The sequence below is a fragment of the Strigops habroptila genome, chromosome 6 (genome assembly GCF_004027225.2).
Source record: "Strigops habroptila isolate Jane chromosome 6, bStrHab1.2.pri, whole genome shotgun sequence".
Lineage (NCBI taxonomy): Eukaryota > Metazoa > Chordata > Aves > Psittaciformes > Psittacidae > Strigops > Strigops habroptila.
In genome coordinates, this window is record NC_044282.2 from 55,062,426 (window position 1) to 55,134,514 (window position 72,089).

Here is a 72,089-nt window from a genome sequence, read left to right on the forward strand (position 1 = left end):
CCTGGGACAGTCACAGATTGTGCCAACTAGCCAAACCCTAACAAATTCACAGATGCAGTCTGGCAGTTAGCTGAGTTTAGGGATCAGTTCCAACAGATAAGGTGAATGTCACCACCCTGTTTTGGAGGCTAAGAGGATGTAATGACACAAACATTGCTGGCCATCCAGTGAGAGAACAGCCCTACATGCCCTTGCTGGAATAGAAGCAGCTTTGGCTAGATTTTCCTCTTGATCTAGCTGCTAAACCAGGAGGCAACTCAAAACCTTCCAATGCATAGGACGATGCTTGAAACTTCTTCTTTTTTATATACTTGCTTAAAAAAACATGAGGCATCCAGCCAACAAGCAGGAAAATCTTTGTCATCATAGCACAAAAATAGTGAATAAAAAAACAATGAAGAGTTGATGAGTTTGTCAATAGTCCATTACATGGGAAAATTTTGTCTAACCGATTCAGTGAATATTTACTGTAAATTTCCTGTGTGTCTTTCTCCTCTGTTCTCAAGTTTCTCTCCAGTTGTATCTCCTTTCCTAACTTCCAGACCATTTTGTACCACTCTTCCTCAGCTCCTTCTAATCCTCTCCCTAGAGGATGTAAGAGACAAAGCAATATTGGGGTATGACGGGAAACAAAGGAAGGGACAGCAAGACCTGGACCAGAGGGAGGAGACTGGGAGGGAAAGCAGAAGGGGGAAATCCCATCTTTTGACCAGTCTTAGTTTTAAGGGGATGCTTGAAGGCGAGCAGTGGAGGGATTTTGCAGATGTGGTCAGGAACACTTGATCTTACACATAGGGAAAAGGAACAGGGAGGAAATTGAATTAATGGAAAACAAAAGGGTAGTGGACAAGTGTAAGACCCCTGGCAGAAGTTTGTTCAACCAGAAGGATTTATATGAGCCTGATAGGTTTTCTTGAGATCTAGCAACAGATTTTACAGTCCTGAAAGGTTACATTTAAATAACTTGCTATCCAGTGATGTAGTGTCTTTACAGTTTCCTCCAACTGGGAAGTAAATACTGCAATGGAAAATATTAGTCTGAATGAAGTAACCACCACTGGACTTTTTCCTACTCCTAAAGTTAAATAGTACATCCGAATGCCTTGATACAATCCAGCAAAATGAAAGCAACATGAGAAGGAGAAATAAATCTATAATACCTGCTGTGAGTTACTGAAGTGGAAAGAAAACCCTCTTCATCTGCTTTCCTTCTGAAATGTGCGCATCTTCTCATTCGTGTAACAGATGACTCTGAACTGTGCTCTCACCTTACCAGAAGCACAGGCTGCTTCAGGCAGCAGGAAATGATTTTTGCAGCCCTCACTAAGCATTGGCAGATTCTTTGTCAAACACCACAGGAAAAAAATGCCATTACTGTAAAGGACACACATACAACAGTTACCTTTAAAATAGCCATTTGCCTCTCTTTTTTCTTTTTTTCTAATTCCTAAATTGAAAATCACAGACATATCAGGGAGATCCTGGTTCAGTTTTTTATGACCAGGTTTGTCCATATCTCAGGATGAAATGAAGAAGTGGAAATACACGAAGTGGATAACATTTCCGTCATTAGGAAACACCAAGCTCCATCTCCCCTCAAAGATGCTTTCCTGCAGAAGAGGGACACCCAGAACATTGACACCTTGTTTAAATAAGCAATTGGTAATTGGCCAAAATTTAAGTAAAATATTCTGCAGAAACTCAGTATTTAAAAGTAGATACACAAGAAATATACACAAGAAATATTCAATAGACAAACACACTTTAGTGGAGGAGTGTCAGCGAGTCCGTACTCCACTTCTGACTTCATTATTCAGGAGAAGATGTTATGCCTAAAACTAGGTCTATAAGTAACAGAATAAAGTTTGGGGATATTTTTTTTTTTTTTTTTTTTTTTGGTCATTGAAAGAAGTACTTCATTTATAAAAATGAAAAATAAGACCTTGATGTAGTTGGCCTCTGAATAAATTGTCATCTGAGTTAAATTGTCAAATGTTCTTAAAAGATTCAGGTATCTATTTGTTGTTGACTCTATAATAGCATTTAAGGTTATTTTGAGAGCTCTACCCAGGATAATTGACAAATATAACAACTAAAACCAGTGTCTGCCCAACATTAGAACTACTGTGAAATGAGTGGAACTCATTAGGCAAATAAATAGGGATTTTTCAGTCTTCTAAGTAATACACGCTCTGGCAATACAGACAATACATTTCTTGAGAAAGTAGTAGGGGAGGATAGACAGTGTGTATCATGAGTAGTAAGTGACTGTTGTTCTAAATAGATAAAGTTTTGTTTATTCTTCAAGTTAGAAAAACAAATATCTGTATTTTTCAGGACATTTTTTGCCTTACCCATCTCTCCGCAGGTGTGCATGGTGCTTTACGAACAAATGTTTCCATACCATTTCAAGCAGTGTCATGTGGAGATATTCATGTGAACTGTGAACAAAACAGCAGCAGTTTTGCTGTGTTAGTGCAGGGTTAATTAATGCATGCAGAGCACTGTGCCAATGCTATTAATGTCTTTGTACAGCTCCAGTGCTCAAAGTAGCATATTCAGACCTAACTTGGATTCTCCACAGAAAACTGTACTCCTCTGGCACATATCCTGCCCAAAGAAAGCAATCAGACTGAACTGGATAAACCAGCGGCATAGGACATGAGATGCATTATGTACTACCTTCATTATGTTCACTTGCCACAGACAAAGACTGCAATCCTGCACCCAGCTTCACGGAGAAGTTCTACAGGAGAGAAAAAAAAAAAAAAAAAAGAGAAAGAAGAGAAAAAAATAATCAAAGGTTGTAAAGCAGGATTATTGAAGTGAGCCTGAAATTATTTTACTTCCTTAAAATAGCAGAGACTGCTAAAGGTAGACATGGTAAGTTTTAGACTATGTAAAGAGACAGTTTAGAAAAGAAACAAATCAGATTATTTCTTTGTCCACTAGAAACAAGGTAAGAATTAATTGACTTAAATAAGAACAAGGGGCATGAGATATTAGAAATAACTCTCTAACTGAGACAATAGTTACATATTTTAACAGATTAGAGAAGGCAGCCCTTAACTCACATCACTGGAATGAACTAGATAGATAAACATCCAAAGCAGATGGCTTGGTATTGGGCTGAAATAGCCTAACAAGACAATACACATATTTTCTGATATTAAACTGAATACTTTTTACTTTTGAAGAGGAGTGAAGCAGTGACTTAATTGCTGGCTCCAAACCCTGGCCAAGTTAACATAAATAATTGCATAAAAGGTTTTGTCTAGCATCTTCTTCTGTAGTTGCCACAGGCAGCAAAATGCCATTGTTACTTACTGACAGAGGTGCTTTTCAAGCACTTATATAAGGGGTTTTTTTTTCTGTGAAACAATCGGAAAACATCACTGAGCTTTTGATGAGGCGTTTATTCCGTAGGCCTTGGGTACTAGACACCAGTGGTGATCTATGCTCGGCATTTATAAAAGGAAGAGAGAGAGTCTGCAAACAGGATAGGGAGGAGCAGTTGTGAAAAGAAGCAAACAGCTGAGTTTTAACACTTCAACAGCAATCTTTTTGTTTTCTTTTTTATTAGCTAACATTATTTTCTTCTGTATCACAAGCACATTTACAACCCAATCTATCACTGTCTTGTATATAGCAGAAATTTTGAAGGAACATACATGTTTAAGCCTCCAAATATGCTGTCTACATTGTTTTTGCCAAATGCATGCATGTGTATAAGAAGGCTTTTGGGGTTGCATATACTGACAGTTTAGCATACTGATGGTGGCTCATTTGTTTACCCATTTGGCCATTTTTACATGCAGCCATGTATACTATGATTTTATGAATAATGCTGTGACTTAAAGACCCAACCCTCAGGAGAATTAAGAGTGACTCCATGTCCACAGTTATCAGGAGGATAAGTACTTAATGTAGCAGAATAACTAGTCAGAAGCATTTTTCATTCCATCTAAACATAGGTGAAAAATAATCAAAGATTTAATTCTCTCTTTTAGATAACACATGAATACTAAGAACAATCTAATGATATCTTCAGAGGTAGTGACATCTCCTATAAGTATTTGGTTAGTTTCAGAGGGAAGCAAAACTGTTGAAAGTACTACTTTGAAAATACAGTTATCCCAAATGATCACTTGAATAGTCAGGCTACATTAACATAAAAGTAATATCAATGTATAAATGCTCTCTTATCTAAACAGGCAAAAGCATAAGCAAAACATTGAGTGTTTTCCATTAGGTCTTTAACTTCATGTTAACAAAATCTGACTTTTCAGCACTTGAATCTGAATTCTGATACTTAATGGTACACCAGGTTTAATTTCCTTCTGTAAGTACATAACCAAGAAGCAAGTTGTTGAAACTATAATGAAAGGACATTTTCATGCACATTTAACATATGACTACCTGAGCTGAAATCAGCTCAGCCAGAAATGAAAATTAGATCTTAACATTTGGACATATGATCTGACAAGCCCACCTCTTGGCATTAATTTTCCTTCTTTGTTTCTTATTTTTAAAATGTGTTCTTATTTACTTTCCTACTTTGACATAGCCTATCTCACTTTCTCCTCCCATTCTCTCATTTTCCCCCATTTTCCTTTCCTCTATGTTTTATTTTCATTCCCTTATTTCTCCTTCATTACCTTAGCCCTTCTCATTTCAAAAGCGTGCTCCATTTTACACTTAAACCATTATGTAAACCAGACCAATAAGCAGAAGACTGGGCTAGAAATACAACATGGAAATCCCTGATAAGGCTGGCTAGAATGAACATTTGTATTACATTAATGTCTTTTGTATTATAATAAGAAAAATATCTTATTGTGTTACTGAGTACAATGCACAGTATTTTGCGAATATACTACACTGGTCACTAATCCGATGTGAACGTCATATACACTTCATCTATTAGCATTTACTATTGCTTTCTGTATTATATTGATAACCCAGCTTCTGAACCAACCTTTCACTTCCTTATTCAGTTTATATTGTAATTGAGGGCTTTTTAGAAAAAGGGGAAAAAAAAAAAAAGAAAGAAAAGAGAAAGACAAATTAATGCCAATGAGACTCTTTTTTTCCCCTGTGTCTATGCTGTCTGATTTATTGCAAAGTATTTGCCATTCTACATTCTATTGTTTCTTCAGGTATTGAAATTTGCTGTATCATTTTTCAAAGGTTTTAAAATTGCATTTGCAAATTAAAAAAAAAAAAAGAAGCAGCAATAACAATGAATTTCAGCTGTACAGCTGTCAAAGAGACACTGTATATTCCAGGACAGTCAAGAATAATAACACTCTGGAAACATGTGATCATCTTTAATTTGGAAACCTGTCTGAAATTAAATACATTAAAGACAGAAATCTGACCTAGTTTTATGATGCTGAAGTGATTCAATGTTCACTGCTTTCCTTTATAATATCAACTTTTCTGGATATTTTCCACTATGAAAACAATTTTCATGCAAGAAAAATGTTGAGTTTAAACAATGGTTAAGGAGCCTGACAGAAACAATTACTTTTAGTGAAATTATACTTTATTCACTATTGGTCCAATCCTGTCCAATGTTTGGTAGTAAAGAATGCCCAGCTCTCCTCAAAAAGCATACATAGATTGCTTCCAAAGGAAAAATATTGATGTACAATCATCATTACCAATGTTCTGAGAAATTAACTATTGCTGTTGTAGTATAGAAAATATTTTTGAAGTTTTATTTTTGTCCTTCACTTCAGAAATGCTTTAGGTCTTATACTAATGATTCTTTCCAAGCCCTAGTTTTCACTTTAGTATAACTCAAGAGAGTGTTGAACTAATTGGGTTTTTGTGTGCTGAATTACTTTGGACCCACAAAAGGTCTGAAAGCACTGTGATGTGACACCTAAGTTCTGTAATAAATATATTTAATTCATATACAACACCAGATGTAGGACCACCAAGTTTAGAGAACAAGGTATCCAACTTAATCTTAAAGCCATGCAAGCATGTAATACGCATTTTCAAGACTATTATAATTAAAGTTGAAAAAATACGATAATACATAATCTGTGTACAACAAAGATCCAGTCAGGCTAGGTCACCTATGTTGCTTTGTCTAGGTTACCTAAACAAAGATGAGGCATTAGCTTACATTCATTTGGAGTTCAGTAAAATACTGATGTCATAAGTAAATGTGTCAAATGCAGTAAATGGAGTGTCATACGAAGAAGCATTAATGATGGTTGGGAAAATGGGGATAATGCTATAACTGTGAGTAAAGAATTGGCTCATAAAGAAGTATCGAACAGGAAAAATCTAGTCTGACAAGAGGTAACAAATGGTTGGCTTTGGACCAATCTATTAATTTTTTGTGTAAATAACCTTGGCATGAAAAAAAAAAAAGTATTCTTAAGACAAGGAAGCTAAACAGCACTGTTGATACTGAAGAGAATTCGGGTATTTCACAAAAAGAACCGCATGGCCCTGAGGGTGGGAGTAAGCATCATTAAATTACATTAAATTTATAATAAAAAAAGGAAGGTCACTGGGGATTTTGAATGAGAATTTCTGCTACTGACTAGGAACTTGTCAGCCAGAAGTGACGGGGAAGAGAGAGACACAGGTGTACAAGCTGATCACAGGATGACTATAAGCTAGCAAAAGATGGCAAGCGTGGAAAAACTCAAATGCCATTCAGCAGTACTCAGTCAAGGTATTTCCAGCTGAGATAGCAAAGCATTAATTTCACTATACTGAGCCCTGATGAGACTTAATTTGTAATATTGTGTACAGTTCTGGTCATCAATTTTCAAGGAAGATATGAAATTGAAATATGAAATTTTCAAGGAAGATATGAAAATAGCAAAGGATCGCTAAGATAATGAGGGGAAATGAGAGCTTATCAGACAAGAGAAGAATTCTCCTTGTAATCCAAACATATGTGATTGGTGCCTATACATAAACTAGTGTACAGACATGAGAGAAAAAAGAGTTATTTAAACTCAAGGAGGGTGTTTACACAGTAATGAAGCGTTATAAACTGCTGTTAATGCCGTAAGATACAAAAAAAGTCTAACTGTTATATGTATATCATTCAAAAAAATTTATGAAAGTAAGTATATGACATCATATCCATAATGTCAGGGGGTTGCATTTGAAGATTAAGAAGCCATTTCCAATTCTGCATTTCCAGGATTCCAAGAATTTCAAGAATAAGGTATTGGATATGATTTGTTAAGCTCACAAATGTAAGAGAGAAGAGAGAGAATTAGTATAATAAGTGGAGGTTGCCTTCTAGACAATGCTTAGGCTGCTTAAATCATTCAAATTTCCTAAACTGAACAGTCAGTATGGACAATGGTCTCTGAGGATTTACTGCAGTCTTCATGAGGTTCCCTGTCTTGCAGGAAAATGGCAGCTACACTCCTCCAGACCTGGCTGTGATCTGCAGAAGTCTTTCAGATTTCAGAAAGCTTTGAATCAGGCACTACATGTATCTATCTATAAATGTATTTATTTAAGACTGGAAAATTCAATTTGGTCAAAGTTTAAGTTCATGAAAGAGAGAGATATGTTAACTTTGTGCACTACCTTAATTATATTTTAACTCAAGCAAATTAAAGCCAAGTATTCCAGAATGTCATTCATGAAGAAAATCTTGTTCACAAGGCTGCTCTGTTCATGATGGAGTCTTGCACATGTTCAAATTCATCATCATTTTCTTAGTCTGAGGTTCTTATTTTCACAGAATAAATTCATAATTAACATTTCAACAGAGGGGCACCTGTTGGCACACTAGAAAAGTATTACAACTAAGCAGGATTAAGAATAAATGGAAATATTTTTAAGTGGAAGTAGCTCTTTATTCCTTCCAAAATAACATTCACTCTATCACAAAGTTGCAGTACATGGACATACTTAAGTTCCCAACATATACACACACACACATTAACAAAAAAATAAAGTAAAATAGACTTTTGGGTGTTAAAAATAAATTAACAATTAGGTACAAAAGTATTTTGTAAATACAAGTAATGGGTAGTTATGTTGCGTTTGGAGCTGAATGATCGAATTCTATACCGGCACACGAAACAAGATTAACCTGCCTCAGTGTCTTAACTCCAGTGGTCGCTTCCAGTATCAATTGTTCTCTGGTTCTAGAGCAGCTAACAGAAAAGAGCCCTTTTGCTTTGAGAATAAATTATTATTATAGTATTATATTACTCAGCTGAGTACATGTTTTAGACTAGAAATATGTTAGCTTCTCTCCTAGATAAATTTTAGTCACAGATCACTCAAAAATATTACAGTGCAAAACACTGCCTGGATACTAGCTTATCACTGTTGGAGGCGGAAAGATTATTATAATCTTCTACCAGACCATTGTCAGGAAGGTCAAGTAGCTAAAGTTATCTCCCTTCACTGTTAGAAAACGCTTGACCACAACAGATAGTATAAGCTGTCAAAAGGAGTTTTCTAATAATCTTCAATGTAAAAGTGAAGCTGGACCATAACACTAGAATGAAGACATTACAACTAAAACAATAGTGTCTCCCTCAGTTTTTCCCAAAATACAGTCACTTCTTCTCTGAAAGTGTCTTTAAGACAGTTGTAGAGATCATGGAAAAAAAAAACCTAATAAACAAAACCAAACAACCCATCACCTTAAAATGCCAGATTAGAAAGGGAGGGAAAATGAAGGTGAGCAAAACCCATTTAGCTCCTGAAATAAGGAACCTTGCTTAAGTGCCTGAAATACCCGTACATTGGATACAAGCTCTAATCAGAATAAAAAAAATAAAAATGCTGCTCTCATATTACCTAGTCCTATTTAAATAGAGACCCACCTATAATAACATAGTATGTTCATATTCTTTTAAGTGTTAAAAGTAATGATTTGGCAAAATTAAGAAACCAGGAGATAGAAGACAAGGCTTAGAACTACCAGATTTATGACAGTGTTATTACTGCTGGCAGATCACTTTTCTTTATAAACTGCATCATGTACCAAGTGGAGCTGAAGCATCCTTACCATAGATAGGATAGACTCTGCCTGGGTGTTGCACAGATATTAGCAAATGACACTAATTTATCCTGAAACATCCTAGGTCTCTGCTGAATCAGGGCTCTGTTATACTCTTGGACCTTCATGTCATTGTTGCTCACCTGGTGAATTTTAAGGTCTAAATACTAGTCGTTTGGGGTCTGCAAAGACGTCATTGACATTCTCATGTCTATCTTTAGCATCTAGGTCAAACTGCAACTGGGATAATTACACTATGAAGTATATCTTGTTACTGGTTATTAGTAAAATTTTCCAAGTTTGTTAACTATCAGCCATTTCATGTTCAGTTCAGCATTTGTGTCTGTGCTTTTTTTCTCTCAGTGAAAAATAGGGCTATCCTAACAAAAAGTATTAATTTATTCCTTTGCTATGAAAGGATATAAATACATTTATTTATTGATGGTTTTTTAGATGGATTTATCTTAAGTGCTTACAGTGTTCACTATCATATCATTACAATGCCTTGCAGCACTTGGGCTCTTTCAGTTTTGTTTTCACAACTATGCGAATTTATACATAGAATCATAGAATGGTTTGGGTTGGAAGGGACCTTAAAGATCATGTGGTTCCAACCCCCTGCCACAGGCAGGGACACCTTCCAGGTTGCTCAAAGCCCCACCCAACATGGCCTTTTAACTCTTGTAACTCAACATATTCTTGTAAATCTGCAAAAAACAGGCAATCAGATACTAGAAAATAAAAATAAAATGATCCACTGGTTGCAAACTCAGCAGCCTAACTTTCACTTCTGATCTGCTGTAAGTGGAATATCCTGCATAAGCACACGATGTACGGTGAAATATGTCCTGGACGTGTGTGTTCAGCAAAGTGATGCAGGGCTTCTTGTATATTGTATATTGCAAGCCCAATGCACATCTCAATGATAACTTTTGCCTCTGTCTGAAATATGGATTCAGGAGCACTTCTGAACACCCAAATCTGTGCATGTAACCTGGCAGCATCACTGTAAGGGTGAAACCTAGTAAAAAGCAGAAGTCACAGAGGGGAGGGAAGCTTTAGTGCATCCAGGGGACAGCAACTTTCACGTGCTCTGGTTCCATTCTTTGAACAACCAGTGTGAATCCGCCTCTCAATCCAGAGTCAATCCATAAATCTGTCTCTCTCTCTAACAGCAATGCCTGGTTTTCCCTTCTTTATGTCTGAAAGGTACTGACATAATTTACTGTTGCAGTCGTGCACATATCCAGTTAGACAGGTGGTAGTAAATGAATATCGGACATCACAGTTATCCATTTAACAACAAATATTATTACACTCTGTCTGCCAGTGCATAGAAGCAGAAGTCTCTTGAAACTCAGTTGAGGCAGGCATATTTTAAAGGAAACAGCAAATAACTTATCGGAGGCTCTTCCTCTCTAGAGCAGTCCTTAGTGAGATTCAAAAATTGAATAAATGAGATCTTGCTCACCAGGTGGGTTTTTGCAGGCTGTGATGTTGGTTCTTATAGTTCTAAAAAGGAAGTGATAAGCCTTCAGTATTGAATGTGAGTGCTCTACAGACAGGAGGATAGACAACTGAAAAGAGAAATCCCCACAGTGAGGGATTTGTGAGATTTGGCAGAAAATCTGCATCACAATACTGTGCTATTTCCCACAGGGAAGGAGCCCAGAGAATTTCTCAAGAGAAAGGCACTATTCCACCATTGCTGCTTTACAAGTGACAGACAGAAGACAAATCGGGTACCAGTGCAGACAGGTATCTTCTTTATTCTTTTCCTTGACACAGGGAAATCTGAAAGGTCCAAGACACCAATTTCAGCCCCACTGCACTTAAGGTTTATATGCAGAATAAAACTGCAAGTTGGGGGTATCTTGGAGAAATCCATAGGGTGAACAGAGCTCACTTAATTTTGGAGCTTGCTGGACTTGCAAGTTTAGCACAAGTCTGTAGAAGCAAAAGGAAAAAAAAGAAAGCTATCACAAAAGCCTATATTTTGGGACTTACAAATGGAAGCCGAGATGTTTTAACTATTCAATTAACTGGTACTGCAGGATTTGCTTTGTGAGCATTTTATTTCTTAATCTACATTGCCCTTCTCTCACCTCTGAATAACTTTTTACTCCTTTTTATCTGTCACTGACTTAAAAAAGGCAGCATAAGACTGTGAGTTGCAGGACCACCTCTGTTAACACTGAAAGCTGTTACAAGTGGTGAGAGCATTAGAGATTCAGGAGTAAATTGCAAAGTTGGTTCAGAGCACAGTAAAGCAGTTAGTTGCAACTCAGTTGGGTGGAAAGAAGTAGTCACACTCCAAAAGAGACAGAGAGCTTTCTCTGCTTGAAATTATTGAATAATTTATTTGAAACACAAATCAGACTATTAGAATGAAGGTGATGGTCTTCAGACAGAGGTCATGAGGAGAAGTACAGGGCCAATAACTGCCTTTTTTCCTCTTTCATTGGCTATCAAAATACTTGGTTCTTTTGAAAGACAAGTCAGTCACAATCAATCATTTTTATATCACCTTCATCATAGATTATTTCTACTCAGTGTAACTGGATTTGAAAAGTGCTATTGCATAGAAGCTACAAGTCATGCAAAATGTCTCTTAAATAATGAAGCCAAAATGAAGATGTATCACATAAGTCCATTGAAAACTCTGTTTCCTTCAAATATCTTGAAAGATGCAGGTTTTTATAGTACACATTCTGCTTTACTACACAAACAGCTGCCTGGCAGAGCCCAGAGCAGTGCAGCCACTGTGCAGCAGGTAGCATGCGGCTATAAAGTAAATGATTAGCTTTCAAACCCTCAATGCAGATCATTTTCAAAGGTAGTTTATATAGGCACCCATTAACCCCCCAAACGAGAGCTAAACACATGGTACAGCCAAGCGCTCATGAAGGGAAACAGCTCTCTCGATTCTTACTTTGGCAAAGCAATGCTCTCAGGCTGTGCCTCTCTTCTTCCTCCTCCTCTCATGCTCATGATGTTCTGCTCTACCATTTTAACTAGTGGATTTCTTCTCCATCCTGAGCAACCACTTCTACAGAGACCAAACCTCACTTACAATGTGGAAGAAAATACCTCAAATTCCTTTCACGTCTGTGTGCTTTCTTCATCACTGTTTTTGATAGCTACCCAAACAGCTACAGATTGCAGAATTACCACGCCAGATTCCTTGGCACTAGCCGTTAGAGGCTTAAAATGCTTAATCCACTGCTTGTCTGTAGTAAGCCTTTGTTATTAGCCTTGGGAAGAATCCTTATCAGTCAGCAATCTGATTTAGCTCTCATTCCCAACTTGTTTGGGTGTTTTTCACCTTGTGGGAAACAATTGGTTGAAGTTGTTAAGCTTCTTTTATGCAGGGCTAATAAGCGTTTGGATGTCTAGTTGTCCTTTTTGAAAAATCTGCTGTGGAGCAACATGATCCTGGCCAAGGCCTCTTTGTCAGAAAAAATCATACTTCTTGAGCTATTTTTCTTTTTTTTTCCACAGAACAAAGATAAAATCTTGCATCTTCTTTTTGTTTTTGCTTGGTGAGCAGCATAATTTTCTCGCTGGTTTCCAGAAACCAAAGCCCCGAAAATTTGAAATACAAATATAACAGAATGTAGACATTATGTATTCAGAGATGCATAAATTCTGTTTTACTCTCTGTAGCCTGACATTTGAGATTAACTCTTTGTAGTATCACAAGCCAGACTTTCATATATTCAGGAATTTTCAAAGCATTATAAGGGATTAGTTAATGCAAATTTCTGATAAGGACATGTTGATAATTCTAAGAAAAGAACATATTAGCTTCAGTAAAACAAAAATTTAAGGCATTCCTAAAATGTTGTAACCAGTCTGAAACACAGTAAACAGTATGTGTATATTAAACAAACACTATCAAACCGTAAATCTGCTATCCACGGCAGACTTCCACATCTCACTAATATTAGTATATTCAAATGAAAGCCTTCTAAACAGCATATATGCTGTACTTCAGCCGAAATATACACATATTCCCTTCTGAGCCAAAGGTGACAGTAATGCTCAGCAATGTTTTCCTCGTGCCCCTCAAATTTAGAGGAGAACTGTAACATTTCTGATCCTATCCTAACTGCAAACAAGCAACATGGCACAGGTCTGCGGTTAACAGGGGATCAGCCCTCAGCTTTTAGTGAACCATTTCCAAGCACTGTCCCTCTCAACAGGCACATCTTAGCCTGTGTCAGGGAGATGTTCAAGTCCCACAGTTGCTTTTTCATTCTTCATTTGCAAGTTTGTACCCTGACGACTCAGCTGATCAAGGATGATTAGATATGGACTGCCAGGAAGATACCTCCCAAGAAAACCTTAGCAATAAAAGCTATTGAACATGGCTGAGAAAGTTGGGGCTGTTCAGCCTGGAGAAGAGAAGGCTGCATGGAGACCTCATAGCAGCCTTCCAGTATCTGAAGGGGGTCTACAAGGATGCTGGGGAGGGACTCTTCCTTAGGGACTGTAGTGGTAGGACAAGGGGTAATGGCTTCAAACTTAAACAGGGGAAGTTTAGATTAGATATAAGGAAGAAGTTCTTTACAGTGAGGGTGGTGAAGCACTGGAATGGGTTGCCCAGGGAGGTTGTGGATGCTCCATCCCTGGCGGTGTTCAAGGCCAGGTTGGACAGAGCCTTGGACCACGTGATTTAGGGCAAGGTGTCCCTGCCCATGGCAGGGGGGTTGGAACTAGATGATCTTAAGGTCCTTTCCAACCGTAACTACTCTATGATTCTATGATTCTATGTGTGAGAGTTGAAACATTTTCTGGTGTTTCAGAATGTTCCTAGTTGAGTTGCAATGCCGTGCTCTTTGCACAGGTGGCAATATCTACAGTATTCCTAATAATACCTATCTTCTCTTCCCTTCTTCTGCCTCTGTTCTGGGAGTAGAGTAGTTCAAGAAACCAAAGTTTGCGGGCTGAGAATATCCTTTTCTAAAGGTTTACTATGTGGACATCGACAGAACACACAGTCACAAAGTTTTACAGCTGAAAGTGATGTAACTTCCTTTGAAGAGGTCTGCATTTTGTTTCATGTTGCTAGTTCTCAGAAAGCAATTTGATTTCCTTGCAGAAATAGACATTTTAAAGATTTCTTGCTCTTTGATACTATTATGAACTTATTAATTAGTCTACTCTTGAGTCAATTTTCAGCAGCCGTAAACTGGATCAAGACCTGTGGGATTAAACAACTAGATAAATATTGAGCCAGAAGGGCCAGATTTTAATGCCTGTATTTGTGCTGTTTTTCCAAATGAAACCTTCTTAGGCTTCAGTAGTATTTTTGTGGGTTAAGGTGCTACTCAGTGAAACTAAGATGATCAATACTGCAGTAGAGTTACCATCAGCTAATACTTGATGAGACCAGGATTATTTATGTGTTGAAGTTTGTACATAGGTAGTTGTTGCTGACACACGTAGGAATTTCCAGAGTGGATTGAAGCCAAAGACGTTCTAGCCCAGTGTTTACCCTTCACTGATAAACAGCACCTGAAGTTTCAGAAATCTGCAAAAACCCAGATGGGCAGTATCAGAAAAAATCTCAAGCGACCATTTCATTCAAACCCTTCTGTTTGGAAAATACAGATGGGAGATTCTCTCTGTCCCAAGGTAAATCTAATTTTCATTGCTGACAGAGATAAGTTTAAAACTTCAAATGTGAGATTTAATATCCCCTGCAGATACTTGGGCACTTTTGTTATAACAGCATGCTCTGGACTCCTTGGTTCTCTAACTTTGGCTAGGTTTCCTTTGAAGACCTCCTCTTTATACTTCCTTCTTAAAATATCCATTAAATGCTTCAACTGGTCTTTGATATAATAGAGATAACTGTGATAGCTTTGTTCTTTGTCCATTAAGCATGTTCATTAATCAACATTTCTTATTTAAAATAAAAAATATCCTGAAACTTTATGGTTACGGTCTCCTAGCAACAGAATTTCCCCTTAAGAAGCTACTTGTCTTTCAAAAGGTCCATTCCTGGAACATATTTGACAGCACTTTTCCAAAAAAATTTAATCACCTGATTTCTTAATATGAGTTAAATAACTTTTCACAGAGTTGGCAACAGTATCAAGTGTTGCAATTTTAAATCATCATTAAAAGCAGATCACAAAAAGTAAGTTCATTGTCCTTAAAAATAGCAGCTAATTGTTATTAACGCTTATTATGAGCATTGCTGTCACACACCAGGACATCTCTGGGCAAAGTGCTATAAAACAGGAAAAATAATGTACTTGCCTCATGCAGCTTACAGATTTTCATTATTTCTTTCAATATTTCTGAAGTGTAAGGGACAACAAGCATATTCTGGTTTCAATAAAGTTAATTTACTTTACCAGGTCTCTGATCCTCACAAATAATTTTAATTCATTTATTATTAATAAAATTTCATTTATTGAACTCAAAATCACTTTCAATAGTCATAAAATCATAGAATAGTTAAGGTTGGAAAGGACCTTAAGATCATCTAGTTCCAACCCCCCTGCCATGAGCAGGGACACCTCGCACTAAACCATGTCGCCCAAGGCTCTGTCTAACCTGGCCTTGAACACTGCCAGGGGTGGAGCATTCACAAATTCCTTGGGCAACCCATTCCAGTGCTTCACCACCCTCACTGTAAAGAACTTCTTCCCTATATCTAATCTAAACTTCCCCTGTTTAAATTTGAAGCCATTACCCCTTGTCCTACCACTACAGTCCCTAAGGAAGAGTCCCTCCCCAGCATTCTTATAGGCCCCCTTCAGATACTGGAAGGCTGTTATGAGGTCTCCACGTAGCCTTCTCTTCTCCAGACTGAACAGCCCCAACTCTCTCAGCCTGTCTTCATATGGGAGGTGCTCCAGCCCTCTTATCCTTGTGGCCCTCCTCTGGACTCGCTCCAACAGCTCCATGTCCTTTTTATGTTGAGGACACCAGAAATGTACACAGTACTCCAAGTGAGGTCTCACGAGAGCAGAGTAGAGGGGCAGGATCACCTCCTTTGACCTGCTGGTCATGCTTCTTTTGATGCAGCCCAGGACATGGTTGGCTTCCTGGGCTGCGAGTGCACACTGCCGGCTCATGTTAAGCTTCTCATCAATCAACACCCCCAAGTCCTTCTCTGCAGGGCTGCTCTGAATCTCTTCTCTGCCCAACCTGTAGCTGTGCCTGGGATTTCCCCGACCCAGGTGTAGGACCTTGCACTTGGCTTGGTTAAACTTCATAAGGTTGGCATCAGCCCACCTCACAAGCATGTCCAGGTCCCTCTGGATGGCATCCCTTCCCTCCAGCATATCAACCAAACCACACAGCTTGGTGTCGCTGGCAAACTTGCTGAGGGCGCACTCAATCTCACTGTCTGTGTCGCCAACAAAGATGTTGAACAAGACAGGTCCCAACACCAGTCCCTGAGGGTCACCACTCGTTACCGTTTTCCAACTGGACATTGAGCCGTTGACCACAACTCTTTGCTTGTGGCCATCCAGCCAGTTCTTTATCCACTGAGTGGTCCATCTATCAAATTGATGTCTCTCCAATTTAGAGACAAGGATGTCATGCGGGACAGTGTCGAATGCTTTGCAGAAGTCCAGGTAGATGACGTCAACTGCTCTGGCCCTGTCCATCAGTTCTGTAGCCCCGTCATAGAAGGCCACCAAATTGGTCAGGCAGGATTTCCCCTTAGTGAAGCCATGTTGGCTGTCACCAAGCACCTCGTTGTTTTTCATGTGCCTGAGCATGCTTTCCAGGAGAATCTGCTCCCAGATTTTGCCAGGCACAGAGGTGAGACTGACTGGTCTGTAGTTCCCTGGGTCTTCCACCTTCCCCTCCTTGAAAATGGGGGTTATATTACCCTTCTTCCAGTCATCAGGAACTTCACCTGACTGCCATGATTTTTCAAATATGATGGACAGTGGCTTAGCAACTTCATTCGCCAGCTCCTTCAGGACCCACAGATGGGTTTCATCAGGTCCCATGGACTTGCGCACATTCAGGTTCTTAAGATGGTCTCGAACCTGATCCTCTCCTACAGAGGGCCTAAGGTCTTCATTCTCACAGTCCCTGCATCTGCCTTCCAAGACTTAGGTGGTGTGGTCAGAGCATTTGCTAGTGAAGACTGAGGCAAAGAAGTCATTAAGAGCTTCAGCCTTCTCCAAATCCAGGGTAGCCAGTTCTCCCAATAGCTTCTGGAGAGGGCCCACGTTGTCCCTAGTCTGTCTTTTGTTTGCTACGTACCTATAGAAGCTTTTCCTGTTATCTATCACGTCCCTTGCTGGATTTAATTCTGACTGGGCCTTAGCTTTCCTAACCTGGTCCCTAGCTTCCCGGACAATGTTCCTGTATTCTTCCCAGGTGGCCTGTCCTCACTTCCACCTTCTATAAGCTTCTTTTTTCCCTCTAAGTTTCCTCAGCAGCTCCTTACCCACCCATGGAGATCTCCTGGCCCTCCTGCCGCACTTCCTTCTCGTCAGGACACAAGACTCCTGAGCTTGTAGCAGGTGATCCTTGAATATCAACCAGCAGTCTTGGGCCCCCCTGCCCTCTAGGGCTTATTCCCATGGAACCTTACTAAGCAGGTTCCTGAAGAGGCCAAAGTCTGCTCTCTTGAAGCCCAGGGCAGTGAGCTTGCTGCATGCTCTTCTCACTGTCCTGAGGATCTCAAACTCAACCATCTCATGCTAAATGCAAATGCCAGTTTTAAAAATGTGAAACCACACTGTCCTGCAGTCACAGCCTTAGTGTGCTACCCTCCAACCCATTTCCATTTATGTTTTCTGATTATAATTGAATGTCTTGTAAAATCAATTGGGTTGTAAAGTGATCATTTGCTATGATTTGCTATGATTACAAGGTACACATCTCACCTTGATAAGAGATCACTTCCAGTTCTGTGCACGTGTATATCCCAAACATATCAAAACAGCAATCCTGAGAGAAGGAAAGTCATCTGCGAAAGAGCAGTTGTAGAAATATTTTGTTCGTAGGGATCCAGATTTGTATGAGGTCCAAAGATCAAAGAGAGTGAACAGTGATGTGGTTGTGACAGGTGGTGATTTTAGTTGCAGTGGAGCAAATATTCCTGAAGGAGAGGACGGAGATAGGTGAGTGAGGCAGAGGAAAGAGGCCAGTGGTCAGAAACCACTGGGGTGAGGAATCACAGAAGGAGGATTTGAAATCTGTTCTTAAGTCAACAAGAGTCATAGAATCACAGAATCATAGAATCAGCTAGGTTGGAACTTTAAGATCATCACATCCAACCTTCACCCCAGGACTGCCAAGACCACCCCTAAACCCTATCACTGAGGGCCTCATCTACATGGCCTTTCAACACTTCCAGGCACAGTAATTCCACCACTTCCCTGGGCATCCTGTTCCAACACCTGATCACCCTCTCTTTGAAGAAATTTTTCCTAATGTCCAATCAAAACCTATCCTGGCACAGCTTGAGGCTGTTACCTCTTGTCCTATCACTTGTTACTTGGGAGAAGAGACCGACACCCACCTCACTACAACCTCCTTTCAGGCAGTTGTAGAGAGCAATAAGGTCTCCCCTGAGCCTCCTTTTCTCCGGACTGAACAACCCCAGGTCCCTCAGCTGCTCCTCATAAGACTTGTTCTCCAGATCCTTCAGCAGGTTTGTCGTCCTTTTCTGGACCTGCTCCAGCACCTCAAGGTCTTTCTTGTAGTGAGGGGCCCAGAACTGGATTTGAGGTGCAGCCTCACCAGTACCAAGTGCAGGGGGACAATCACTTCCCTGGCCCTGCTGGCTACACCATTGCTGACACAGGCCAAGATGCTATTGGCCTTCTTGGCCACGTGGGCAAACATTGGCTTGTGTTCAGTGGCTGTCAATCAGCACCCCCAGGTCCATTTCCAACAGGCAGCTTTCCAGCCACTCTTCCCCAGGCCTGCGGCACTCCATGGGGTTGTTGTGACCCAAGTGCAGGACTTGGCATTTTGTCTTATTAAACCTCATACCATTGTCCACAGCCCATTGATCCAGCCTGTCCAGATCCCTCTTCAGAGCCTTTCTATCCTTCAGCAGATCAACACTCCCAGCCAACTTAGTGTTGTCTGCAAATTTACTGAGGGTGCACTCAAGCCCTTCACCCAGATCATCAGTGAAGATACTAAACAACACCGGCCCTAGCACCGACCCCTGAGGGACACCACTAGTGACCAGTTGCCCGCTAGATGTGATATCATTTACCATCACCCTTTGGGCTTGGCCATCCAGCCAGTTTCCAACCCAGCAAAGAATCCTCCTATCCAGGCCATGAGCAGCCAATTTCTCCAGGAGAACGCTGTGGGAGACAGTGTCAAATGTTTTACTTAAGTCCAAATAGACAATGTTCAAAGCCTTTCCCTCACCAGCCAAGCAGATCACCTTATCGTAGAAGGAGATCAGGTTGGTCAAGCAGGGCCTGCCCTTTATGAACCCGTGCTGACTGGGCCTGATCCCTCCTTTTTCCCACACGTGCTTTATGATCTCACTTAGGACAGTACCAAATAATTCTCAGGTGATCTGCTCACTGCACTGGCCTGGATGTCAAGAGTCCAAAATGAGCAGTATGATAGGAACCCAGTCCCATAAGCTACTGCTGCTGCTATTTCAGGCAGCGGTCCCCAAAGTTTGTGGTTTTTTTTCTGTACTGGTCTCCTCCAATCTACCAGAAAAGCTGTTGAAAAGCTGACAACTTCAGTGTTGTCAAGGAATAGATCTCTATAATCCATTTCTAGTACTTTCTGAGAACCAGCAGAATTCAACTGCTTCGCTGAGGAATTTCCACTGAGTGGAGTGGCTGCTAAATGCTTGATAGATGAATGATAATTGCTCAGGTGATTTTCTGCCAGACTCATATAAGAAGCAATTTTGACCTCCAATTCTTCATATTTTTGCTTTTCATGTAAATCCTCATCATGTTGACCCATCTGATCCATTACCACATCACCACCTGTTCAATCATCAGCCTATCTTGCAAAGATGAACCTTTGATGAGAAGTGGGTTGATATGTGTTGTCGCAAATCTAATTTTTTATTAATTTAATATTTATCAGTACTTGTTTAATGAATTGAAATAAGAAAAATCCATCATAACACTAGAATATAGAACCAAATCTTATTAGCAAAATTATTCTGGGTAAGTTCTGTCTGATCACAGACTTCTACGAAATGAAACTTGCAGAGTTATCCAGGGTTACTTTTACAGCAAATGGGGAAAAATATTTCTAGACCATGATTACTGTTTTCCTAAAATGGATATCTAAAATAGGTTAGATAAATAAGACCCTGTTACTGCCTATTTCTCACCAATGACTGTTCAGGGATCAGAGTGAGAATAGCTAGATATGAACATTTAGACACGACATCTAAAACTGTGGGACTTTAAACCCATCTTCTGCGCTTTATTTTGGTAAATGATTCAAAATTTAATCTTTGTAGATCTCATACTCTTTCTTGATTTTTTTCTGAACAGTTTGGGTTTTGCATGAAACCACATAAAAGTACTTCAGATGTTACTCTTTCAAACACAAAATGGAATTGAAAGAACAATCAGGATCATCAAGTCGGTCTCTTGCTGTTCAAAGCAACAAACTGAGCAAGATCTATCTTGGAACCGCTTAAAACTCTTCATCCATTCTTCATATGGTAAAAAAGTGTTTTCTAATTTCCAACTCAAATATATTCATGGCCCATTCATAACTATTTGACTGCATGCCAACACTTCTTTTTACCTTTAAAAACTTCCCTCATTCTCATATACAGAAAGAGAGCCAGCTGATTTAACTACAAATCTCCTGAAACAGCTGAGACTTGGTATCACCCCATCACCAGATAATTCCTTTCTCTCACTCTACACTGTTTGATACTGACAGATCTCCTCTTCTGGCTGCCTAGAAGCTCTCTTCCTCTCTGAAAAATAATCCGTTTCTTCTGAAATGCCTGCCAGAAACCTACTTATAGTGATAACTAGGATTGAAGCTAAACAGTAGTTTATTTTTGTTATGTTTACATAACAAAAGCATCTCTACGAAAGGCTTGAGGGGTCTGAACAATTTATTAAGCTTAAAAAAACATAATGATCCTTATACAAGACCATTAAATATTTATATTCAGGAAACACATTAACCAAGCCAGCAACATTAAATAACAATGTGCAGGTGACAAATTACCAATCCATATATCAAAGTATTTTAAAAGCACTTTCATCACCTTTAGAAACATGCTTTTATTAAAAAATACTTTCGATAAATTAAATACTCATTAATTAATTTTCTTTTAGTAGAGTTTCAAGAGTTTCTGTGCCATCAGGGAGTGCACTAATTCATCTATAGTACCTTACTACAGTTAGTTTTTTCACCCTGCTGCTTATTATATTGCTATATTTTGTCCGAAACAGGTTTAATGGGTACCATTTCCACACCAGGGTTACATCTTCTTGAAGGTCTGCTCACTGGCACAACCCTCATTAAGGCCTTCAAACCTGTACATTACTACCTCCTATAGAAATTAAGAATGATCCCAAGAAAACCAGGAAAGGTGAAGCTTAAGCATTTTCTCATGTGCTTCTACTTGGGCAGAAAGATTGAGGGGTTGAAGGGAAGCTAGAAGGAAGTAGCGCGTTTGCTTCTTTTCCTGATGCGTAGTTAAGAGGCAAGCTTTTTAAGACCAAGGAATGGATTTCTAGCCAGTTCATTGTCTTCAGTCCTGACTTAGAGTCCCTGGTGCAGGTGGCCATCAACAGCATGATATCCTGCTGATAATTATCATAATATAAACATCAATGTCCAAAGTGCTATCTTGTGGAGCTGGATCAGTAGTGCTGGCCAATGTTGAAATCTCCCCCATTTCTACTGCCAGCTTGGGCTGGATTGCCCTTAGAAACATAAAGATAGCAGACATGGTACTGCTTTACGTTATGACAGTATCAAGTATTTGAGGGAAAGACTGTGGGACATGATAAGAAAAGACAACATTGCTTAGATTTTCCTGTAAAATTTTCTTGGAGATGAGAGAAGTCAGTTCATTGTTCATATAAACTGCTATATTAAAAGTTACAGAAGCTGGACTTTAGAATCATAGAATCATAGAATCGTAAGGGTTGGAAAGGACCTTAAGACCATCTAGTTCCAACCCCCCTGCCATGGGCAGGGACACCTTGCCCTAAACCACGTGGTCCAAGGTTCTGTCCAACCTGGCCTTGAACACCGCCAGGGATGGGGCATCCACAACCTCCCTGGGCAACCCATTCCAGTGCTTCACCACCCTCACAGAAAAGAACTTCTTCCTTATATCTAATCTAAACTTCCCCTGTTTAAATTTGAAGCCATTACCGCTTGTTCTACCACTACAGTCCCTAAGGAAGAGTCCCTCCCCAGCACCCTTGTAGACCCCCTTCAGGTACTGGAAGGCTGCTATGAGGTCTCCATGCAGCCTTCTCTTCTCCAGGCTGAACAGCCCCAACTCTCTCAGCCTGTCTTCATACGGGAGGTGCTCCAGCCCTCTTATCATCCTCGTGGCCCTCCTCTGGACTCGCTCCAACAGCTCCATGTCCTTTTTATGTTGAGGACACCAGAACTGTATGCAGTACTCCAAGTGAGGTCTCACGAGAGCAGAGTAGAGGGGCAGGATCACCTCCTTTGACCTGCTGGTCACACTTCTTTTGATGCAGCCCAGGATACGGTTGGCTTTCTGGGCTGCAAGCGCACACTGTCGGCTCATGTTAAGCTTCTCATCAATCAACACCCCCAAGTCCTTTTCTGCAGGGCTGCTCTGAATCTCTTCTCTGCCCAACCTGTAGCTGTGCCTGGGATTGCCCCGACCCAGGTGTAGGACCTTACACTTGGCTTGGTTAAACTTCATAAGGTTGGCATCAGCCCACCTCACAAGCATGTCCAGGTCCCTCTGGATGGCATCCCTTCCCTCCAGCGTATCAACCGAACCACACAGCTTGATGTCGTCGGCAAACTTGCTGAGGGCGCGCTCAATCCCACTGTCTGTGTTGCCGACAAAGATGTTGAACAGGACCGGTCCCAGCACCGATCCCTGAGGGACACCACTCGTTACAGGTTTCCAACTGGACATCGAGCCGTTGACCACAACTCTTTGTGTGCGGCCACCCAGCCAGTTCTTTATCCACTGAGTGGTCCATCTATCAAATTGATGTCTCTCCAATTTAGAGACAAGGATGTCATGCGGGACAGTGTCGAATGTTTTGCAGAAGTCCAGGTAGATGACGTCAACTGCTCTGTTCCGTGGCTCCATCATAGAAGGCCACCAAATTGGTCAGGCAGGATTTCCCCTTAGTGAAGCCATGTTGGCTGTCACCAAGCACCTCGTTGTTTTTCATGTGCCTGAGCATGTTTTCCAGGAGAAACTGTTCCAAGATTTTGCCAGGCACAGAGGTGAGACTGACTGGTCTGTAGTTCCCTGGGTCTTCCACCTTCCCCTCCTTGAAAATGGGGGTTATATTACCCTTCTTCCAGTCATCAGGAACTTCACCTGACTGCCAGGATTTTTCAAATATGATGGACAGTGGCTTAGCAACTTCATTCGCCAGCTCCTTCAGGACCCACAGATGGATTTTATCAGGTCCCATGGACTTGTGCACATTCAGGTTCTTAAGATGGTCTTGAACCTGATCCTCTCCTACAGAGGGCCTAAGGTCTTCATTCTCACAGTCCCTGCATTTGCTTTCCAAGACTTTCATGGTGTGGTCAGAGCATTTGCTGGTGAAGACTGAGGCAAAGAAGTCATTAAAAACCTCAGCCTTCTCCAAATCCATGGTAGCCAGTTCTCCTGATAGCTTCTGGAGAGGGCCCACATTGTCCCTAGTCTGTCTTTTATTTGCTACGTATCCATAGAATCCTTTCCTGTTATCTTTTACATCCCTTGCCAAACTTAATTCTAGCTGGGCCTTAGCTTTCCTAACCTGGTCCCTAGCTTCCCGGGCAATGCTCCTATATTCTTCCCAGGCGGCCTGTCCTCGCTTCCACCTTCTATAAGCTTCTTTTTTCCCTCTAAGTTTCCTCAGCAGCTCCTTGTCCATCCATGGAGGTCTCCTGGCCCTCCTGCTGCACTTTCTTCTAGTCGGGATGCAACACTCTTGAGCACGTAGCAGGTGATCCTTGAATATCAACCAGCAGTCTTGGGCCCCCCTGCCCTCTAGGACTGTATCCCATGAAACCTTACTAAGGAGGTTCCTGAAGAGGCCAAAGTCTGCTTTCTTGAAGTCCAGGGCAGTGAGCTTGCTGCATGCTCTTCTCACTGTCCTGAGGATCTCAAACTCAACCATCTCGTGATCACTAGATCCAAGGCTGCCCTGGAGCATCACATTTCCAACCAGTCCCTCCCTGTTGGTGAGCACGAGGTCCAGCATGGCACCTCTCCTCGTTGGCTCCCCTACTGCTTGAAAGAGGAAGTTGTCTTCCACACAATCGAGGAACCTCCTGGATTGCTTGTGCCGGGCCGTACCGTCCCTCCAACAGATGTCAGGATGGTTGAAGTCCCCCATGAGGACCAGGGCCTGCGAGCGTGAGGCTGCTCCTATCTGTCTGTAGAGCGCTTCATCCACAGAGTCCTCTTGATCAGGCGGCCTGTAACAGATCCCCACCGTAATGTCCCCTGTTGCTGTTTTCCCTTTGATCCTGACCCACAAACACTCTGTTACCTCATCACCCGTCCCCAGGCAGAGTTCCATACTCTCTAGCCTATCACGGACATAGACAGCAACGCCCCCTCCCCGTCTGCCTGGCCTGTCTTTTCTAAACAGCCTGTAACCTTCCATTCCGACATTCCAGTCATAGGAGCCATCCCACCATGTTTCTGTGATACCAATGACATCATATTCCCGTAGCCTTGCACACATCTCTAGTTCCTCTTGCTTGTTCCCCATACTACGGGCGTTTGTATAGAGGCACCTTAGCCGAGCTCCAAATGCAGCCGACTCAATGGCTGGGGCAGCTGGAACATCTCTACATTGCTCCAAGCACTTATTACAGCTCTGGCAACTGACCAGGAGTGTTGGGATGGATCAATGCTCCCCTCCCCCAACACATCTAGTTTAAAGCTTTCTTGACCAGCCTGGCAAGCCTCCTACCAAAACAGCTCTTCCCCTTCTTTGTCAGACCAGCTCCACCAGCCTCCAGGAGATCTGGCCTCCCAAATGGAGCCCCATGTTCTAAATAGCCAAACCCCTGACTATAGCACCAGCATTCTAACCATTTATTAACCTGCCAAACACGCCTAGCTTTTTTAAGGTCCTCCCCTTTGTCCTGGAGAATCGATGCAAAAACTATGTGAGCTCCAGAGCCCCTAACCACCTCTCCCAAGGCTCTGTAGTCTTTCTTAATGTTCTCCAGGCTACTGCTATCTATATCTGTAGCACCCACATGGACCACTAGAAGGGGGTAATAGTCAGCAGGACTTACTAGAGCAGGCAGCCTCTCAGCAACATCCCTGATCCGAGCCCCTGGCAGGCAACACACCTCCCTCGAGACTGGATCAGGCCGGCAGATGAGTGCCTCTGTGCCTTTCAAAGAAGAGTTCCCTACTACTATGACCCGCCACTTTTTCCTGGAGGCACCAGTAGCGATCCTCTTTACTGGTGCATCAGCAGGATGCTCATTAGGTGTGGTGGGTGCTTTCTCATTAGCCCCCTGCAGAACCGCGAAGCAGTTCTGGGTGGGGACATCAGATTTAGGAGGAAGCCCCTTGTCGTTAATTGTCCTCTTCTGCCTTTTTTTGTTAGTTTTCCTCGTGACTAATTCCCAGCTTCCTGGGTTGCTGCCCTCCTTCTTTCCTATGTGAGCAATGCTGGACATTTGCAGCCCCTGCACAGTGTGTGCCTGGAGCAAGCAGCCCAGCTTCCTCTCAGCTTCCCTGGCATCTTTTAGCTCTCCAACAGCCTCCCGCAGCTCAGCCACCTGCTGCAGGAGGACCTCCACCAGGGCGCACCGAGTGCAGCCCTGTCCATTGCGCAGCCTCGCCTTAAGAGACCAGTCGAGGCACTTTCTACACTCCGAGGTCTGCGCCGTAGCCTCCCCTCTCATCGGCTCTGTCTGGGTGCCTACGCTGGCCACTGCCAGGGCAGAGCTCCCAGAGCGGGCCCTGCTCCTGAGGCGAGTGCTCACCATCCCGCACGCTCCCCGCTCGCCCTGCCTGCGCGAACTGCCGCGCCACACCCTGACTGACGTGCCACGCCCTGTTTGCCCGCGCTCCTGGTCGCTCGCGCTCCCTGGGGTGGGTTTTTACCCACTGGGGGCTGGTGCCGTCACTCCTGGCACTGTCCCCTGTGAGTCAGCTGCTCGCGTCAGCTGAGCTGCCAGCTCCTGGGCAAGTCCTGTCGAGGACTTGAGGCTCCCTTGGTCGCTCTTGCCGCTCCGAGCTGAGGCTCCGGGACGCTGTGCTTCCCCCCGCCCCAGTGTTAAAGGCGTCCTCTCTGGAGATACTCACCTCGGCAATTGACTTTCCTCATTCTTTCTAAAATGAGCAATGAAGACAGCACTTGTGACACATCCTTCTCTCTGTTTCACCTTTGTTCTCAGTCTCCACTTTGGATGAACCCTTTATTGAATTGCCACCATCATATAGGTCTTTTGCTCATTTCAGGCCTCTTCACTGATGCCAGATACAACTTGTGATGACACGTTATAGCCTCGACACCCATGTGGCAGAAAATGGTCTTGGTTTACTGCCTCATTCAGTGGTCACACAAATTCAAAGTGTTTAATTGATATGTAAAATGTCTTTCACATGGAATTTCATACCCTGTCCCAGATTCCAATCAGCAGTTAATGATTCATCGCAACACAGGTCCAAGATAACTATCCTAAGAGCCAGGTAGTGCTGAAAAATCTCAAAAACACTCACAAGTGTTCCTTGATGGGAATACAGAAACATTTAATTGAGAAAAAACGCTTGATCTTTTTCTTAGTATTTTTGGTTGCACAATTAAAGATTTCTCTTGCTTCAGCAATTTCCCCTGCTGATTTGTGGTGGGCTCACAGAGACTTTGCTGCCTCAGCAACACCTGGGACCAGAGGTAAAGCTGTTTTAAACTACCTGGCCTATAGAAAAACAATTTGAGCATTGAAGCTGAAATTGCACTAAATTTTCTCAGCTGTCCATAACCACACAGATTTGCTGTATATAGACTACACTGTGGGGAGAAAAAAAAAAAAAAAAGCCAAAATGACAGAGTTCATTTTGACAAGTTTCTCACTAGAGAGGGCACATGCTTGATTTTAAAATGCTGTAACAAGCTATATATTGTTTAATCTCAGGCTGAATGCTTTTGTTGTTATTTCTCTTTTCCCAGCTCCCACCATACCAGTTAAGGCCAGTCTGATACCTTTTTCTCCCACTGATTAGTATCTTTCGTCATGATTTTTTTTTTTAGTAATAATTTTTAATTATAATTGCAATTACATTACAAGGCTGCTCAAGAACCCTCACATTCTCCAGGATGAGTGAAGTAGCTCAAATTGTCTCTAAGACATTCAGAAGCAAAAGGAAAAAAGCAGGTATCTTCCTGTGCAGCAGAATGAGAATGACCTGTTCAGATATATTCGTATGTCACCCTTCATTTGTTCTCTGTACAGAGGAGTAAAATTTTTTGTCCCTTGGACAGCCCCCACACAAAAATTCACCACTTCTGAGCAAGTGAAGGGCCAGCTCCTTGAATCAACTGTGAGGATTCAAGAGATGTTGCTAATCCATTAAACCATGGGCATGTCCTCCTGGTGTTGGTCATAGATCAACCTTTTGTTAAGGACAGTAGACTACAAGGCCTCTAACCCCAAGCCAGACTTCTGCCATATTCCTCCATATTTTCATTAAATAATAGAAGGTTTTTATATTACTTATTTAATGTGTGGATAGCCACTCTTGTCTCTCAAAATACTCAACTGAAATTATATGCTTTATAATGTAATATTTTAGAACACGTACATTGGCTGCTTATGCAACACACCCTCAGAAAGGGACAAATCCCTTTCCATTGAACAAAAACTTAAAGACACTGGTCACTTAAATCAGGTTTTGTTCCATGTGCTGTTTCTCTTTAGCTTCCTCTCTAAGAAGAGGATTTCAGCAAGTATTTGCACTACTAGAATACCTAAATTCATTTGCATGCATAGCCCAGGAAAGCAAAAGAATGTTATCAAACCTCCTGCATACATTCTGAGCAAAGAAACGTCTGGCTTAGCACGGCATGCACATTTTTAGCCCGTAACATAATTGTTTTGCAAGGTGGCAGCTGCCAATAAAAATGTATAAATTAAGAAAAATAAACTCTTAAATACACCATCTATAAAAAAAACTTAATGTAGAAATGTATTTATTTGGGTAAGGAAAAAAATTGACACATACTGTGAACACACTACATCCCAGAAGTATCCAAGCACAAGAAAAAAAAAAAAGAAAAAAAACTTTTAATTAAGAGAAAGCCCTTCCATCAAGAAACTAACACTGTAAAAATCTTTCTTCCCTCAACTACAGGGCATTGTGGTTCTTCTATCGATATTGAAGGTTTGAGGCCTGTTTGAGGCCTTTAAGAACTCAATATCCAAAAGGCAATGTAGTTCCACATACACTGCAGTGTCAGGCGCAGCTTTTAGTTTCATGAATAGATCAGGTCCAGCAACACTTACTTTTCACAGCACATTAAATCAGGCCAAATAAAAAAAGTTCAGCCCCACCTTTGAAATCCATCCTCCATGGTCTGCATTTAGAAATATTGGAAGACTCCTCTAAAGCTGTAGGAAACCTTCATATAGGCGAGGCTTGGAGGGAGTAAATGATGCTGCAGTCCTCCTCCAGAGGGAAATAGGAGGGAATAATACCCTCTTCCTGAATGTTATATGATTATCACCTCTAATATTTCAAAGGATCTTCCTTCTCACAAAGCAGAATACACATTTCTATTTCACGACTATATGCACGTCAGGTATGATGTTTTTAAACAAGACTGAGCTACCCAAGCATGAAATAGCTGAAACAATTTTCTTAACAGCTGAAAGACGCTTGACTAACTCAAAAATAGCTGAAGCAATTTTCCTCAAACTTTCCAGTGCAGTACACCTTTGGACTAACACTATACCTGCTAAATTTTTTTCCCTTCACATGTGTCTTTGCTTTTATCTAGTGACTAACAAGACCATAAAATAAGGATTAAAGATCCAGTCCTGCACATACACAAGTACCTGATTAAAATTACTACTACAACATTGAGTTAATGTTGGCAGGGTCAAACCCTAAGAATGTTTGTACCATTTCAACTTCATAACAGTCCTGCATTGACACTATAGCTCATAAATATGGAAAAAGGTAAAGTCCACTACATTTTATAAGGCTGTAACTTTTCATGGGGTTCTCATATTACTCTCAATAACACTTCAGGGCAAATCTAGTTGAGAGAGATTGCTTTCTAAATCTGCTCGTGGCTGTTATTTCCCATCAGTTGTGCATGTAAATTGGAAATGTTTTTATAAGAACAAATCATGTGACGAGTCTGAATCAAAATGGGACTCATTTTTGCATGCAATCATGCTCTGAAATGAACAAAAATGCTCACAAGTCAAACAATAGCATTCACCTCTTTTAAATCCAAGGAAAATTCTAATCCACAGCCTGTCAAGCTTTCTTCCAAATCAGTGCAGGTATCATTCCCAGTTTACGCTCTAACCTATGATAAATGAACTGTGTTCCCCTGTATATTTTCCTCACTCTAAAAACCAGTCATCTACTCTGTGCAGATCCAGTAGTGCAAAACATATGTAGAACCTCACACCCTAATCAACATCTGCTGGATTTTCACATGTATTAGGCATTTATTAAAGTCAGAATATATGGATTATTATATAAGAATTTAATTTGAAAGCCATTAGTTTGTTTTCTCTGTATTCCTCATCAGTTCCAGCCAGCTTCTAAGAACAACATAAATCCATTTAGTAATCATGTCAGTAAAGCACATCTGTTTTTCTTAAAACACAGGGATAACACTGAAAATCTCTAATCAGATATACACATGCAAATTAATCTCGACTTCCAGTATTGCTCTTTCCTTAGCTTGGCCAAGCACAGAATGTTCATCAACCTGGATTACATCTTCTACATAAGTAGATTATACAATAAACTGGTGCTTATCCACCTATAACAAAACTCCTGATTACACTGATTTCACCAATGAATTTGTCTTCATAATCTGTACTAGCTCTCACCTATTGTTTTAAGATGTAAACCATTGTGGCACATTTTGTTCTGAACGTCTGGCCTTCCTTTGCAGACATGCCTAGTCTTTGCCCAAACCAGATGGCCAAATCTGGTGTAAACTCTGCACCTTTACTCAGTATTCCCCTGTATAGGTAACCCAGGCTTTATGTTGAGATCTGTACTGCTGTGAAACCCTTAACCACACGAACTCCTTCTTTACATTTCACATTGTGGAAACCTAAAGATTTTAAAAAAGTTAAGAATTCCACTGAGTCTTCTGCAAAATGCCATTGAAATAAAAAAACCCAAAAAACAGAAGTATTACAGCATGCTTTATATTATTGCTTTTTATAGTTCTATAACTGATAAATGTCCTGGATAGGCACATATATAGTTCAGATTCTCCCCAAGCAAAGGTTTAAACATAATGTGCAAAGGAAGCTGCTGAATTCCTAAAGCAAAATAAATTCCGTTACAAACCCCTGTGTGTTTTAATTCAGAATGATATGATTTCACTTAGATGGTGCATTTGCTTGAAAATCAGCATTATTGTTTCATGTCTTAAAAAATCCATAGTCAATTCAGATCACTTTAATATTCATCTTTTTGGTACACTCCTAGTTTTTTTAAACCTATTCCTATGGGAAAGTTACCTAGATTTCTTAACTGAATTTACATACTTTTCTCTAAAATTCAACAAAAAGTCCTTTTAAGAGACTGACATTTAATCTCCCTTGCAAGGTCAAGATGTAGTTTTTATGTGCCAAATAAACTGAAATTCAATTTATGATCAGCTTCAACTACTTTCAGCTTGCAAAAATTTCACAGAAAGCACTTCACTATGTCATTTCATATAATTCTGTATCAACAACTTTCTTTTATTGGCAGTTTCAATAAAATAACTGTGAAGTCTCAAAAACCCCACAACATTTACTTCTCAGTCTAAAGCCCATTTTCTCTCAAGCACTGGGCCTATTACAGAATCAAGTCACAGTTACCTAAAAAAGTTTGCTGAGTTTATAAGAATTTTCAACAGCAATCATTCTGTTTCAAAGGCATCATAAAATTTGGAGTACTAATGTTCTATGCAAATTTGAGATTTGCTCAAATCTCAAATATGAGACCATAATCTTCATTTAGCATTATTTCCTATTTATAAAATTGTATTTCTTAAATAGAAAACCTATTCCAAGAAATTTTCATCTTAAACTCGTTCATAGTGTCATAGCTATCATATCTTATTGTAAACAGAAAATTTTAAAGCTGCATTTAATGAAATAAGATTGTTCAAGGTTTATTGTCTATAGCTGAACCAGAAGACTTAGATTAATGGGACTAGAAGAGATTTGAATGGATCATGTAAACTCTCCATTTCCTAGACAGGATCAATTAGGACTATGACATTCCCAACTAATGCATTTGTAAATTCTTCTATCGACCATGCTGGAAATGCCACACAGTAATCTGTTCATTACTTCTCTTTACTACTGGGAAGCCTTACTTTCTAATTTCAATTGTCCTTCCTGAAATTTAAATCCATTATTTTTCCTTGGCACCACATGTAGACTACTCTCCTAAGAATCTCTCTATGTATTTGAAGACTATTACTAAGGTCTTCACTCTCTACACATCAGTAGTGGGTTGACCATGTTTGCATGGCAGGTGCCCACCAAAAGCCACTCAATCAGGCAGAGCACCTCCACCCCCTCCTTCACTGACCTTGGTGTCTGGAGCGTTTCTCTCACATATTCTCATCTCTCTCTCTGGCTGCAGTTGCTCCTGCACAGTAACTTTTGACCCTTCTTAAATATGTTATCACAGAGAAACAGCCACCTTCACTGATTGGCTTGGCCTTGGCTAGTAGCGAGTGCATCTTGGACCTGGCTGGCATTGGCTCTGTTGGACATGGGGGAAGCTTCTAGCAGCTTAGACTCATTGAATCACAGAATGGTTTGAGTTGGAAGGGGCCTTAAAGATCATTGAGTTCCAACCCCCTGCAATGGGCAGGGACACCTTCCGCTAGACCAGGTTGCTCAAAGCCCCGTCCAACCTGGCCTTGAACACTTCAAGGGATGGGGCATCCACAATTTCCCTGAGCAACCTGTTCCAGTGTCTCACCACTCTCATAGTGAGAATTTCTTCCTAATATCTAATCTAAAGCTACCCTCTTTCAGCTTAAAGACATTTCCCCTTGTCCTGTCACTACATGCCCTTGTAAAAACTCCTTTTCCAGCTTTCTCGCAGGCCCCTTTAGGTACTGGAAGGCTGTTCTGTCTTCCTGAAGCCTTCTCCAGACTAAACAACCCCAATGCTCTTAGCCTGTCTTCAAAAGAGAGGTGCTTCAGCCCTCTGATCATCTACATGGCCTCCTCTAGAACCATTCAGACGTTTCCATGTGTTTCTTATATTGGAGGCCCCAGAGCTGGATGCAGTACTCCAGGTAGGGGCTCATGAGAGCAGAGTAGAGGGGGAAAATCTCCTCCCTCAATCTGCTGGTCACGCTGCTTTTGATGTAGCCCAGGATACAGTTGGCTTTCTGGGCTGCAAGTGTACATTGATGGATCATGTCGAGCTTCTCATCAACCAACACCCTCAAGTCCTTCTCCTCAGAGCTGCTCTGAATCTCTTCTCTACCCAGCCTGTATTTGTGCCTGGGATGGCCTCAACCCAGATGTAGGACCTTGCACTTAGCCTTTTTGAACTTCATGAGGTTTGCACTGTCCCACCTCTCAAACCTGTCAGTGCCCCTCTGGATAGCATCCTTTCTCTCCAGCATGTCAACTACATCACACAGTTTTGTGTCGCCAGCAAACTTGCTGAAGGTGGTCCAAATACTGACCCCTGAGGAGCACCACTCATCACCGCTCTCCACCTGGATATTAAGCCATTGACCACAACACTTTAAGTACAACCATCCAGCCAATTCCTTATCCACTGTATGGTCCATCCATCAAATCCGTGTCTCTCCAATTTAAAGACAACGGTGCTGTGGGACAGTGTCAAATGCCTTGTACAAGTCCAGGTAGATGATGTCAGTTGCTCTTCTCTTATACACCAATGCAGTGGCCCCATCCTAGTGGGCCACAAAATTGGTCAGGCACAATTTGCCTTTAGTGAAGCCATGTTGGCTGCCACCAATCACCTCCTTTGCACAGTTTCCAGAAAGATCTGCTCCATGATCTTGCCAGCCACTGAGATAAGGCTGGACAGCCTGCAGTTCCCTGGGTCTTCCTTTTTTTTCCCTATATAAAAATGGGCATTAATTTTCCAGTCAGTGGAAATTTCACTAGACTGCCACGGCTTCTCAAATATAATGGATAGTGAATTAATCACTTCATCTGCCAGTTCCCTCAGGACCACAGATACATCTCATCAAGTCTGATGGACCTGTGCGCCTTCAGGTTCCTTAGGTGGTCTCAAACCTGATCTTCTTCTGCAATGTGTGGTTTTTCATTCTCCCAGTCACTGCCTTGTGTGACTTCGGTGGTGTGGCTGGAGCAGTTGCTGGTGAAGACTGAGGAAAAAGTCATTGAGTACCTCAGCCGCCTTCTTATCCTGGGTAATGAGGTCTCCTGTTTCCTTCTGAAGATGGCCTACTTTTTCTATAATCTTCCTTTTATCACCAAGATACCTACAGAAGCTTTTCTTGTTGCTACTGATGTCGCTGGCCAGATTTAACTCTATCAGGGCTTTAGCTTTTCTAACCTGATGCCTGGCTGCTTGGACAATTTCTCTGTATTCCTCCCAGGCTACCTGTCCTGCTTCTCATGAAAAAAAGGATGAATAGTTTAAAAGCATCAAGAAGAATCATAAGCTCACCATGTGGTATGTTACTTTTTCCCATTTTTATCAGTATTCTGACTGCACAGAAACAAAACTTGATAAAGTATATCCCAAAGCAGATCTTGTATGACGGTGAGTCAGTCAGTGTTATATTCATTATTGGACTGAAATTACTTGAAACAGAATGTGCTTTTGAAGAAAGCAAAAAGAATAGGAAAAGGAAATGAATGATTCAGTATATTATCTCCTCAGGCTGTAATATACAAAGCTGTCAGCTTCAGCTTTACAAGCACTTTAATTTCAAGAGACAAAGGTCTCATTTCTACTATTATTCCACTCACTAAAATTTACATTTTAACCAAGAAAGACTCTCTGTGCCAACTGATGTCAGAAGTGACCAATTTATATCCATTAAAAAAAATGAGAAGTATTAAGAATAACAGTTGAAATTCTGGCCCGGTTCAAGTCAATGGCAGCTGTAGTCTCAATTCCAGCAGAGTGCACACAGAGGATTTGGTATTCTGTGTTACACAATTAGAGAAATTAAATTCTGCTCTTCTGCGAACAGCAGCTAATCTTCTAGTGAATACATAGAGGTAGAGCTACAAAAAAACCCCCAACATATACTGCTCCTCCATTAATGTGCAGCTTGTGATTATTTTAATACCTTTTTCCCAACAGCTAGGTTCTTATCAGATTTCTCATATCAGTATCTTTTTCTCTAAGTATATACAATGATTTAAATAGGACCTCTGGTGGCATAAGGTGAATATGATAGGATATTCAGCATCAGTGACAGTATCTGAGAGCATATTTGAGTTTCATCCCTCAGTTTCCCTGATAGTTGAGGTTTAGAAAGTGACATTGCACAGAACAGCTCGTTGAAATATCATAATATGTACAAATCTCTGCAGTTTTTCTGGGCAGGAAGATGATGTCCAGACTGTATATCATAAGTTAAAGTACCTATAAATTGGTTAGAGGGTGAAATCCTACTAATGAAGGGAAGATGGAAGAAAATGTAGGTTTCCACTCTAAGGTCCTCATGAGGCGATCTCATTTTGCCAGGCATCAAAGTAGGAAGGTGACACAGAGCAATAGGAGCGTTGTGCACCTTCATGTCAGAAATCAACAGCTACAAGGTCCATATCACATCAAAGAAGCCCAACTGCAGATTTAGTGAGTATTATTTGAAAGCTGATGAAGTTCTTACAGCTTTCCTTCATTTTAGGCACAAAATCTTCTCTAGCTCATGCCAACCTGCTGTCACATCCTTCTGCACCAGTAATAGGGAACCTTCCATTCCCATTCCAATCTCCAGCTTTAATTGTTTGACCAGTGTAGCATACTGTTTGCACATCTTAAAGCTCTTCTTAGAGTACTACTCTGAAGTACAGGAGATCTTTAAGTTACATTTTACAGGTGCAAATTGGGAACAAAGTCAAAGACTTTAACATGGTGTCCAAAACCAAAATGTTCCTCTGCCCTTTGGAGCATACACTACATTTGTGTCATGTGAAGCTTCCTACTTCAGTGCTTCCTTACATTACTCACATAATATAAATACATTCACTTGTATGCATCTCCACGTCTTCATGAAAAGCCACCACCTTGAAGTAGGATTTAAATCTACAGATCTGCTTCCCATTCAGCTAAAGGTATACAGGTGTGCAAGTAAAGTACAAAACCCGGTATTTCAATTATGGGATATTCAAAAAATTAGTAGAGGACGTAAACGAGTCTATAAAGCAAGCATTAGCTTTAGGGGTAGTACAAAGCTGTCTCATGCTTAGGGGTGCGCGAGAAGGCAGAAATATCATAGAATCATAGAATCACAGAATAGTTAGGGTTGGAAAGGACGTTAAGATCATTTAGTTCCAACCCCCCTGCCATGGGCAGGGACACCTCGCACTAAACCACGTCGCCCAAGGCTCTGTCCAACCTGGCCTTGAACACCACCAGGGATGGAGCATTCACAGCCTCCCTGGGCAACCCATTCCAGTGCTTCACCACCCTCACAGAAAAGAACTTCTTCCTTATATCTAATCTAAACTTCCCCTGTTTAAATTTGAACCCATTACCCCTTGTCCTACCACCACAGTCCCTAAGGAAGAGTCCCTCCCCAGCATCCTTATAGACCCCCTTCAGATACTGGAAGGCTGCTATGAGGTCTCCACGCAGCCTTCTCTTCTCCAGGCTGAACAGCCCCAACTCTCTCAGCCTGTCTTCATACGGGAGGTGCTCCAGCCCTCTTATCATCCTCGTGGCCCTCCTCTGGACTCGCTCCAACAGCTCCATGTCCTTTTTATGTTGAGGACACCAGAACTGTACACAGTAGTCCAGGTGAGGTCTCCTGAACTGAGTAGGAAGTAGGTGAAGCATCCTCTTCCCTTTTCCTAATTGTGCATTAGTGAACTTGGTATAGCCATATAACACCTCCTGACTCCCTTTGGCAGACCTGAAATTCAGGGAATGAGGGTATTACTTCAGCAAATGACAAAAATACAACCATATTCCATTAGTGTGGAGAGAGGCCTGCATAAAACCAGGGCATTGGATGTGTATTACGGTCAATGCCAAAAGCTGAGGTTTAAGAAATTAATATGCAGGTGAAGCCAGCACTGAAATTACTCTAAACATTGAGGTCTTTTGAAATCTAGCTTCAGGTCTAACTAATATGGATCAAGCCAATCCAGCCTAATAATTTGATGCCTGAGGAATTGTTGTGATGTAATTAATCGTTTGCTTCCATCTGTGGCTCAAACACAGCACAGTATAAGCATAATATAAACACCTGTTACTCTGGAAATCCACTCATTTTCAGTCTTGCAGGCACCTAACAAGGATCATAGCAGGCTGGCTAAATCAACTTCAATAAAAGTATTGCATTAAAAAAACTAATAGCACATAAAATCCTCACTGTTCATCCTAACCACATTATAATACATCATATTTACATTTTATGCATTTGTGATAACTGGCCTGAGCAGCGCACGAGGAAAATGAGCTTTCTATGTACAGTATATTCATATTGAAGAAGTCTGCATTATTTATAACAATGGGCCTACCAATACTCTGCATACAAATCTGTTTTGGTTCAGGTTACTTTCTTAGGGAGACCTGGATATTACTTTAAAACATATTCTTAGTAGCCCTACAGAAATTGTTAATGATTTCAATACACAAAATTACATTTGTAAACTTTATACATAAGTAACATGTTTTTAGGTTTGCACAGACAAAGCTACTCACATTATAAACTGTCTGGGGAGGGGTCTATCCTTTCTGTGCTTATATGATGGTTAGAACAATGCGGAGTGGAATAAAAGCACTCTAATAATAATATTTATAATAATAGGTCAAGATTTTCATTGACTCCTGTATGTGGCTAATCAGAGCTCAGTGTCTTTGAAAAGTAAGTCCACTTATATATCAGTGCAGACAAAAAAAATCAGGTTGCTACATCTGAAAGCAATGCTCCCAGTTATACACATTTTATGACTCAGTTATTGACTGGATTTTCAAAAGAGTCTAAAAAGCCATGCTTCTTAATCTCATCACATTTCAATAGATTTGGGTGCCTGTATCCTGTGTGCAGAGAGGTAATACTATGCATTTTTGAAAAGCAAGATGTCTAGCTGTCTTCATCATGATGTAAATATGTTATAACTAATAACTAGGTGAGGTGACACAATCTGAAAAACTGCTTAGTTGCATATATGACTAAGCACGCTACTCAGCAAAGGATATTGGGACCCAGCTTATATCAGCCAGAGAAAATGTGTCTCACAGAGAAAAAAGTATTAGCTGAGAAACGTCCAAATACAGAATTCAAAGTTATACGGCTGGTGTACAAACTGAACAGAGGAAGTCAGCAATGATTAGCTTCGAGTGCTAAATTCTTCAGCATTTAAATGAAGTAATTAACTAATCACAGAATGCAGGAGAGGCACATGATAAAAGGCTGATAATCAAAGGAATACCATGTGATCAAATACATAAAACCTGTGGAAGGTGCAAGTACAGCATCCTGTAGTCACTGGACTTGGCTTTCTGGACATCTGGAGTTCACACAGGCAACATCTCACCTCTAGTTCATAGACCTATGCTTGCTACCTTCAGCTTCAAGTGTAGTCTGATATCTCATCTTAGTCTATCTTTCGAGGCTTGGAATGCAGCCTCGTTCTGCTAACTGCCTGCTCAGTCCTTTGAGGGCACATGCATCCTATACTGACCCAAAACCTCTGTGGGAACAATGCACCTTGACCCTGCTTGACATGTTTCACTGCTAGGCAGGCTTCACAAGGAAATAGGTGAAGATATATGTATTTAGGTTTAAGGTAAATATCTGTCAGTAGCAGCAGTCAAAGTCAGAAATAAGATACTGCAAGTGCTAAAACGTGTATATAAATATATATAAAAGAAATTTTACCCTGTTCTTAACTACAATTATCTGACTAATATTACTAGAGTATCTCAGCTGAAATATAGAATCTCAGAATCCTGCATTTATAGCAACACTGACTTTGATCATAGATAAACCTCTCTCTTTCTTTTAATACGCTAGCTAAATCTAAGTAGTCTTGATTTAGTGCAAAACAAATGAAGAATCAACGGCTTGTCTAGAGTGGCTGCCCTTTTTCTTATGAAAAGACTTCCTGAGTTTCACACTCCTCGCCTTTGTATCACATATTTCTGGCAAGAAATATTTTTATTCTAGCTCCAGCCAACTCATCTCAGCCCATGCTACCTAGTACACATTTTTTAAAGCCTTTCAGTTTTTGTAATATGTCATATAGCATCCATCATAAAAGTGATGTAGGATGAGGCAGGCAAGGTGGTGAACCCACAGCCTCACTACAGTGATTTGATCTCACTACAGTGGTTTGATAGAAACCTAGCACTTTGGAACACATTACCAGAAAGACCCTAGCCACAAGAATAAAGTATTTTCGTAGACAGACCTTAAAGAGCAAGCATCCTTCCTTCACCTTCTCCTAATCTTTTTTCCCGGCTGAGTTTATCCAGAATCTCTGAGGGACACTGTACTGCTAAAGATGAATTTCCTACAGTATTACAGGCTTTGTGTTACAAATGCTTCCTGTCACCAATTTTACACCACCTTTCACCACTCCCTTTTCTTATTTGTTTATTCCCCATCTTTCTCAAAAAGAGGAGAAACTGAGAGAATGAACTGAACATAACTTAGATGCTTTTTTTCCTGTTTAGCTTTAAATGAAATGGCAACGAAAATGTGATGACAAGGAAAGAGTGCATTTTTCAGTGACTACTACCATACTGCACTGTTAAGACATCTTTGTTCTAATAATACCAAAAGCAATTGACCATGAAAATGCTACACAAATCTTGTACTCAAGGAGAATTCATTGTTTTAGTAAACAAGTTAAGCACAAAGAAATATAGATCGTGTGGAAGTTGTATCTGTGTGAGATACGAGTCCAAAGCAAAACATGAAGAATGCTTAGAGAACTACGACTCTATTTTCATTGTTTTCCACAGTCTAATTTCATTAAATCAACAACAGAAAAAGAGCTACTTGAAAATATTAAGTCTTTCAAAAAATTGATGTAAGAACCTTTGTATCCTTTTATTCCCCTTTGTATTTAAGTTTTTGCATGAATCTCATTGGGTCTGCATTTGTGGTACCCCTGGATCTATACTGATACATTTGATTAGTCTAAAAGAGGAAGCTGTGCACTAGCAGGAAATCATGTATTTTGCAACTAATAGTCTGCCAATACATATCTGCAGAGTGCAGTGCAACTCATTTATAAAGACTTACTTATGTGGTGCACTCGTTATCAGATGTGCTTAGCAGGTTGTTAGTGTTTTTTTTTAATTGAAGTTATATGAGAAATTGTAATTGATAGATGTATTTTAAAAAGAATGGGGAGTTAGCTGCAAGACTCATGGGAAATAGGTGGTTTTGTAGTCATTGGATTCTGAAAGATTTAAACGCTCGTATGACCATATGACTTTTGCTGTAGAAAAATGTTTTCTAAATCATAAGGCCTTTGCTCTCACTATCTACTGTTTCTTCAGTCACAGGAAGGGTTATGGACCTAAAGAGAGAAAAATGCAAAGGATGTGGTCTGAGTCAGGTACAATGTCAGGACAAAGAAACCAATGTCTGCATCAGCCCAAGGACAAGATGAAAAGTCTTCTAGGATTAAATAGATAGCAACCCAGAATCAAGAACAAGAAAATCAAAAGTCAAGATAGGGTCATACATTCACTTTTACCACTGGTAACAATTTTTATTTTCACTCTTATAATGTGGCTCCCATTCAGGCTTTTGCAAACCCAGAGCTGGTCTAGCTCTTCAGGTCTGTAGCTGTCAAGGGAACTCCTACTGATGGTACTGACAGTAGTCACTAAGCAGTCACAGAGAAAAAGCATTCTATGAGGATCACCAATTGATGTGAACTACATTTCTTAGTTTTATTTTGTGTTGCCCACACTGTATCTTCCTTGGACTATTTGTCAATGTGGCAGGACAGGAAGTCCTCTGTCCAACCAGGGAACAATATCTGTGAGGCACTCAGCCTTCACAGTGCCCTCCAGAGTGCTCCCTCATTCAGCCAAGATGTCACCCAGAAGCTTCTCTGTGTGAAGAGCTGTGAATTAGCCCCTCAGCATGAGCCAAATTTTCCTCATTCACAGAGCCGCTCTTCAGACTTTCCGTGAGACAAACAGAAAAAAGATCTTTCACATTTATACTTTGATAGCCTTTCACATTTGTAATATGATGGCATCACTCTAGCAAAGACTTGGTCCCCAGAGGACACGTGTATTTATCTTTGTAGACAGAAATCACATGCAACTGGAATATTTGCAACATTTCCCAAAATCTACACCTGTTTACAGATGTAAATTGCTGCCTGACAAGTTATAGGAAGACTAGAAAACTGTGCAAGATGAAGGTTAAAAAACCTGAAGGAGGCATATAAAGCCAGCAATGGTAATCTGAGGCGGGTGAAGAAGAAATAAAGCACCCTGCCTCTAAAATAAAGTGTTTCAAAAGTCGTCACCTGAGGCATGGTAATACCTTCTCTCTCAGAAGATGGGCGAAAAGGAGAGAGACAGAAGGAAGGAAAAATGTGCAGCTTCTGCCCCTAGGGATACCACAACAGAGGGCAAAGACGAGGTAATTGACACTTTACAGGTGACCATGGCTATGGCACCAGCCGAGCAAGATATTAGCAATGTCTTTTCCCCAGTGTGCCTAGACTCATCACATGGCTAGGCAGAGCAGATGCCTGTAAAGGCAGATCCCCAGTCCCATCCTTACAGGAGTGCTTTAACCAGGATGCTTTCAACAGCAAAACCAGAACTGTATATACGTTATCTGTAAATTACTCCAGGAAACCTGACACAAGCCACTGTCAAGAGGGGATGTATTTAATCTCTGCAGGTTCTGAGGTATTCCAGATGGCCCCAAGAAACAAGTAGGTCCTCTATGATAATATTTTCTTAACTGTGATTTACATATAACATGATCTGGGTCCTCTAAGAGCTGCTGCCCTTCCTGTTCAAACTCTTTCTTGGTTATCAGTCTCCTCATGTAGCAGGCTGTCCCTAGGGTGCTCCTAGGTATACCCTAGATTTCAGGGCTTACCCATAACTGGAATCACCTGCCTCAATAATCAACATGTTTTGCTTGCAGGCACTATCAGTAAATAGATTTTACACTCAGCAACAGAAAAGTATTTATGTGCTTAGTAGTTTGCATGTGAGTTTCGGCTCAATGTATGCTAGGAGTGCCTATAGCTCTATCAGTCCTTTTTCTTCTTTGCTGTAGTCCTGGCAGGGTAAAATTATCAAACTTTCATAACTTCTACATCCTAACAAAAATGTTTTTAAAGCAAAATGTCATATATGTGGGAGATATTGTAAGGAGAGTACAGACTAGAGCATTGGGATCTGGCTCTGGGATATGTGGAGTCATGGAGAAGTGCGAGTTGACTGTAGGAATTGGTGAACACTTGTACTTCACCTTTAGTCTGAATTCACTGGCACTGAAAGCTGTTCTCATATCCTTTGTACTTGGGCAGGAGCAGCAGCTGAAGCATGAACCTGCAAAGTGTGATGTTTAGCATTTACATCTGATGTTTCCTTACCAGCACAGGCCCAGGATATAACTAAGGAGGTGGTGTGTGTCCTTGGGTAGTATGTTGTGAAAGGGGTCTTAACAAAAGGTCTCTGAATCCCTTGTTGTCCCACAAATAAATCGTGACGTGCAAACCAGATAACACTCAATAGGTCTCTCTATAACAATGTCAAACCAGACAAACAAAAAGGGTTAGATGATCTTGAGTCAACTACCCGCACACACGTAGGAGAAACATGATTATCACAGTGGGACCACAGCATCATGACAGTAGAGGATAATCAGTGGACAGCATCAGAAATAGTGATAGGTACTCTCATGTATCCTTATTCTCATGTGGAAGGAACAGAGGGGGCACCTGTCTTCAGAGTTAGACAGATATCAAAACTACGAAGCATGGAAGTAACATGATCACAATAATGGTATGATATGAACCATTCCTAAAGGGAGGAATCATTCCCCTTCTGGTTATACTTCTGGAAATACTCCAACTGAGGAAATTCTCATTAAGTGCTTGACAGAAAAGTCCTGGTAGATTTTACAGATAAATGAGGGCATAAGCAAGTACTGCATTTTAAAATAAGATTGTAGGCTTCTTACAGAACTTATGTGTTTACCAAGAAATTCTTCAGTAATCTATCTTTAAAAGTGTCTGAAAATGCATGCCCTTAATTCAGGGGTTTGTATCTAATGGGTACACAGTTTATTCCTTGAAATGTTTGTTAAAAAGACAGAAATTCTTGTTTGTGCTTTAGAGTGGCCATAAACTAAAGATGAAAGACAAAACTGTCACAGCATCTTTCTGACTGCTTCTCTAATGGTGTGATAATAGCATAAGAAATCACAGCTAATTCCAGGCTTAAAAAACAGTAGCATGTGAGCTATGGAAAGAGTTAACCAAAGGCTAGAAGGAAGATTTGAGAAAGGAGAAAAGAAAGAAGCTCGGATTTGCCTGAAATTCTGAGGTGCCTTCCTGCAATACAGCATTTGCAAGACACCATTTGTCTGTGCCTGCAGGAAGAAAGTATTCCTTAAAATTCAGTATCTAGGGCTGTCAGCCTCACTTTTGAGGGCTGTAGCTCAAGAAGAGACATCCGCCAACCTCCCAGTTCCTGCAGATGGTACCTTCACATACTGTTTTATCTCTAAAGGTCTGCCACTCACAGAAGTTTAGTGACAAAGTCAAAATTCATTCAGCAAATCAATCTTTTCCAAGATTTCTCTTCTCCCTATCTTTCTTTCATTTCTGACACACTAGAAATGAAAGTTTCCTTTGAATAACCACTTGCACCAGTCTTGTCTTTGGGAATTAGATATTGAAATACAACTATAAAATGATGTTATCCAACAGTTCTTTGCTATTCAGAGAATTTCCTTGGTAACTAGACCATTGTTAAGGTTTTCATAATTGAACTGCAAGAACTATTAATCTTTCCTAAATTCCACCATGTCCACAATCTTCAGAATATTTTAGCTTTGGATAAAGATGACACAAAAAATCCCATTTCATTTTTAATATAGTAGACTATTCCAGTACCAAATTCTTTGTCTAAATCTTTTACCTCTTAATATTAAGAGAAAAGAAGTTTCCATAATCCTTTTGTGCCTGTGAAAATGTTTCCCTTTCTTCAGTTGTAAGATTTTTTCCTTCAACATTTTTTCAAAACTAAACAACAACAAAAAAAAAACCAACACCCAAAACCACCACCACAAACACCAACTCTCTCCCCCCCCACTCCCCAAAAACAAAATAATCTAAAAAAGGCTTGATGAGGTTCTCAAAATTTACAGAAACAGAAAGTGACTGACTTTTGGCTTTTTGAAAATCTTGAAATCATAAATAATTTTCTTGTTACATAAAATCTCCTAATAATCAAATGATTCCTGATGTTTTGTTTTCGAATTTAGCACACAAAGTAGGGCAGAGATGACAGAGAATATCCTGCAGGTGAACTTTTAAACTACTGTTCTGTGGCTACCCCTTTGTTTTAGTATGTACTTGACATTATTTGTGTTAGTCATTATGCAGATTATTTTGCCTAACATGGCTACATTTTTTTGCCCAGTACTGTCATCACTGTTGACATACTTTACATGTGACTCTCCATTTTTGCTTTCCATCCTCCAGTGTCAAAGGGAATGATGTCATCAGCAAGACAGCTGTCCCTTCCCATCTGGAATTCATAAATGGGTAATCTGTTTCCACAAAAATAGTTCAGTGTTGCCTGATTGCTTTGGTTTTTGTGAAAGTCAGAGTGTTTTGCCTCCACACACATTCCACTGGGCCTCTGATGATTTCCATAGTGTCAATCCTGTGAAACATCCTTCCCCAACCCTGTCTACAGGAAATATAAACTTCAGTGATTTACCAGCTTCTTGGTGTTTGCACGAAGTGCTGATAGATTGGTCTGCATTAGTAATGAAATAATGATGATGGTTATGTGTTTGAGTCTTTTGCATTGTTCTTGGCTCTCATATCACTGGGAAGGGCACAGTTCTAAAGCAAGGTAGTGATTGCCCAGACTGCACCTGGCAAAGGCTGGGGCTGACCACCTTTGTTTTATTCTAAAACTTGCAGAGATTTATTTTTTTGTTTTGGTGCAGTTTTTGTTATATTTTTGTTGCCATCAACCATGTTTGAAGGTGAGTAGGGGAATTGTATCAACAACTTGGGCATTTTTCAGATGTACAGTCTTCCTCCATAATAATTTACATCATTCATAATTTCTACAGCAGAGGTAAAAAGAAGGCTAAAAAAAAAAAAAAGTGCATATATTTAGTATCTTTGAGACTACCAGAGGCTGTGAATTTAAGTCCACATGCAAGAACAGGCACAAGTTGGCTTTTCTGACACTCTGTTGCATTTCAGTGTTCTGTTCCTAGTGGAAACAGGCAGCTCTCAAAATCACCTTGAAAAAAAAATACCATTGTTTGCTAACATTATTCACAACCTCAGTAAACAGGGCAAAATTCAACAATCTGTGAGACCATATTAGACCACATTAGTCTATTGCAATGAGTAGCAGCTCTTCTAAGACTGGGACAAACCCAGCTGGCAGAAAAAGGTGAGAAAAATCTTATGCCGTCATTGCCTTTTACAATCACATCTTTCAAAAACAAGACTTCCACACAGAAAATTGTGAAGTGCTGAAATAAAGCTGGTAGTTTGTATAAATATATATATAAGAATTACAAGAAAAGTAAAATCTTAAATAAGACCCCAGAGAAATACAGTGCACAGCACAGCTATAATTTTAAACCGATGAGGAACTACTTGCATTTTTCAAAGCTGTGTTGAATCAGAGCCTGAGTTATTATGTGAATTGGATGGAAATGTACTCTAAATTTTGGAGGGCTTTGAACAAACATAGACACAGTTCATAAGGTGCCTCACTTAGGTGTTAAAAATTGTCCTTCCACATCTGTGCCTCTCCCAAAGGAAAGAGCAAAGTCAATGGCTTTCTTGTACATTTTTTTCTCCCAAATGATTGAGACAACAGAGGAGGATTTTAATGGATATAACATTTATTTCATTTTTTTTTATCTCCCTAAATGAGCAGCTAAATTTGGTATAAAATGACCTATCCCTTTTCTCTGTATTTGTAATGCTTGTAATGCTTTATAAAATGTTGCCAAACTGTCTGCCCTTGAACAGCACTATTTCCATGTGTGCAAAAAAAAAACTAAATCTGAGGCAGCAGTAGTGAAAGATTCCACAGAGGTCTCCACCAAAATGCTGTAATATTGACATAAAGGAGCAATTTACATGGATAGAGGCACAATATGTTCTCCAGACCAGCTGCAACTACTCTTTTTTTTTTTACTTTTTTTTTCTGTTATGAGGCCTTTCTGCTCATCATCAGGCTAATTTCAAACATTTCAGAAAATATCAGATTGTAACAAGCTCAAGTTACTTCTGACTTGACCAAAATTAATAGCTGCATCTGAGGCCACGTCTGGATGAGGATAGTAGCTGATGTCTTCAAAAGTTTCAGCACCAGTCTAGGTAACCTGATTTAAAATAAAACTTTGTATCCAGTATTCCCTTGCATTCAAGGGAAGCTGTGGTAAGGACTTGATGACTGGCATTTCTCAGGTCTTAAGGCCCCATTATGTTTCGTAACCCAGATTCAGCCAACGAGACATAAGAAAAGCATCTCAAATGTCTGGGAAAGCTAGCTCTTCTCACTGGCTGCTCAAAATGATTTTCACTCTGTCACCATTGGGAAAATGAGGAAGAGAAGTCTTCATTCTTTTGAACTATTTAAAGAAATATAACGAAGAGTAATTTTGAATGGTACATTATATGATTTTAACATTTAGAGAAATTTTATTAGTTGCAATACCATCTCTGCTTTTGACTATGTCTGTGTATGCATGTCCATATACATATATACAAACTCATCGTACTCATACTCCGTATATATATGGGTTTCAGCCTCGAGTATTTCAAGAGAATATGGAAATGTCATGTTACTACCATAACATAAACAGACATGCATATATGTCATAAAACTTACATGTTCAAAAAGTACAAATTATTTCTGTACCGTAACTCACCCTGCAAACATCCAACCACTTAATCTTTTCAGTCTTTTCTTCAGGATACAGCCTAAAAGCATCACAGAGACTCCCAAGGAGATGGCACAAATATTCCAGAAGAGTATACTCTGCTTTTTTCCAAAAAATTTATAACATGTTGAGCTTTATTTTATTATCACAAGAGAATTAAATATTTCGATTTTAAGCAGCTGCTGCACCTTCTCTGTTTACAGTCCTCTTTCACTACTGGTGTAAGACACCCAACCAGTTAAATACCAGCTACAGTTCTCTTTACAAGTGCTAAGGAAGCTAATTAAACCTAATGAAAGCAATCAGTCTGTAAGTGTAAGAATGTTCTCTTTTTCCGTTTCTGAATATAGGTATAATGTTACCAAACCTTGGTGGTGGCAAGGCACTCAAACATTGTGCTAATAAATTAAACAAGACGTGAGCTGTACATTAAAAAAATCTTAAGTGCTGACTCCAAGTCAATACCACAGACCTGCCAATTTTCTATTTCTGGCATAAAAGCTTACTATTTCCTCTGAAACTTTTATTACAAGGTAAGAAATCAGTACTATGTAGAGGTTAAATTTTTTCACTTGACTACAGTGCTTCCAAGATTAAATTATGTTAATTTAACACAAAAAGTTAGCCATTGAAATAAAACAATATATCCTAGTATTTTTTTTAAGAGTTTAGAGCTGGATTTTCAAATTCTATGTTTGAGGTCTATTATTAAATAGTCGAGTAGGGAAAAATAATGGTGTGGAACTTTGTATTTTGTTCAGTGTGGCAATGTGACCCTCTTCTGCATTTATGGAACTGTAAGGGCACTTTTAGGAGCTCCAAATTGTCTCAATTGGGAAAAATATTATATTTTCTTTGTTTACAAACTTGAAAATACTATGGACTTTTAAAACATTTATCTTTTCTAAATAACTATTGTTGGACACTTTTTGGTAAAAGAAAAGATAAGAAATATAAAAAAATATAAAAAATATGATTACATTCAGTTTGATTTTAAGTTACAGAAATTTTAATTTTAAATTGTAATGAAAAATCTTTCCCTGATTTGATTCACTATGGTTCTCATATGAAACAGGGCACCCTTTCCATATGTTTAATTCCTCAGACTCAAAAAAACATCCATCTTCAGAACAAAAAAAGTCCAGGCTGATTTAACTAATTGATTTGCGTGGAACAAGCGATTGCATAGTGCAGCTCTCTGCTAAGTAAAGAATCAAGCTCAAAAAAACATTTAAAAAATACAAAGCCATGTGTTTCAGTTACAAATACTGATTTATGGAAGCAAATTTCCAACTCTCTCATTGCTGTGTAACATTCCAGGCATATCAGAAAAATTCAGCATCTGTGCTGCCTGATGTTTTTTTGCTGGTTCAACACATCCTAATGTGTGCTGGTGACTGTGATGGAACATTGGAATGTCAGAGGAACATTGCTCCAAGGAACGTCACAGAGTGGATACCACAGTAAAAAAAACAGCAGGGGGACAGATGGAGAGAAAATCGTGAAAATTTTAAAATGTGACAATGGCTCAGCACATTCCTCTGAAGATCAGGCTGCAATGGGGCAGGCGCTACAATGTAATTCATGGAATGTGGTTTTCTTGGGCACACTTTTAGTCTGACCTTCCATCATGAGGTGCAATATGAGAACCCAGACCCAAGAGAAATGTTAATTCCAGAGCAGTTTTGTAAAGACAGCCCATTGAATAGATTTCATCCTTAATGTTCAAGACTCTTCTGTCTTTAGAGATTTATTTAGAGATTTCAGAATCATTCTCTTTGCTTACTCTAATTGGTTCTATACTGTTGACTAAAATTGTTAAATCATAGAATCACAGAATCATAGAGCAGTTAGGGTTGGAAAGGACCTTAAGATCATCTAGTTCCAACCCCCCTGCCATGGGCAGGGACACCTTGCCCTAAACCACGTCGCCCAAGACTCTGTCCAACCTGGCCTTGAACACTGCCAGGGGTGGAGCATTCACAAATTCCTTGGGCAACCCATTCCAGTGCCTCACGATCCTCACAGAAAAGAACTTCTTCCTTATACCTAATCTAAACTTCCCTTGTTTAAGTTTGAAGCCATTACCCCTTGTCCTACCACTACAGTCCCTAAGGAAGAGTCCCTCCCTAGCATCCTTGTAGACCCCCTTCAGATACTGGAAGGCTGCTATGAGGTCTCCATGCAGCCTTCTCTTCTCCAGACTGAACAGCCCCAACTTCCTCAGTCTGTCTTTATGCAGGAGGTGCTCTAGCCCTCTTATCATCCTCGTGGCCCTCCTCTGGACTCGCTCCAACAGCTCCATGTCCTTTTTATGTTGAGGACACCAGAAATGTACACAATACTCCAAGTGAGGTCTCACAAGAGCAGAGGGGCAGGATCACCTCCTTTGACCTGCTGGTCATGCTTCTTTTGATGCAGCCCAGGATACGGTTGGCTTCTTGGGCTGCGAGTGCACACTGCCGGCTCATGTTAAGCTCCTCATCAACCAACACCCCCAAGTCCTTCTCCTTGGGGCTGCTCTGAATCTCTTCTCTGCCCAACCTGTAGCTGTGCCTGGGATTGCCCCGACCCAGGTGTAGGACCTTACATTTGGCTTGGTTAAACTTCATAAGGTTGGCATCAGCCCACCTCACAAGCATGTCCAGGTCCCTCTGGATGGCATCCCTTCCCTCCAGCATATCAACCAAACCACACAGCTTGGTGTCGTCGGCAAACTTGCTGAGGGCACACTCAATCCCACTGTCTGTGTCGCCAACAAAGATGTTGAACAAGACAGGTCCCAACACCAATCCCTGAGGGACACCACTCGTTACAGGTTTCCAACTGGACATCGAGCCATTTACCACAACTCTTTGCTTGTGGCCATCCAGCCAGTTCTTTATCCACTGAGTGGTCCATCTGTCAAATTAATGCCTCTCCAATTTAGAGACAAGGATGTCATGCGGGACAGTGTCGAATGCTTTGCAGAAGTCCAGGTAGATGACGTCAACTGCTCTGGCCCTGTCCATCAGTTCTGTAGCCCCGTCATAGAAGGCCACCAAATTGGTCAGGCAGGATTTCCCCTTAGTAAAACCATGTTGGCTGTCACCAGCCACCTCGTTGTTTTTCGTGTGCCTGAGCATGCTTTCCAGGAGAATCTGCTCCCAGATTTTGCCAGGCACAGAGGTGAGACTGACTGGTCTGTAGTTCCCTGGGTCTTCCACCTTCCCCTCCTTGAAAATGGGGGTTATATTACCCTTCTTCCAGTCATCAGGAACTTCACCTGACTGCCATGATTTTTCAAATATGATGGACAGTGGCTTAGCAACTTCATTCGCCAGCTCCTTCAGGACCCACAGATGGATTTCATCAGGTCCCATGGACTTGCGCACATTCAGGTTCTTAAGATGGTCTTGAACCTGATCCTCTCCTACAGAGGGCCTAAGGTCTTCATTCTCACAGTCCCTGCATCTGCCTTCCAAGACTTGGGTGGTGTGGTCAGAGCATTTGCTAGTGAAGACTGAGGCAAAGAAGTCATTAAGAACCTCAGCCTTCTCCAAATCCAGGGTAGCCAGTTCTCCCAATAGCTTCCGGAGAGCGCCCACGTTGTCCCTAGTCTGTCTTTTGTTTGCTACGTACCTATAGAAGCTTTTCCTGTTATCTTTCACGTCCCTTGCTGGATTTAATTCTAACTGGGCCTTAGCTTTCCTAACCTGGTCCCTAGCTTCCCGGACAATGTTCCTGTATTCTTCCCAGGTGGCCTGTCCTCACTTCCACCTTCTATAAGCTTCTTTTTTCCCTCTAAGTTTCCTCAGCAGCTCCTTATCCACCCATGGAAATCTCCTGGCCCTCCTGCCGCACTTCCTTCTAGTCAGGACACAAGACTCCTGAGCTTGTAGCAGGTGATTCTTGAATATCAACCAGCAGTCTTGGGCCCCCCTGCCCTCTAGGGCTTATTCCCATGGAACCTTACTAAGCAGGTTCCTGAAGAGGCCAAAGTCGGCTCTCTTGAAGCCCAGGGCAGTGAGCTTGCTGCATGCTCTTCTCACTGTCCTGAGGATCTTGACCCCAACCATCTTGTCACCGCTACAGCCAAGGGTTCCCTGGAGCATCACATTCCCAACCAGTCCCTCCCTGTTGGTGAGCACGAAGTCAAGCATGGCAGCTCTCCTTGTTGGCTCCTCTATTACTTGAAAGAGGAAGTTGTCTTCCACACAATCGAGGAACCTCCTGGATTGCTTGTGTCGGGCCGTGCCATCCGTCCAACAGATATCAGAATGGTTGAAGTCCCCCATGAGGACAAGGGCCTGCGAGTGTGAGGCTGCTTCTATCTGTCTATAGAGTGCTTCATTTGCAGAGTCCTCCTGATCAGGTGGTCTGTAACAGATCCCCACCGTAATATCCCCCATCGCTGTTCTCCCTTTGACCCTGACCCACAAACACTCTGTTGACTGATCACCTGTCCCCAGACAGAGTTCCATATTCTCCAGCCTATCACTGACATAAATAGCAATACCTCCTCCCTGTCTGCTGGGCCTGTCTTTTCTAAACAGCCTGTAACCTTCCATTCCAACACTCCAGTCATAGGAGGCATCCCACCATGTTTCTGTGATACTAATGATATCATACCCCTGTAGCCATGCACACATCTCTAATTCCTCTTGTTTTTCCCCATACTACGGGCGTTTGTATAGAGGCATCTGAGCCAAGCTCCAAATGAAGCCGACTCATTGGCTGGAGCAGCTGAAATATCTCTGTATCACTCCAAACATTTATTATAGGTGCTGGCAACTGACTGGAAGTACTGGGATGGATCGATGCCCCCCTCCCCAACACACCTAGTTCAAATGCAGTTTATTACAGAATATAACAAACACTATAGCATCATTACGGAAAGTAAATGTCTCTTTTGTAAAGAATTGTGCATTTTTTAAGGGACTGTGCATTCCTAATCCTGTAGAAATGAAGAGTGGAAGCAGGAAATGCTGCAGGATACTTACAAGGTTGTGTAAGCTATTGCACTGCTTCTAGACTACCAAGATCTTTGGCCACAATTACTTAAAGATAGTCCTTGTGTTTCTGTCAAAAGTATCCTGCGAATCTCTGGTTTTATTTAAATAGAAAAAAATGGCACTCATGTTAATTATTACAATTAATATACTAAGTTTTCCAGAGTTCTATCTGGGAGTCACCCACTGCCAGATTATAAAGTCTTACCGTAGTGACTTCTTTGGTCATCAAAGAAATGCCAAAGATATGTTGTATCTTCTGCACAAGCACATTACAATGTTTAGTTTCATAAAATTCTCTGAGCATACCTAATGCTTACAGTATACCAGGCTTCTTTTAGCATTCTAAGAGCCAGAATTTAAAGCTCAAGTTATATGTAAAGGCTCTACTAAAAATCTCTTGTGGCACTGGGACAATAACTGAAATTACTGGAAAACCATGTAATTTGATTTATCTGTTTATAGCTGAACTGTATATAAATAAGATAAATAAAAGTAAGATTAAATTATTTTTTAAAATGAAATTGTGATTTTTGCCTACTTCAGTGCTCTAGACATGAGTACTCATATGAATGGATTAATTTAATGGAGTTAAATTAAAATGGAGTACTCATATGAATTCCTATAATTTATCTCATAATCCCAGATAAATAGAAATATTAAATAAATTTACCCAGTTATAGGTCATATCTTCTCAAGCAGGAAAACAATGTAAATGATATCCAGCTGGGAAGAAGGAAGTTGGAGGAACTGTTTTCCCAATGCTGCTATGTCAGGTTCTATAGCTGCTTCGTCATGTCAGACACAAACTGTTATCTGGGGGAAGAAGGGCAAAAGAGAATCTTTACAGAAAGCAATCTCGTAATCAATCAATTATAGAGGCAGAAGAGCCACTAGGTAAGGACTTTTGCTATATTGTACACATAGGCCCAAACTCATCCCACCTACATGAAGGCATACAGCAGAGCTGTGGAGGTGGAATACTTTTTGCTGTAGTCTTCCTTTAAGGTCACTATAAGGCAACTTCTCTAGAGAGCAATCTGGCTCACCTTAGGTCTGATTCATACTCAAGGTGTCAGCTACTCTTCCTCAGCAGTCAGACAAGACAGACATGTCTAGAAGATGCTTAAAATTAGGTGGGATAAATCTAGTGTCTAAAACAACAGTCTCTAAAGTCACCTAAATCTGATTTTTCAATATCTTTCTAGCTTTGTGACTGACAGCCATACACATCCAAAATTGACAGATATGAGACCAAAATTCAGGATTTTATTTCACTGAGTAAAAGTAAATTTACAAAACTGATTCAATTGAGTAAATTTCAGACACTTCTTGGAGGAGTATCTTCAAAGAAATCATTTTTATTTATTATTGGAAGGAATCAAAGATTTAAGTCCTCTTAAGAGTGATAGAATGAACAGCCACATTCATATTATTTTATTTTCATGCCTTTAAAAAAGAAAGAGATCAAAACACTTGAAATTCTAGTAGCTTGTCAGAAAAAATGTACCATTGGTTGGGTCACATCTCCTGCTATCATTAAGCAGAATGTCATAGGCAGAACACTTTGAAACTGTAATAAACCACTACTGCGGTGCTTAGGAAACTGAGAAGGGAAAAAGTGTTTCAGGACAAATGAGAATTCGAGATTATAATGGGCCTAATTCTCTCACATATAATTTACCAAAGTTCTCATCATAACATTACTAATTCAAAGGCTTTGTAAATAACTTGACATCTGGAAAAGATGAACAACAAGAGGAAAGTGGCTTTTTCACTTCAATGCTCAATGAAATAATTATGGTTGAGGAAAAGACGATGAGTTCTCACTGACAGATAAGTCAAATAATTACGGCGAGTACGATAGGTGAAAGAGGGCACTGAAACAAAGAGCAGAAAACTGTACAAACAGATAAATTCAGATTTGAGGTTCAATGAGGAAGAAAAGACAATTTATTCATTTGGAAAATTACTCCAGTAATGTTTTGAATATGTGTAGTTAAAACCTTTTTTATAAAATAATTTAATGACTGAAGAATATAGTCAGTCTTGAATGAAATGGAACACCAAATGCAAGAACCCACTGCACTATTGGTAACACACTATTGTTAGATTTTTGACTCTGCTAACTAAGAAATAGCAAATTGCAGTAGAAATAAACAAGATCTCGAGGTGACATCAAGAAGCTTTTCTAATTGGTTTTCTCTTCCAAACTAGTTCCCTAGCAGAAATCGCAACGTGGAACAAAGATGGCATCATTAAACAACTTTACCTATTTGAAAGATTGTGATAGTGCAATAGCACTGTGTGATTTTAAGACCTGGGAGCTGGCCCAAAATTCACTGAAGTCAAAAGAAATTTCTTCATTTACAACATTTGCTGTAATTCAGTCCCTGTCTGGTTTAATAGCAGGATTTTGAAGTATTTGGATTGCTCTCCTGCAGATCAGTAGATCTGATTAACCATTGTTCCCCACTAAATTTGAGCATTGATGAAATTCATCCATTCCTAATATGCAGGCATTCTGAATAGTCTATGGTTTTGCAGAAAACAAAGCCAAAGGGAATGATTAGGTCACCTAATCTGACTTCAGGTCTATCACAAAAATGATACTTTATCTCAATAGCCTACATATTTAATTGTAATGAACGCTTCAGTCCTCAAAAACCTGAGAATTATGACGGTGCAGAGATCAAGGTGTCCAGTGTCCATATGAAAGAAGAAAACTGATTATGTGTCAGCTAAAGGGATATATCTGCTGCTGAAGAAGAAAGTGAAAAGCAAAAGGCCCTTTAAGAATAATCTATGACAAAATTCCTTCTCAACTACATATCTCAAAACAAATACGACCTAAGTGTGTGAGAAAATAAACCATTCAGACACCTGTGAGAATTCTCTGTACCAAATCAGTGACCTATCCAATATCCAGCTGCTACTTATTTCTGTAACTTCTGAGGGGGGAAAAAGAAAAGAAAAAAAAAAAAAAATTTGGCAGCAGGGTAAAAATTGCTCCTTGACTCTTATAGATAATCATGCAAAGTCCAAAAGCCATTAGCTTTGATTGTAATCATTGGCTTAATACAGTTCTGCAGAGGCCTACAAAAAAACATGATCAGGGAATACAAATCCTTCTCCCAGCTGTCACTCAGACAGGCCAAAGAACTTCTTCAAACAGCTAGAGTAAAACATATTTTTCAGCAAGCCATCTAGTTTTGCCTTAGAAACACCTAAGGATTCTTCCTTGTTATTTTGTTATTCTACCAATCTATTGCACATTTCATATCATAGACTAGATAATGAATAAGTAATGTTAAATAGCCTTTTAACAAAAGGTCGTATTTTGGGGCAATTCCAATGCAAACAACTCCTCTTGTGAATATCTTTCTAAGAGCTACGATACTGTTATATTTCAGTGAGACAGAGTTTAAGTGAGCTCCTATGCACCCTTATTACTGCCACATAATATAAACTTTTGAGTCAAAATGTCATGAGGTTTAGTCAGGTACCTTTGAGAAAAGGTATTTCAGGTATGATTGAAGACCATTTAAAAGCTTTTTCAGGCCTACCTCTGTATCTTCCTGTAGAGTTATGTTGCCAGCTTTTTTGTATAAATGTCTGCAAGAAATGTTTATAAAGGGGAAAGCTCAGTTTCTCTTCCCTCCAATCTCCTGCTAAAAAACTGTTAGTTCTTGAAACTGGCCTACTTAGGTAAATAATTCACTGACCACCCAGGGTAATGTAGCCTGATGAGAGGCAAGCAGGGCTGCAAGAGAGCAAGGTGGTCAGCTAAGTACAGGAGTGGGAGGAAAACTCAGTGTGACATCAAGTATCAGTTAGCATGAGTTAAGCCTAGTCAGCATAGCTGTTAGGATAGCACTTTAACCAAATTTTTGCTTTAGTCCACACTTGGGCTTCTCATCTATCTCATTTCTCTATCTGGTCAATGGAGAGAAATAGATATTTCTATAGGAAGATTTGTGTCTTCCTACAGTAGAAGTCTAAAATAGTTTACATAAAAAGTTTAAAATAGATTGCATAAAGCACAATATACAGTGATCATTCCCCTCCACTGCCCATGAAGTGAACCTGGGGTGTTGAATTCAAATGGACATAGCCACACTTTCAGCAACCCGAAGTTACATGAGATTACTCTCAACCTTACTATTTTTGAGATTTCTTACTACAAAAATATAGTTGAAATTGGTAAGACCAATTTAATATCTACACGCATACTCAACATGATTGCATAAACATTGATTTCTTCCTAAGAACCAGGTAAAAAAATAGGAGGTAATAAATCAGTGCCAAACAGTATTAATTTCTTATCCTAAGTCCCATTGTTTCTTTATGGTCTCTGAGGCTGTATGGGCTAGAAATTCACAGAACTGAAACATTATCTTGGATATTGTTTAATGTTATAGTATTTGAAGGTAATTGTGAAAATATTTGGAACCTACAATCATTTGTTTCTGTATGAGGAACATTTACATGATGACAGCTTCCGTTGAACAGAATATACTATATTGTAGTTTGATATATGCTTTGTTTGCATGTAATAACAAAAGACAACTGTAATTTACTGAATGTATTTGAGCTCTTGTAGGTCTTAATATTCTCTTCATAGCTACTTGCTCATTCATAGTTTCAAGTCAGCCTCTTATTGGGAAGTTGGAAATCCCAACCTCAAAAAACTTGACACCATTTTAGTAATTAGTGGGAAGTAGGTAGAATTACACCTACTGTGAGGCCAGTTCACACTGTAAATGTGATAAAAATATTTTCAGTGTAAATGAGAATCAGATCTGAAGTGTTCCATATCTAGATTTTTTTTAATTTTTTCCGGAGTTTTTCAACGACATGTTGCTTCTTTAAATGCATGGCATTTAAATCTCTTACCAATGTTAGACTTCCCGGAATAGTGAGCTTTATATCTTCAGGAAGCTGAAGACCTATGACCTTTTCTTGAATATTTTCCCAGGTGGTAGCACTTATTTTTTAATTATTTCTTGGTTTATTCTGGTATTTTCATATTACTTGCAACAAAACATCTTTTACTTTCTCTCTTCTTTCCAGTTTGTCACCAGCCACTTTCATTACTGGGGTTAAAAAGCAGCAGTTGCCAGAGCTTCACCTCACCCAACACTGACAAAGAATGTTTGAATAGAAGTCTTCAGAGACAGGCACCTCCAGAAGGTGATTCGTCTGCCCTATCTTCGATACCTCTCTTAGGAAAAGATGAATAGACTTTTGACTAGAATTCTGTCAGTGAGAAGTTTCATATAAATATCTTTCAGAAGTGTTTGTAACAGAATATTTTTTATCTAAGTAATATAAATTGCTTCTGTTCCTACCAGCTGATGTATCTGGCTGGCTATGAAAAGTGAGTTTGCTTATCTCACTCCAGCAACCTCTATATTCAAATGCTACCACTGCCACCGGTTCATGCTACCCCTACATCATTAGAACTCAGTGGAAAAATAAAGAATAGAGGAACAAACACCCTTATCATCATCTGGTGCTCCCTTCATGTCAGAGATGAAGAACTTTGAATGGACAGTTATGGGAAACTACTGCTGAGTGAAATATATCTCTTAATTATAGTAATTTGAAAATAAAGGATATGTTTAAAACTAGTCATCCAAGATGCTTGTATGCTCATTGAAGGCACATTTGCACTTTGAGGATCATCTTTCCTGATTTGAGGCACCTTTTTTGAGACAAGTCTTCTTATGTAAGCAGTTCTCCTTATTGACTCAGCAGCGACCTAGACAGCTATGTTACAATAGACACTTTGGTATCAAATAGTTAAAGTTAATTCAGAGCAGTCGCTTGCAAAATTTACTGTCCATTCCATGGATTTATAGACACCCAGACAACAAGAATTACATCCTGATAACATTGAAGTTATCGGAGTATGAGAATCATTGGGACAGCTGGCTAGATCTGAAGTATCTTGATGAGGTTAACTAGTGAGCTTCTCTCTTAGTGAATAGGGCTTGACAGGTTTGTTGAGAGCCTGCTTGGAGGAAGACTCTTCTCTAGTTCTCACTAGAGAAGAAATGTCTCTTCTCTAGTTTTCACGTTCGCTTACTTGTTCAACTTTGAGGCAAAATCCTTCTCTTAGAAATACATACACAAAAGATCTTCTCATCATTTCCTGAACTTTCAACCCCACCATGTTCTAATGATTTATATTGACAAATCTGGCTCCTCAAGGGCATTACTTTGACCTAAGGGCCAACATTTGTTTAAAAAGAGAAACAGAGTCTGCATAACTACGAGACTATCTACTGACCCTAGCAGTCAGAACATTTATGAAAAATTAAACCACTGAAAGGGAGGGGGGAGCAGCAGAAATTAAACAGTGAACCCTAAAATCAGGTACAGTATTAATGTGGGCCTGGTGTGCTAATTCCAATGTCTGGCCATAAGGACTGACAGTAAATGTTCCCAGGCTTACAAAACCCAGCAAAGACTCGACAAATGTTCTGTGAATTCTCCCCAAATAGCATGACCAGAAAACACTTACCAAGCACAAACATGCAGCTCTCCAAGTAGTGCTTACAGCTTCATGTTAGGATTTATGTTCAGAGCAAATACCTCAGCACAGAGAGAGCAGATACTCTTCCAATTCATCCAATGCAGAGAGCAGGTCATTAAGAGACCAGCCACCTGGCCATAATTATTGGTAGTGATTGGCAGTGTACAAAGGGTCACCTTTCATTTGTGGGGCTTTATTTTTCCTAGCCATCTTTAGGCTCCAGGATCAGTTTGCACTGGACTGGAGCTGCCCAAGCTGCTCACCTTTTGTGACAGGAACAAAGGCTAGCAAAAGGGTGGAGAAGCTCTGTGACAGTTGAGTGGGGCAAGACTTCAGGGAAGAGTTGTTTCACAGCTTATTCAGGCTTTTTTCACCTAGAAACAGAGTGATGAATACAGCAAACAGCTGACAAAAATTCCAAGAAAGCAAAACCACTCTATTTCACAGAGCCTGAAGTCCCATTCCTCGCAATAATGTTCTTCAGGTTTCCTTCCATGTTATCTCATGTGGACCTCCTGAAAATGGCTTAACATGGCATGAGAGAGTGCAACATATCACTATGTGACTTTTCCAAGTAAAGTGAAATATATAAAAATTATTTACAATATCATCTCTGCTAGCAGAAGGTCCCTGAATCATCAACCTTCATTTCTGATCTGTGCATAATTCCCAACCACAACTTAAGTTTAATCAACCTCATAACTTCTTCAGTTTTCTTCCACAGAGAAAACCCAATGCATAAACATAAAGCACCTCCTCCTGGTTTTCCTCCTCAAGGGTATCTTTACATGTGAGCAGATATTACATGCTCGGCTCCATGGAAAGTACTAGAATTAGATTTCTACAGTATTTTTTATGGCTGAATCTGCCTTTGCATTCTGAAAGGTCTGATGCTTTTATTTTTATCAGTATAATAGAAGCTTTTTGTGTTGGCTGTGTTATTCTAATTTAATTCCCTAGCATAGTCACTGCTCCATAGTGACTACCGCTGTCTAACTGAAGGCAACGATTTTTAATTCATTACATGTGTTCTTTTAACTTGTGTGTATGTATTGCTAACTTTCCTTTTTGACTTTTTCTCAAGAGCAGAAATTAAACCATCAGTGCTAGATGCATAAAATGTTTTTATATGGTTCTATGTTTCAGATTAATTTGCAAGTCAGAAGTTTCCAGTACATTGTGCTAAACAACAGCCATGTATTTGTCTTGACAAATGATGCAGGAAAAACTAATAACAATAAGGCATATAGAAAGCGTTTCATCCAAAGATCTCAGGACACATGACAAACTTTACATGCTGATTATAGTCTACACTTAGTATTGTTCAAGCTTTTTATTGGCTTTAATGGGCATAAATGTAAATAGAAAACTATACACAGATAACTTCAGCCACTGGTATACAGCTAGGTCTGGGGTAGGAAGTGCAAAGAAGAAGACAATTCTTCCTCATAGTATGACACAGGACATGAGAAATATTGTGTGCAGATAATCGTGGGGCAGCAGCTTTAATTACTCAATGTAAAACCACAAGTTGTTTTCTCAATTTCTTCTCAGCAGCTTTCTGAGTAAGAAACAAATTAAAACCAAAAGAAATACCTGGAAGGTGATCTGACTTTGGCCTTGACCTACATTATCTTAGGGCAAGAGCAGAATGAATTATGGATGAAAAGCTGTGGTTCTTTTGCCACCTGAGGATCTTGTTAGTTTGGAGGTTTATTTTGAAGGTTGAAGAGGCTTCTTTCTCTTCATATTTGTTGTCTTAATGATGTCTTCCTCTCCTGCGCTTACATGATTTTTAAGAAATTTAAGCTGGGCCAAACCCAGAATGTTATGCATGAAAGTACCAGAGGACTTCCTGGATCACCTTGAGCTGAAAAGGCTATATGTCTTATATCTGTTAGCTGATTCTGCGGGACTGAAAGGTTTGCTGTATTTGATAAGGTGCTTTTTCTCCTAATAATTCCTGAACCCCTAGGACTAACTCAACTAGGTCACACTAAAGCTCTCATTTGCCCATTATCCTACTGTCAGTACCCTGTCTCCTGAAATAGATGACACTGCCAACAAAGGCTAGAGAAAGAGGTCCTGCAGAAGAAGACAGATTTGTCTTTGTTGTCAGTACAAACCAACAGTCAGCACAACCCAAGCAGTCACCTTGCCTAGCATTATTACCATTGGGAAGTCAAGGCGTTGGAGTCCAGAGAAGTTAGGTTGAATATTTTCGAAGATATCTACAAAACTCAGCTGCTGCCTTCTCACATTTCCTCTGCTGCACCCCACAGAATAGATTCTGCCTCACCAGTGCTCAATATAGCTAAATATAATATAATCAACAGCTGGTTATATTATATTATACAACTTTATTAAATATAATATGCCAGATGAGTAGAACAAACTCACAGTGGAATGGGTCACATCTGTAGGATATTTTCTCAAGTGCTGCAATTACCATGGTTAGTATGTGTTATGGTGAGGCACAAGGGCTAGAAGAGAGTGATGTTTATGAAAACCTGGCTTTTGAATAGATAGGTTCCTGGAAGAAGCCCTTGACCTTACCTCTTGACCTTTTAAAAATAGCAGTGTGCATGTAGCTACTTACCCTTTAGTGAACAGAATGACATTGGACATAAAAGCACAAAACCTATGGTAACACATCCAGCTATGCATGTAGAATTTCTTCTGTTTTAAGCATACTTAATGGGCAGACCTGGAAGCATGGGAGGGAGAAAGTGGAATTTATCATTTGAAAGCATAAACTGCAGCAACAAAAACAGGAGATGGGGAACTAGAACCTAATTAAAAAAAAAAAAAAAAAAAAATCCTGTTTGGTTGGAATTTTGTTTTGTTTCAGGTTCTGCAAATGTTTTTTGGAAAGGGGGTGACACTAACAAAATGAAAGAAAATGCATTTATCTAACACCAAAAACCTTGTCTACAGCTACTTAACTCTTTTAATCTATTTTTTCCCCCTACTTATTTAATTGATTTATAATTAGCAATTGTTGAATACTCACAGTCACAATCTTAAAAAGAATCTTAAACCATTGGGATCTTTACACAGGATAATGTTCACCAGGGGAAGCAAACATCCTAAACAGGATAGTGGTCATTGCCTGGATGCTGATGAAAGACTTTCAAGGGTCCTTGTAATGGCACCTTCAACTGTTCAGAGTGAGAATCTCCAAACCTCTGTTCTTCTACTCAGTTCTTACACCCACCTGGCCTATGGTTCTACTACATAGAAACTACATAAAACAGATATCCTATCTTAACAATATACAAAATACTGTCCTACGTAACCATTTCTGCACCCACTGAAGGACATTTAAAATGTCTTATCTATGTCAGATTTGACCAATTCTGCAGCAAGAATCACTTTGGGAAGCCTCAGACATGACCAGGTTCTCCGCCCTCGATGCTAATCAACACCTTTGAGCATAGGGATTGGTCTAGACACAGTTGGAGAGCTGGAGAAAAGCTTCAAGACAGGCTGAAATTCCCACCTGGAGAGTTCCTGTGCCAGTTAATCAAATGCTTTGTGGTGAAGCAGGCTAGGGGTTAAGTTCACCTTGTCTTGTTCACCTTGTTCCACTGATTCAGATCATACTATTAGTATCTTCTCCATGCAGCTGGATGCGAAGTTCCTGGGACACCCAAGAAACTCATGTCTAAAGTGTACTGGGTTTGCACAGAGAGACAGACCTGAGCTGCATCAGGGTTATACAATGAACTTAAGCTTCATATTTATAACCAGAATTCCACAGTTCTTGTCACACTATGCTTTAAAAATATGTAGATAAAAAGTTTTTTGTCCCTTCCACAAGGAGATACTCTATTTAAAACAATGAAGGTTCAATTCCTCCATTGTTTTTAACTAGAAGCAGCCAACAAATTCTATCTGGTCAGCTGAATGTTTCAGTCTCTCACAAATACTATTTTTTCAGCACTTTTAATACTCATTGAAAAACTATGGTCTGGAATTACTTTGCTTTGGCTTATTTTCCAAGACTGCCTGTGAAGTAGATCATGTGCTGTTGGTCTCTTTCTCAAATGTCAGGAAGCTAGTGCTTTAAACAAAGTGTTTGTCTGTCATCCTTGTTTAAAGAATTTATGTGGACCCTTTCTCTAACCACCTCATTTCACTGCACCACACTTACCAAATGAATACCTAGAGCATATAACCAAACTATCCTGCATATTTATACTACAGGGAGCTATTGACAATACTCTATCAGTGCTATTAGGATTCTGACCCTACAAAATTTCTGTGTTAATACTGTATGTGTTTTCTGGCTTGAGTAGCCATCCATTTTGTTCATAGTTAGAGCACAGTTTCATTAGACATATTAATAATATTTTTTTCATCATTTCATTTTTTAACACCTTTCTCTTTTCATTTGAAGCTTTTCACTATCCCAATTTTATCAATTAGAGTAATCTCATTATTTGTCCTGAAGTATTCAAATATTAAAATGAAATGGTTCACTTCTCAGCACTGTTCCCATGCACAACATGTGTGTGACTGGAAAGACTGATGCTCTTTGTCTGTCCTGAGGCTTCAAGCATGGGCTACATTTTACTGCAACTTCACTGCTTGTTCATGCTGCAGAGTGTCACTCATCTGGGAAAGGGAAATAGGATGTTCTCCCATTACCATGTGCGAAATTTTTCAAAAGGTTTATGCAGATACACACCCTGGAAACAGGTTTGTTCACTGGCTATCTTCCATTTCGCTTCCATAACTGTTCTCCAAGCAAAAGTCACAGTTTTGACAAGTCAGTTCCTGTGATTCCTTAACCCATTTTGATCAAAATAAACTAGGTTAGCCATGACCTATTCCCATTACTTAAGCTAATATGACTTTGTGTAACTAAAATGGGTGAAGAAGCGCTCACACAATCAGTTCTGCTGGAAAATAAGAGCAAGCCAGCACTGATGCACAGTAATCTCCCCGTAAGCAGAGCTGCGCTGAGAAAAGCACATCTGTTCCCAGCCTGACTTATGCTCTGCAAAGCTCCATCCACAAAATTAGCCATGCTCTGCTAGACATTGCTATACAAGAGTTTCAGCTTACTTTTGTATTATTATGAAACTAGTAATCACCATGACTGTGAAAACATGAGAGAGTGAAATGTGGGACATTGCAAAGATAAACACCTGAAATTACAGCTCTGAGGATATGGCTTTTCCCTTACTTTCCAAAAGAATGTTATGTCTGAAACATAACTACCACCATTTCAATGGAGGCATTGTTGGCTATTTTACTGCTGAACATTGCAACAAATCCAGCTAACTTGTGTGCTAAGATTCCAGAGATGCTCAAAATAGTCTGTGTCCTGAGATGGCTGTTAAGGGAAAGCCATCAAGCTATTGGAGTCTATATTACATCCTTGGTGTGAGAAAAATGGGAAATGGGCTGAGCATAAAATAAACAGAGTTCTTCAAGTAAGCAGGTGACATTATTCAGAACTGTGCCTGCAAGTATTTTTTCTTACATAAGTTACTGCAACTTGATTGTAAATTTAGTTCCTGTTAAAGCATCTCAGATTTTTTACCAGCATAGCAAAATTCAGGGATCCTAACACAGGCTTTGGGTCTACTCTATAAAGACATGCCAGTACTTTTAGCAGCTATCTCTCCTTACTCAGTTTGCATCCCCAGGATCTTGGGAAGAATAAGTTCCACTGTTTCACAGTTGATGCAGTATGTTTGTACAAATAGTGATACAGAACACAGAAGCAGTCAGAAGCTGGGCTCTTTGGGCTACAAATTGTGCTACCACACACAGCATTCAAAAAATGATATAGAATAAAAAAGATCTAGGACTTCAGATTTACCAACTGTAAATACATTAGTTATTAGGGAAGTTCTTTAAAGTGGAGCTAATAATCACCTGCCTGTTGCACAGGGGGGTTTTCATGCTTACAGCTGTATAAAAGTCGACTAAGAGAAAATGGAAAAGATCTTTTTCCATACAGAAATATAACATGAACTGCTCTTATTGTAACAGCTTTTTCAATTAAAGCTAGTTCCATACTGCCCATATTAGCACAAGCCCATTTTACTTGTTCATTCAGCCTGCTGGCTTAATGAAAGTCTACACCGCAGGACAAACATCCTCAAAAATTCAATTTCTAGGCAGTGAGTAAGTATATAGTGGAGTTACAGCTTTCAGGTTTCAGAGAGGACATAGGACATCATGTTTTGGAGAACCCATTGGGAAGGTAAAACATAGCTTAGGACCAGTGGCATTTTCTGATAAACCTACTCTTAATTGTATAGATGCTGCCCTCAGGGGCTGTGGGAAGAAAAGATCTGATTTTATCTGGGAGAAAGTGAGCAATCTAGTGAGTAAAATCTAAGTGAGTTGTCCTAGACTGTGTTTATGCTTCTCTGAGTTACGACCTTGGAAATGAGACTCCTTATCAATACCATGAAACAAGAGAATAGTCATTATGTCTTTTCTTCTTTCTTCTCCAAATGAATGTCCCTTAATAGAGAGCTCAAGGCTCATTCTGTTTATAAGAAATGACTTTCACATACAGTACAAAAAGATGTTCTCTCTAAATTGCTGAAACAGATGTAGGAACAAGCTGAACAGTTATATGCTTATGTTAAACCAATATAAGAGACTACAAAGAGATTACCAGTGACTTATTTAAAACATTAGAAAAGCTATTCAGTTTAATTTATATGAATAAATGATCAAGTTTTTTCATATGAACTTTATATAACCTAGGCTACATCTGGGGAATAGGAGAGGGATGGGGGCATGGAAAGACATATGAAAGCAGAAAAAAATCATGAACTTAAAGAAAATATTTGGCTTGCTAGCTAGTCATTGTTATATGATCTCTTCTTAGGCCAGGTTCTTGCTCATTATCAGAACTAGCTTTGGATTTTGATGCGTTTCCAAGAGCTGTTTTATTACACTCCACTCGTGCATGCACCATTCTGCCCTGTACCATCTGCAAAAAGATTTACAAAGAATTATTCTTTAAAATTAGTTCTAATTTCATTAAAGAATCATCCTTTAGTCATTATGCTCACCTATGCTGCCTAGCATAAAATAATGTTTCAGCAAACAGGAAAATGTGGTTTATTGTTTCTTCACTATATGCAACTTAAAATATTTGCTGTAGTTTGTGTACTCCTCCAAAACAACCCTACAGAAATCAATATGTTTAGAAGACTAATTAAACTAATTTTCTTAAAAAAAAAAACCTGAGGAAATTACCAAAATTTGCATTAAGCACAGAAGTTTTATATCATCATAATAGCTATAACCCAACAATAACATTATATTAGTCCACATTTTCTCTAAACTTTTATTGCAGATAACCTAAATTGCCTTTCTTACAAAATTCTGTGGACTACATTTCTCATACTTGGGCTCAAACAGGCAGGATTTAGTTGTGTGTAACGACGGAGGATTTTGAGCAGGAGGCGCTCTATGATTTCTGAAATCTAGGAGTCTTAAAAACAACATACTTATAGTCATGCTCTGAAAAGAAAAATATCAAAACTATAAGAGTTTAAACACTGGTGCTTGAATCTGATGAGCAAAATTAAAGAAGAGCCTAATTAATGCAGCCTAAAGGTGAGGAAAGCAATGAATATTCTAGCCCAGCCCCCCCTTTTCTCAACAAAAAAAGAATGTGCAGCCAAAAAGGAAAGTATGTCTGCGTAGTATTTCAGGTGGCGCTTTCTGAGACACCCCCAAATTAGTTATTCAAAGACGTGCCCTAATGTCAGAAAAAGAGAGCCATGAAAGGATCCTTGCTGTCAACTGGTCCAGTGCTTTTCAACTTTTTTAGCTCACATCTTATTTTGTACCTCATTTCAAGTGTGTGACTTCCGGGACAGCAAGGTGCTTCAAGCCTCATTTGCTACAGTAACACTTTCACCAGAAAGGAACATATCTCTGGCTGAGAATTTTGCCTTATCCAGCATTTGCCCAAAGTCAGAATCTGCTACATCTAAATCTTTCCACACAGAGACTTGTTCTATCATTACAGTGACGTGCTTTTCCCTAATGTCTCACCTAAATAACTCCTGCTGTATTTTAAGCTGTTATTTCTTGTCATGTCTGTGGACAGAGGGAACTGATTATTTCTTTCCTCCCTCTGGAAATCCTTTATAGAACTGTCACCATGTCCTCCTCAGTCTTCTCACCTTTAGGCTAAGCAAAACAAATTCCTCCAGTCTCACCTTATCTGCACTCTTTGCTGGACTCCCTCCAATTGGTCCATCTGTTACAGTGCACTGCCCAAAACTGGGAACAGGACAAGGTCTTACGAATGCGGAGTAAAGCATAAGGAATAAAACCTACAGCACATCTGCCATATACCCTAGTATGTGGTTGTCCTGGGTTCAGCTATAGCAGTCATTTTTCTCCTGCTTAGTAGCTGGTGCAGTGCTGTGTTTTTTAACTTTCAGCCTGGGAACAACGCTGATAACACCGATGTTTTTAGTTGTTGCTAAGTAATGTTTATTCCAACCAAGGACTTTCTCAGTCTCATGCTTTGCCAGGGAGGAGGGGAAGCCGGGAGGAAGCAGAGACAGGACACCTGACCCAAACTAGCCAAAGGGGTATTCCATACCACAGCACGTCATGCCCAGTATATAAACCGGGGGGAGTTACCCGGAAGGCCCAGATCACTGCTCGGGTCGGGCTGGGTATCGGTCGGCGGGTGGTGAGCAATTGTATCCTCTCCCCTTGTTATTTCACTAATCGTTATTATCATTGGTGGTAGCAGTAGTGGTTTTGTGTTATACCTTAGTTGCGGGACTGCTCTTATCTCAACCTGTGGGAGTTACATTCTTCCCATTCTCCTCCCCATCCCTCCGGGAGCGGGGGGAGGAAGAAGGGGGGGGGGGGGGAGTGAGCGAGCGGCTGTGTGGTTCTGAGTTACCGGCTGGGCTCAAACCACGACAGTTCTTTTTGGCGCCCAACGTGGGGCTCGAAAGGTTGAGATAACGACAGACCTGACCAGAGTGTGTTTAATCATATTTGTGATAAGCATTCATTGTTACTACTCGTCACAATGGTGATTATTTGGCTCTCAGACGTGTTGCGCTTGATCTCAGAGTTTCAGCATGTTGTACCTTACTTACAGCCACTATTTGCTGTTTTAGTGTTTATCGGCTGGGGGGCCTGGGCTAAGGTTCTTGTTTCACTGTACTTCATGGTAATGACTTGTAATACAATAGACTCATTGATCATGAAACTGGTCTGGTTTGTGCTTCCAGCGTGGCCATCACCACTATACATTGGGAGGTATATAATGAAATATTTTAGCAATTGCATATCTTTTTTTTTTCTCCTTGGGGGGTAAACTTACGAAGGAAGCATTCTCTTTCACCCCCCGTTCCCCCACCAGCCTATTTGCAACAGCAATGGAGAGTTCTGAAGGTTTTAGATGGCCTTTGAGTACCCTTGAAACCTGCCTGCTGATTGTGCTGGGGATCAGCATGTTGGCAAACATACGGAGTGCGTTTTACCCACGGCCATCCCGTCGTAGGAACATCCTATTTCGTTTAATGTCAAAAATTCAGCAGTATCAGGTTCGAATCTGGTCTAGGGTTAGACGACGATATAGGAGGACCACCAGGAGATTTTCCCTGAGGCTGGACAGTTATGAGTGGCAGGGTGTGTGGGATAGTATGGGCAAATACCTAGGCCAGTGGGCCCCTCCAGTGCTTTGGAACTTCACCACTGACCAAGTGCAACATCCGGAAAAACTAGTAAAACACTTAAATGAGGTGTGCTGTCTTCCTGGTTATACCAGAGAGGGACAAATTTTGGCAACGTGCTGGGACTTGGCCTATGCCTACAGAGCCCTGCTCAACACTATCCAGCACCTTCAAAGGGAAAAAAATGTCTCTGGATCTGATGGCAAAGCAACAGACAACGCAGCTATGCCAACTACAAGCACAGCAGCTACTCAGACCCTGACCACAACAGTCAACACAGCTACTCCAAGTACAGCAGCTACATCAACCCCAGTGACAAGCACAACAGCTGCTCAAACCCTGACCACAACAGACAATCTCACCCCTTCCATCATTTCAGCTGTGGAAAAACTGTCCCAGGAGTTCAAACAATTGAGAGACGATTTATCCGATCTATCCAGCTCTCCACGCGTACCAACCCATGTCTCAGCTATTAACAGAAGGCGCCCTACTGCTCGAGAAAGAAAATATACGAGGTACACGCCACGGGCCACCCTATGGTTTTACCTGCGGGATCATGGAGAAGACATGAGAAAGTGGGATGGAAAACCTACTTCAGCTCTGGAGCAACGGGTGCGTGAACTGAAGAGGAGAACAACGGTCAAGGATGATCCTCCCAGGAAAGCTGCTGCTCCAGTCTCTGGCGAGCAGTTTCCCAGATGGAGCGAAAGAGCTGATTTTACTCCAGCTCCTGTGATAAGGAATACTAATTCCTTTCTACAAGACAGAAGTGGAGAATTTTGTGATCACTATTAGAGGGGCCCTGCCTCCAGCCAGGTGGAGGAGAGGGATAATCGGGTTTACTGGACTGTGTGGATCAGATGGCCTGGCACATCAGTCCCACAGAAGTATAAGGCTCTAGTAGATACCAGTGCACAGTGTACTCTGATGCCATCAAGGTATCAAGGGGTGAAACCCATTTCTATTTCTGGAGTGACAGGAGGATCCCAAGCGTTAACTATGCTGGAAGCTGAAATCAGCCTGACTGGGAGGAAGTGGCAAAAGCACCCCATTGTAACTGGTCCAGGGGCTCCATGCATCCTTGGCATAGACTATCTCAGGAGAGGGTATTTCAAAGACCTAAAAGGGTATAGATGGGCTTTTGGTATCGCTGCCTTGGAGACAGAGGAAATTAAGCAGCTGTCCACCTTACCCGGTCTCTCAGAGGATCCTTCTGTTGTGGGGTTGCTGAAGGTCGAAGAACAACAAGTGCCAATTGCGACCACAACAGTGCACCGACGGCAATATCGCACCAACCGAGACTCCTTGATTCCCATCCACAAGCTGATCCGCAGACTGGAGAGCCAAGGAGTGATCAGCAGGACCCGCTCACCCTTTAATAGCCCCATATGGCCAGTGCAAAAGTCTAATGGAGAGTGGAGATTAACAGTAGACTATCGTGGCCTGAACGAAGTCACACCACCATTGAGTGCTGCCGTACCGGACATGTTAGAACTTCAGTATGAACTGGAGTCAAAGGCAGCCAAGTGGTATGCCACAATTGACATTGCCAATGCATTTTTCTCAATCCCTTTGGCAGCAGAATGCAGGCCACAGTTTGCTTTCACTTGGAGGGGCGTCCAGTACACTTGGAACCGACTGCCCCAGGGGTGGAAACACAGCCCTACCATCTGCCATGGATTGATCCAGACTGCACTGGAACAGGGGCAAGCTCCAGAACACCTGCAATACATTGATGACATCATCGTGTGGGGTGATACAGCGGAAGAAGTTTTTGAGAAAGGGAGGAAAATAATCCAAATCCTGCTGCAGGCCGGTTTTGCCATAAAACGGAATAAGGTCAAGGGACCTGCACAGGAGATTCAATTTTTGGGAATAAAATGGCAAGATGGACGCCGCCAGATCCCCACAGACGTGATCAACAAGATAACAGCAATGTCTCCACCAACTAACAAGAAAGAAACACAAGCTTTCTTAGGTGTTGTGGGGTTCTGGAGAATGCACATCCCAAATTACAGTCTGATTGTAAGCCCTCTCTACCACGTGACCCGGAAGAAGAATGATTTCAAATGGGGCCTTGACCAACAACAAGCCTTTGAACAAATTAAACGAGAAATAGTTCATGCAGTAGCCCTTGGACCAGTCCGGGCCGGGCCAGATGTGAAAAATGTGCTCTATACCGCAGCTGGGGAGAATGGTCCTACCTGGAGCCTCTGGCAGAAAGCTCCAGGGGAGACTCGAGGTCGACCCCTCGGTTTTTGGAGTCGGGGATATAAAGGATCCGAGGCCAGCTACACTCCCACTGAAAAAGAGATACTGGCAGCCTATGAAGGGGTTCGAGCTGCCTCAGAAGTGATTGGAACTGAAGCGCAGCTCCTCCTGGCACCCCCGGTTGCCTGTGCTGGGCTGGATGTTCAAAGGCAGGGTCTCCTCTACACATCATGCAACTGATGCTACATGGAGTAAGTGGGCCGCACTAATTACACAACGAGCTCGAATAGGAAATCCCAGTCGTCCAGGAATTCTAGAAGTCATCATGGACTGGCCAGAGGGCAAAGATTTTGGGATGTCACCAGAAGAGGAGGTGACGCGTGCTGAAGAGGCCCCACCATAGAATGAACTGTCAGAGAGTGAAAAGCAATATGCCTTGTTTACTGATGGGTCCTGCTGTATTGTGGGAAAGCATCGGAGATGGAAGGCAGCTGTGTGGAGTCCCCTGCGACAAGTTGCAGAAACTGCTGAGGGAGAGGGTGAATCGAGTCAGTTTGCAGAGGTGAAAGGTATCCAGCTGGCCTTGGACATTGCTGAATGAGAAAAATGGCCAGTACTTTATCTCTATACTGACTCATGGATGGTGGCAAATGCCCTGTGGGGGTGGTTGCAGCAATGGAAGCAGAGCAACTGGCAACGCAGAAGTAAACCCATCTGGGCTGCTGCATTGTGGCAAGATATCACTGCTCGGGTGCAGAACCTGGTGGTGAAGGTACGCCACGTAGATGCTCATGTACCCAAGAGTCGGGCCACTGAGGAACACCAGAATAACCAGCAAGTGGATAAAGCTGCTAAGATTAAAGTGGCTCAGATGGACTTAGATTGGCAACATAAGGGTGAATTATTTTTAGCCTGGTGGGCCCATGACACCTCAGGCCATCAAGGCAGAGATGCAACATATAGATGGGCTCGTGATCGAGGGGTGGACTTAACGATGGACACTATTGCCCAGGTTATTCACAAATGTGAAACATGTGCTGCAATTAAGCAAGCCAAGCGGTTAAAGCCTCTCTGGTATGGAGGACGATGGCTGAAGTACAAATATGGGGAGGCCTGGCAGATTGACTATATCACACTCCCACCAACCCGCCAGGGCAAGCGCTATGTGCTTACCATGGTGGAAGCAACCACCGGCTGGCTGGAAACATACGCTGTGTTCCATGCCACTGCCCGGAACACTATCCTGGGCCTTGAGAAACAAGTCTTGTGGCGACACGGCACCCCAGAGAGAATTGAGTCAGACAATGGGACTCATTTCCGGAACAACCTCATAGACACTTGGGCCAAAGAGCATGGCATTGAGTGGGTATACCACATCCCCTACCATGCACCAGCCTCTGGGAAAATCGAATGGTACAATGGGCTGTTAAAAACTACACTGAGAGCAATGGGTGGTGGGACTTTCAAACACTGGGATACACATTTACCAAAAGCCACCTGGTTGGTCAACAGTAGGGGATCTGCCAACAGGGCTGGCCCAGCCCAATCAGAACTTTTACGTACTGTAGAGGGGGATAAAGTTCCTGTGGTGCACATAAAGAATTTGTTGGGGAAGACAGTCTGGGTTATTCCTGCTTCAGGTAAAGGCAAACCCACTCGTGGGGTTGCTTTTGCTCAGGGACCTGGATATACTTGGTGGGTAATGCGGGAAGATGGGGAAGTCCGATGCGTACCTCAAGGGGATTTGATTTTGGGGGAAAACAGCCAATGAACTCAATTGTACGCTGTTGCCTGCTCTATAACACTTTTATAGCCCACCAGCTAGATATCTTCAGGTCACCAGCCATTGACCCTGACTTCCCTCCGATCATCACCTCAACAAAGAATGAATTTTGACGAAACCAGACGAGCTCAGCAGTGACCAGATGAGTT

General features: G+C 40.7%; 1 long non-coding RNA gene across 1 annotated transcript; it reads right to left on the reverse strand.

The window, feature by feature from the left end:
* Positions 1–18,729: 18,729 nt before the first annotated feature.
* LOC115610081 lies at positions 18,730–38,066 on the reverse strand. Its single transcript, XR_003992105.1, has 3 exons — positions 38,057–38,066; positions 25,262–25,265; positions 18,730–18,815 (listed from the first exon to the last, which is right to left on the reverse strand). It is a non-coding gene; the product is annotated as an uncharacterized LOC115610081 (long non-coding RNA).
* Between the last annotated feature and the right edge of the window lie 34,023 nt (positions 38,067–72,089).